The sequence below is a fragment of the Vicugna pacos genome, chromosome 13, assembly GCF_048564905.1.
Source record: "Vicugna pacos chromosome 13, VicPac4, whole genome shotgun sequence".
NCBI classification, from domain to species: domain Eukaryota; kingdom Metazoa; phylum Chordata; class Mammalia; order Artiodactyla; family Camelidae; genus Vicugna; species Vicugna pacos.
In genome coordinates, this window is record NC_132999.1 from 53,677,486 (window position 1) to 53,747,864 (window position 70,379).

The 70,379-nt window shown below is 51.0% G+C and overlaps 1 protein-coding gene across 2 annotated transcripts; it reads right to left on the minus strand.

Moving 5' to 3' along the window:
• Positions 1-1,118: 1,118 nt before the first annotated feature.
• On the minus strand, positions 1,119-60,077 carry VWA5B1 (von Willebrand factor A domain containing 5B1). 2 transcript variants are annotated; one of them, XM_072975228.1, is made up of 22 exons: positions 59,931-60,076; positions 42,090-42,254; positions 40,394-40,546; positions 38,907-39,126; positions 36,468-36,613; positions 35,475-35,606; positions 34,567-34,691; positions 30,698-30,874; positions 26,452-26,562; positions 24,433-24,635; positions 23,882-23,996; positions 22,241-22,426; positions 20,142-20,325; positions 19,129-19,319; positions 16,734-16,935; positions 15,947-16,261; positions 14,214-14,351; positions 11,624-11,755; positions 9,505-9,585; positions 8,805-8,874; positions 8,075-8,192; positions 1,119-3,404 (listed from the first exon to the last, which is right to left on the minus strand). In XM_072975228.1, exons 2-22 carry the CDS (start codon positions 42,226-42,228, stop codon positions 3,369-3,371), a joined length of 3,174 nt encoding a protein of 1,057 aa, XP_072831329.1. In that variant the 5' UTR covers positions 42,229-42,254; positions 59,931-60,076; the 3' UTR covers positions 1,119-3,368. The 2 variants fall into 2 exon arrangements, with proteins under 2 accessions (XP_072831329.1, XP_031539609.2); XM_031683749.2 differs by lacking the exon at positions 1,119-3,404 and adding an exon at positions 5,949-6,567 and having other exon boundaries at positions 59,931-60,077.
• Positions 60,078-70,379: the final 10,302 nt, after the last annotated feature.

Here is a 70,379-nt window from a genome sequence, read left to right on the forward strand (position 1 = left end):
GCTGTGGTGGGGGTCAGAGGAAGGACTTGTCTGTCTTAGTGAAAGCCATTTACCCAGCTGAAAATCACCCATATGGGCCGCCTGTGAACAATATTTCTATTGCCCATTTAATTTCAGCCTGTCAGCTCCTAGAATTGTTTCCATTAGGGGCTGTTAGCACGTTGAGGGGATGGTTTTGGCCTCTTGGGAATTCCTATTTTAGTCAACTCTTCCCCATGAGCACTGCAAAAGGAAGATTGATTTTAAGGAAACAAGGCAGGCTGCTAAAAGATTTCCCAATGAGTCTTATGTTTGATTTTGGGGGGTCAGTCTGTGCAGATTCTAAGACATAATAGTGGCCGGGGATGATTTTCAAATAAATGTATTTTTGTGGGACCACTAACTGCTTCGGAGAAAAATCTGAATTGTGGAAAGCGGCTCTGCAGAGATGCTGTAGCAGGTGCTGGCGGTGCCTGGCCGTATCCCCTCAGCTCGTCTCAGTTCAGTGCACACAAGCTGGACACCTGCCAGCACCTGTCCTCTGTTAGGTGGCTTTCTCTAGCTGCAGAAGTCAGCTCGGCTGGTGCACCCATGGCCAGCCAGAAATGCCAAGGAATTAGTGCCCCTGGGAAGGACGCTCAACCAGTGGCTGAGTGGAGCTGGTGCACACACACCCTATTCCTTCCCTGTGAGCTCTGAGATGTGTTTCTACTCTTATTTTTAGAGTTCCCCAGGGGGACGAAGTTCCACGCCCCTCGTAGTTACCTGGTTAGTAACATGCCCTCTGTGGGTGTCTGTGTAGCTAATTCAATTCTTGGCTTGCCTATTGTGTTTCCTAGAATGACATGAATACACTGTTTGCACTGAATCCTTATCTCAGGCTTGCTTCTGGGGAACTACTGTGACCAACTAGTCCCGATTTTCCTGGGATTGTCCCAGTTTTAAAACTCTATGTCTCACATCCTGGGAGCACCCACTCCTCTATCCCAGGCAACTGGGAGACAGCTGGTCACCCGAGGGAACCCAAACCTAGACAGATTAACCACACTGAGGCAAACAGATCACTGAACCACTCGTTTGAAAGCCAAGTATTGGCTTTGAGAACAAAAGAGCGGACACGTTATAGTTTTGTCACATCATCAGGTTTGACAGTTTTTATGAGCTAAAAGCCTGTAAGAGGACAGTAGCTACCATTTACAAAAAAGCCATTCCTTTGAGAACAGAAACACTCATACAGCCCCAGGGTTTGATTTGCTAATTATTTGTGGACTTTAGATGGCTGATGTCCAGGATTCCACGATGGCTGCAGAAGTGGCCACTGGGCAGAAAGGTGACATGTATTCCAAAACCAAGAAGTGCCACAGGCACCATGGGGACATTATGGGTGAGCAGGCAAAGGAGTCGGGTAGCATGTTGTAGGCACTTGAGGCTCTGAGGGGGACAAGCACCGGCCATGCCACTTGAGCCAAAGCCACCTGGGCAAACAGTGAAACTCTACGGCGGGCGTGCCCACACTCAACCACATTGAGACGAGGCGCTTTGCCTTGGGAAGCAGCTGTAAGCTCGAGACAGCTGGCTCCAAGCCAAGGAGATGTGCAGCATGAACAGGAGAAATATCACTTTGTCAGGTCGCCTGGGAGGCAGTGGTATTGAGAGGCTGGGGGCCGGGGGGGGGACATGTGGGTCAGGGAGCTCCATAGCGGGGGCTGGAGGCCTGGCCGGGAGATGCTGCCAAGCTCCTGACCTTAGGATGGAGCTCTGCGGATCAGATTATCCAGCTGCAAAATGCCACACACGCCTCTGCCCTGGTTATTTTTACACTGGCACCGCGGAGCCTGCTATAGCAGAGGAATGTGCCCATTTTGGTTGTTGATTTCTCTGGTCCCTGCTAAACTGATAGGGGGAAAAAGATCTGATTACCATGGCGGTGAGCACACAGCCTGTTTCCTGGGGTCACAGAGCCCTTCTCTTCCCTTTCCCAGGACACTAAGGATGCAGAATGCGTTTGTGTCTGGTGTCCATCCACATATGTTCCAATATGCAAGTAGTGAGAGGCAGCATTTGGACTCTGCAACGACAGGTGGTGGCGTGTCACACAAGTTTCAGCCCAGGCAGGTGAGCAGGGGATGCCCAATCCCCCGGGGCAGGCTGCATACAGATCGGGGAGACCTTCCAAATAAGAGTGGGGACCGTTCAAAACTTAGAAGAAACTTCCAGAGACCTTTCTGACAGCTGGAAAGGAAGAAGAGGAACCCCTGCTTTCTCAAACATCTGCGAAGCAGGTGAAAACCCACCAGCAGTTAGTCTTGGAACCAGCTACTCCATTCATCAGTCACAGTGGTGGAGGACAGCAGATGCCACTGGTTTGGCCCACAGGCAAGGGACAGGTTGGGAATATACAAGCGCTGACCAGAAATTGATGCTTATTTACAAGTCCAGTGTAAGTCTGCTTACATGTGGGGCCCAGTTTTCCCGGGATCCAGAGTTGGTCTTCTCGGTGGAAGGGGACTCAGAGAGAGGGCTCTGCCTCTGTGTGTAGCAGCAGGTTGGACCCTTGAGGGACTTTGCTGCAGGGACTCCCGCTGCTCCGCTGGACAAGGAGGCCACAGCACGAGCTCCTGCCAGAGCCCCATGCTGCTTCCACTCTGGCCACAGGGGTCAGCTTGACTCACACAACAGTGAATGTCAGGAAGTTCAGGGCAGACTTCAATGCCAGCGGTGCCTGAGGCCACACCCACAGATGGCAGGACCCCAGGGTGGGGGTGTGGCCAGTCAAGACACACCCTGCCTGGAGCACGAGGAAATTCACAAAGCAGACATCCTTCAAATACTTCTCACCAAGCTCCAAAAAGCTCCAAAGAACACCACCTAATATGTTTACTACACCACCCCAGCGTGCCTGGCATCCAGTAGGCTCTCAATAAAGGCTTTTTGAGTGTCAGTGCCCGGAGAACCCGAAGGGAGATCTAGACCAGCATTTCCCCAACTGTATAATCTGGGGAGAAACACCTTCTGAGTCACCTCGTGGAGACTGGCAACACTCATTTACATATTCATGGGACCGAGTAGCCCTGACTTCAAGAAATCTGTTTTCCTAGTGTTTCCCCAACATACTTGCCCGTGGGGTAGTTTCTCATGAATTGCTAATTCACCAAGAAACGTCAACCAAGAAGTAGTGCTGGACATGCGGATCTAGCGTAACCTCATCATTCTACCAAAGATGAAATGGGGCCCAGAGAAAGCCAGCAATTTGCCAGAAGTCACACAGCACACTAGTGGTGGAGTTTAGACCAACACTTAAATTCCCCAGCTCTCAGTTCAGTGCTCTTTCTACTAAAGGCCAGGTGTTGTTGGACAGTGCCGTTAAGCATTTGTACCCTCCTGATTCTTCAGCCAGGCAGGGCATCAGTGTCCTTCTGCGTGACCTAAAAAGCAAAGGTCCAGTTAACAAAGAATGTGGATTCATCCAAATCAATCCCGAGTGCAGGGGCAACTCTTCACCTACTTGAGAATCTTTGGAGCCAGCCACTTGAGCTTCCATGCATGTGCTTATGACCTAAGGTTCTTCTCTCTTCCGTAAAGCCGGTTCCTTTGGACCTCGGCTTGGCAGTCCTGGAGGCGGATTCCTGAGACTGCATGTCCTTTCAGTATCACTGAAGTTCTTTAAGAATGTATCTCTTATCCAGATGTCCCCCAAAGCCCTTCAGTTATCTGAAATCAAGGACTTGTCCCTCTGCACCCTGGGGCTCTGGGCAGCACGGAGGTCAGCAGTTGCTTGTGCATCCAGGTTGTCCAGGGCTCCAGCAGCTGCAGCTGGGGCAGGGTCTGAGAAGCGGGGGTGAGCCCACCGTCCTGCTGGGCTTCTCAGTTCCTCCTTCCAGGGGTTCTTGCAGCACTGGTTTTACACTGGGCAGGTAGCAGACCCCCTTGAGCCCTGGTCATTGTCCACACTGAGCTTGGAGACCCAGAATCAGGCTAAGCAGGAGGCTGGCCAGCCCAGTCCAGCCTGGTCATGGTAGAAGGGGAAAGAGGCCCAGAAAGCACATGGGACTTGTTCAAGGTCACACAGACAATCAGAGCAAGTTCATGGTCACTAAGAGGGAAACACATCAGAGGCAGAGAATCTGGGAAGATCAGAGCAGGGGGACCTCCCCCCCACCTCCAGCTCCAGGGCCCCCAGAGAGGAGAAGCCCCTGGCCCACACTAGTGCCAGGCGTGCCAGCTCTCACCCCAACAATATTTCCATTCATGGTGGGCCCAGAAAGGGCTACAACTACCTCCTCCCCCTGAAGCTGGGCTGCTGGCTGCAGTTTCAGGAGTGTCATGTTGCGGGGCAGGGAGGCGTGCAGGGAGGTGACAAGGTCTGGAGCAAGGGACTCCTCCTTCTTGGTGTGGGTGACTGCCTGGCTGGGTTCCTCCCCAAAAGGGGGATCTGAAACAGAACAGCCAGCCAAGCAGCTGACAGGATTTGCTATTACGTCTCCAGCCCCTTCCCCTCCTGGCTTTTGGGGGGGAGCCTCGGAAGGGCTGGGGAGGTAAAAGTCCCTCCCCGGAGAGTCTGCAGCACAGCGGGAGGGCAGGGCAGGGCTCTGAACTGAGGCCCAGCCGCTTGCGGGCAGGGTACCGCGCCCTGGCGGCGCTGCCTTTCTCCATGCACGATGGGTGTCCTGCTGGGGCCCCTCTCTTCCTTTCACTCCCTGCTGAAGACTGAGCATTTCTTGAGTCTTCCTGAGGCTTCAGAGCCCGCAGCTCCTCCACAGGTGCGTGTGCTCACAGGGCCCTCCAGATCTCCCTGGAGGGGGACATCTGGGGTAGCTTGGCGCCAGGGCCCTGGGGCCAGAAAGGACCGCTCGATGAGAAGAGGTTAAAGCCCTGGAGACGGGGGTGGACGGGGGTGTGGATTCAGTCTGGGGTCCCAAGCTGGTGGGCTTCCTTGGTGAGGTCCAGACCCACCTCCAGGGGAATCCGCAGGGCAGAGGAGACTGAGACCCAGCCCTGAGGGAATCTGAGGCTGCGACACACCTGTCCCCACATGGTGGGCCTGAGAGAAGGAAGGCCCTAGGGGCTCTCTGCTTTGAAGCGTCAAGAGTCTTTCATTTCACTGAAGCTGCCATCCCCAAAGGCACTGCAGCCAAGCACAGTTCTCTGTTGCAAAGAAGGCCCCTGTCTCTCAAAGTGTGCTGTGGCAGGAGAGGGCGTCCGCTCTCCCAGAATGCAGCTGGCACCGGGCGCCTCTCTAGCCCCTCGACACAAGTGGATAGAGCTTGCGTTATGTAACTCCTGCAAGCGCGTGAATTATTAACGGTGTCCTCTGCTTTCTCCACTGACTTCTGTGACCATGTCTCTTCTTTGGGGACTATTTTTGCACAGACTGCAGCTTAATTCTAACACCTCGGCTTGCAGGTGCCTCCCTTCAGCCTACCCACCACCTCTTCTTAGACAGGAAGTCACAAAAAGTCTACAGGCCAATACTAAAATATACGAAGGGTTTCCAAGCCAAAATAAAAGTTCCCCCTGGTGATTCTTGTAAAGTGCAGAGGAGAAAGGTTCTCCAGGCAGTTTGTAAGTGGGATTCAGGGTCCTGCACGGTCACTGGGGAGGCAAGTGCCTCCCTCACAGTGCAGCTGGCAGAGGTGGTCTCCCCGGGCCTAGAGGCGAGCTCGCAGGTCTGGTTACTTTCAACCTTTGGGTCCGCTCAACCACCCGTTATTTGAGGGGGCACTGTCCATGTGATCTTGCTCCAGGGAGAACTCAGGCTTAAATTGCACCTCTCTCCTGATCCCCCAGTGGCAGTAAACCCCACGGCTGCCCAGATGTCTGAGCAGAAAGGAAACTGAACGTTCTAGAGGCTGAGTGCAACCTCACCCACGTACTTTACAGGTGGGGAAACTGAGACCCAGAGAGAGGCAGGGGCTGGCCTAAAATTGCACAGTTCGGTGATAGCAAAAAGTTGGCATTGAACTCAGGCCTCCTGATTGCCAATCTAGGGCTCTTTCTAACAACCAATATATTGGCTACAGTTTCAAGACCCCTCACAGACCCCCAGGGCCCCCTCCTTTTTCCCGCTGCCCCAGCCCCTCTCACCACCCCCCACTACACATAATTCGGGTTATAGCAGAGCATGTTGAACTCCAAGTTCTCGTCCCAGTGCCGCAGAAGCACGAACAGCTGGCGGGCGGCAGCCTTGAGCATGCCCCGCGTGTGGCCCTCGGGCACCTCCTGCTGCTCCAGCCACGAGCTGGCCTTGGCGGCCACCAGCTCCCATTCGACGAAGTAGGAGGCTGAGCTGTGCTCCAGCCACGCCAGCGCCACCACCGTGGCCCACAGCTTCCCCGTGTGCTCGATCACAGCCCTGGGCTCCCAGCCTGGCTTGCCCTCAGCCAGAGGCTCCAGGGAGATGCTGTCACAGGACAGGTGCCGAGGTGAGGGGCTGGTGCCCATCTGGGGGCTCGGGGGCTGGCGGGTGGTGAGGGACACTCGGTGGCAGGTGAAGGGTGAGGTCCACTTGAGCTTCTCCATGGGGATGTGGATGGCCTTGCAGAAGGCTTGGTTGAGCAGGAAGGCTCCAGAGGCCAGCTGTAGAGACACCTGTGTGTGGGGGAGCTCCTCAGTGGGCCTCAAACATTTAGCCCATGGAGCCCCAGGCCACGCCCAAGCAGGGTGCACACAGCCTACCTGTTCATCTCCCCCAGCTCGCCCTGCCAACCTGGGGGATTTGCGGGCGACCCAGCCCAGCTTAGCACCGCCATGCTTTATCCCACTACGACTTCCAGCTGATGAGTTTCCAAGCCCAGCTCAACACCTTCACTCCAAACCTGCCTCTTATCCTGGGCAAGTGGGCCCAGCTCAGCCACTGGGACCGTCTACCGCCACCCGTAGTTTCTGGGCAGCTTACCTCCCTCTTCCTCCCTCTGCACCAGTTTCCAAGTCCCAACTTTCTAAACAGTTCTGCAGTCCACCATCTGCCACCACATGTGGTCCCTGCTCTACTTTTCTCCCCCTCCCTCCCCCCACACCCGCCCCATCCCCGCTCCATCTTTTTCTGCATCCTGGATGGTCTTTGTAAGGCATAGGCCATGATACTTTTTGGAGGCCATCAGTTCAGTGGTTTCAGTTTTCTCCTAGCGTAAATCCAAGCTATGATTTCCAAGGCACTGATTTATCTTTGACTCTCGCCTCTCAAGCTCCCAAGCTTTCTCCTCTGTAGGCTGTCGGCCATTAACTCTTTATTCTTCAGTTCTTGACTGAGCCATCGTATTCCTTAAGAAGTCATGCTTCATTCCTCCTTGACCTCAAGTCTGGAGTAAGTGTCTCCCCCCCTTTTCCATGCTTCCCTCTCCCAAACCCGACCTCCCCTGTCACAGAGCCCAACAATCAGAATTGCCTGGTTCCTTGTCGGTGTCCCCACTAGACAGTGTGGTGAGTTTATATGTTCACCTAGTTCAAGGTTGTTTCCCAGAGTCTAGCGCTGGGCCTGGCTCATCAAATACATGTTGAGTGAATACGTGCATCCTACTTGGTCACCTGGGATATTTGAAAATTCAAAGTGACACCATGTACTTGGGTATGAAGGGACTGGAGCTGGGCAGAGAAGCTCAAAACGTGTCCCTCCTTCTAGCACCTTCTAAGCCCCAACCCTGCTGGGCTCCAGATATGGCAGAGCCAGGCTCGCTTGGTCCTCAGTTCAGACTCACTCGCTCCCGACCTGGGCTTCTGACCCTGCCCCGCAGGCTGGGGTGTCTGCAGGGCCACTTGCTAAACATGGTGCATGTCCCAAGGATGTTCATTTTACTCGCTTGTGAGTCATTTCAAGGCTTATCTTTATGTATTGAAAAACAGACAGACATAGGTGGTGGAGTAGAATGTAAAATTCCCATGAATTTTTAAAGCGAAGATGGCAGATTGCAGAGAATTTTTGTGGCGCTGGTTTCTAGCAACATTTCTAGACCCTGGGTGGGGGACTCGGGCAAACTCCTCCTGCCTTGCTGGCTACGTGGGTGAGAAGGTCTAGGTCCTCTGCTCTTTGTGGATAGGGTAGGGCGGGCAGCCCCTGTGCTGAGTGTCAGGGTTGGGGTCTGAGGTCTGGGGCACTCACCAGTGGGATGTAGTCGAAGCTCTGGCTCCCCGGGACTGACTCTGGAACCTTGGTCAGTGGCTTGCCCAGGAAGCCCCTGGCCGCACGTGTCAGCAGCCTGGACTTGTTGAGGTTCAGCCTGTGTGGATAGAGCCAGGGAAGAGTGGGCACAGTTTCCCTGGTAGTGTCCCTGGTCACCCCCTCTCCCCCTCCCCTCAGCCCACTCAACAGCCTCAGAAATTCAGGGCCAGAAAGCATCTGACAGATGGCTTCCTTCCATCTCCTCATTTGACAGCTGGGGAAACTGAGGTCCGGGGGGGGTGCACTTCCCCCCGATCACTCAGTGAGTTAGCAGCAGCCTGGGTGAAGAGCACGGCAGAGTTCTTTTTAGGACTCTCTTTTTTGGGGGAGAGGTGGGTAGTTAATTTTACTTACTTATTTTTAGAGGAGGTGTGAACCCAGGAAAATGCTCTTTTGAGAGCATATTCTTATTCAGCCCAGTGGTCAGAGAGGCTGATGCTCACCCCCCAGGGGTACGTGTATTTGCAAACAAACCGTGGGCCTGGGGGAGAGGAAGCACATAGCAGAGGGGTTGGCAGTGGGATCTTGAAGGCAGTGATAGCTCTGGGCCAGGGGCGCTTTTTCAGATTGTTCATGACAGGCTGGGCCTGCCTTTGGCCTTCTAAGCCAGGAACAGTGCTGGGAAAATGGGGGCGGTATAGAGTAGAACCCCAGTGGAAATCCCACATACCTGGATCCAAAGAGAGTCTCTGAGGCCTTCAAGGAAGAAAAGGTATTGGTGGCCAGACTGCGCAGGGGACCTGGAGAGCCACAGAATGACAGTTAGGGCCTGACAGATGACCCTGTCTAACTGCTCACTGCCCAGAGAGGGAAACAGAGGCCCAGAGAGGGGCAGGAGCTAGCCTACATCCTTAGGGATCCGAGCTAGTGATTAGGCTGCAGGGATGTTTGGGATCCAGTTGGTATGGGGAGGGGTGAAAATATGTGGGTCTGAGTGTAAAGAACCAGGTCTCTGAGTTCGTTGGCTGGCAGCCCCTGGCATCTCCTGGAGGGTTACCTGTGGGGATAGTGACAGCTTTACATCCTCCCTCATCCCCAAGTAGGGACAGTGAGTTTCCTCAGTGGGCACATTGCTGGAGGACCCTAGGCAGAGTGAGGTGGTAGAGTGGGGATAGGAACTGGGAATTGACAGGCCTGACTTCAGGCCTAGCTCTGTCACCCACTTGCTGTGTGACCTTGGGCAAGTCACTTCATCTCTCTGAGTCCCAGTTTCCTCATCTTTAAAGTGAGGATACTCTGATTTACGTTGCGTGGGGCTGTTTTGAGGAATAAATGAACCACTGAGGACTTTGTTGGGTAAAGACCCTCCCTTGGCCCAATGATCAATCACTATTTCAATGAAAGAGAGAACTGGCAGGCTGCGCCCTCACCTTCAGAAGGCGCGTACTTCTCGTGGCCTGGAGATGCGGTCTCGGTCTCGCTGAAGGGCGCCGTAGGGCTTTCCTCCACATCTACAGCAGAGGAAGCCAGTGAGGCCTGAGTGCCCCTCTCCCTCCCCGTCTCTCCTTCATTCTCCCAAGGAGAGGGCTGGTCCAAATTCACTGTACCTGGGGATGTGCTGGCAGAGCAAGTTCAGGGGTCCCACCTGTGCTTGGAGGGGACTTCATCTCCCAAAGATACCACTGCTGCTCCACCACAAGAGTTGAACATGCCTGGGTGCAAATCCCAACTCTCCCAAAGACTAGCTGTGTGACCCTGGGAAAATTACTTCCTTTATAGGTTTCAATTGCAAGGATGTTGTAAGGATTAAATGAGATAATACACAGACAGTGTTTAGTGCCTGGCCCACGGTAAGTGCTCAATAAAGTCCTGAGCTATAGACGCAGCAGGGAAGCAGGGACAGGTCAGGGGCCTGAGGCTGGGGGTTGGGGCTTAGGGGAGAGATGGGTCCATGCCAGCTTTCCAGAAGACACCACAACATGGCACTGACCTGTCAGAGGGCTCTAAGCCTCAGTCTCCCCATCTGTAAACTTGGGGTAATAACTGCATATTGTTTGTTCAAAATGTGGAATCGGGTTATTATTCACACGATTATTATTTCCAGGGCTAGAGAGGGATGGGCAATTGTTCTAAAGGAATGATCCAAATTACGGAACAAGCTCCATGTACAGATGTGTTCCACAGAGACTCTGTCTTCCCTCTGAGCCCCTTAGTAGCTCTGTGTGGGCAAGAAGCTCTGTTTTACTGCTGGGTGCTCGGGGACAGCACAAGAGTGAACTAGTGACTGAAAGACTGGGGACCAGCAGGCAAAGAGCATGGTGGTTAATGCACCTCCTGGGCTCTGGAGCCAGACATGGCTAGTTCAAGTCTTGGCTCTACTGTGCATCAGCGGTGTGATCTTGAGTAAGTCACGTAACTTCCTGGAGCCTGTTTCCTCATCTCTTAATGCGGAGAAGAAACGAAACTCTCAGGGAGTGTTAGCCAATGTCATGCTTGCGGAGGGAAAGGGCTTGGGATAGACTCAGAGTTTAGAAGTCATACACACTGGCTGTGAATCAGAGGACAATTGGAAAGAAAGGATTTGTGATTTTGATGGAAGCCATCAGCCATCAAGGGCTAAGCTACGGATAAAGGAAAGGGTAGACCAGAAGTCTTCTCTAGACTGGGAGCCCCAGCTTGGCTCAGGGGTAGAGCAGGTTCCCCTTGGTTTTGGAGGCTCTGAGGGACCAAGGAGTTGGTAGAATTTTTAATTTGGAGGAGATCCTCATCTGGATCTCTACTCCTTCACACACTGTTCCTTTTTTTAACTCCTCAATGTCTGTGAACACTTTCTAATCCTTCAGATAAAAGGTTGTTAAGATCTGGATGTCAGGGTTGGTGGCCAAGTGGGACCTCTGATGTCTTTCCCATGCACGGAAGAAGGCAAGAGACCCTCACTGTACGTGTGAGGGCACGTAGGGGTTAGGACTAATGCAGCAGTTAGGCTGTCTTTAGTGGGACGAAAAGATGTGCAGACACCCCCGGACACAGAGGGCTAAAGCTATCCTGTGAATTAGTGCAAAGTCACCAAACGTCAGATCACGGATCTTCAAGGACCCAAGCTGCAGGCACAATGAAATCAGATGAAGGTAAAAAGAAAACTTTTGGGAATCCTGGGAGAAGCAGATGGTGGGACCCAAGCAGATGAACTGCCTCTTCGCGCTTTGCTTTGCCCCTTGTTTGTTAGGTTTCCTGGCATTCGGTGCCTGGGGGACTCCGAGGCTGGAGGCAGGCAACAGCCCCTGAGGTTGGTGGACTTTGAAAGGGGAAGCGTGGGCGTGTGCGCAGGGAGGCTCCCAGCCACTCTCCCAGCAAAGCTGTGCTAATGGTGGCATGACTGGGCCAGGCTGAGCCCCCATCTCAGGCCTTGGAGGGTCCAGGAGGCCTGGCCTTGCTCTGGCCCTGTAAGGCCCCGAGTGCAGACTCAGAGAGAGGCCTCTGGGATCTCGGACATGAGGTTGTGGTGACCCAGGGGCCCAGGCTTCAGAACATACCAGAGGTGGCTCTTACTTAGATTCTGAAATTTGCCATCTCCTGCTGCCGAGTCTTCCCTGAGCGTTGTCTGGGACCATCTGAAACCGGCAGAAGTGCCCCTCCACTGCCGGGTCAGGACCCGAGAGCTGGCCATCTGCAATGCAGCACCTTCAGGAGGACAAGGAGAAGGGGACAGGTGGGGACAACAGTGCCCATCTTTTGCCTCTTCCCCAAGGCTGGCAGGGATGCTTCTGGATTCAGTCTGTCCATTACCCAAAGGCGGGAAGACATTGTGGAGGGTAAGACCATGAGTTGTGAAGCTGGAATAATCTGGATTTGAACTCCAGCCCCATCTCTTACTAGCTGGATGGGGTGCTGACCATTCTGAGCCTCAGTTTCCTTATCTGGAAAATGGGGGTAATTATACTTACCTTGCCAGGTAAATACTATTGCTGAGATAATGTTCAGAAACCAGCAATGTTTGCTAGTTAGTTAAAAAGCTGTTTTTTTTCAGGAACACTCCTTCTCCCTTCTCTCCCAGTTTGCTGTCTCAGAAACTGAGGTCCCAGCCCCACTTGCCACAGGCAGGCCCCTCAAGTCCTAGGGTATCACCAACAGTGGATGGATGGAAGGAAGATGAAGTTATAGCACCTTAAAGTGTATTTTGGGAATCCCCACTCTCGGAGAACACTAGTTTGTAAGTTGTCCCTTAAAAAGTGAAGAGTTCTTTTGGAAAATAAGTTTTGAATAAGCTGCGTCCTGTAGTCCATTCTCTGAGCCCCCTGATGAATAGTAACCCCCTAAAGGCTCTGAGAAGTTCTGCAGCAAAGAAAGCTTTGGAACTTTATCTAATCCAGTGGTTGGGAATGTTTTTTCCTAATCTGGTATTTCCTGTTTTTGTGCTGAATGGCCATTAACAGGACACAGAACTAGGGTTCTAGTTTCCTGGAACACACTTTGGCATGTGCTAATCCAGATCTTAGTGGGTGGTGGGATTTGGGTTAAGATATGGGCCTGGTCCCTAAAACTCCCAGACTGTAGCTATGGAAGCAAAGAAAATGGTCAGAGATGGGCGGGCGGGAGAGACATTGGGGATTACCATTTGGGATGACAATGCCCAGTGGCACGAGAGTCCGGGCCACTGGCCAAAACTTGAAACCAGAGGAATTGAGGCAGAGAGGGAGGGTCGTTGAATATTTTGGTACCACGGATTAAAAAAAGGGGGCAGGCAAGAGGGATAAGGAAAGGCACATTTTGTTTCCAAACACAATTCTTAACAGGAAGTCTGCTTTAAAAAGAAAAAAAAAGCTGATGCAAAGGACAGAAAATGTAATTCAGGAAAGAAAAAGTACAGATGGTTCATAAACATATGAAAATGTTTCAACAAAGAAACTACAGAAATTCTCCAAAGAGAGATTCTTTCCTCCCCTATCAGATGGGTAGGTTTAGAAAGATAACCAATTTTCCGTGTGGATGAGAGTGGCCATCAGGATAAATAACTTTTGGGGGCAGGACCAGTTTGAGAACATACATCATAATAGTTTAAAACCAGGAAACCCTTTGATATGCAATTTGAGTTCTAAATGTCGTTTAACCCTGAGGAGATAACCAGACAGGTGCACAAAGATGTTCTTTGCAGCAGAATTTACGGTAATCAAAAGGGGGGATAAACAGAAGGTCTAATAGTCGGGCGCTGGTTAAATAGGTTCCGATAAACCTTTAAGAGGCAGCGAAGAGGAGTGGGAGAGAGCATAGACTCTGGAACCAGGCCACTGGGATTCCAAGCCTGGCTCTGCCCCTCTTGGTTATGTGACCATGGACTAGGTACTTAACCCCCTCTGCCTCTGCTTCCCCACCTGTAAAATGGGGGTAATAGTATCTTCTTTCCAGAGCTGTTTTGAGGGTTAAATGATTTAATATATATAAAGGGCCTTGGAACACCGTCTAATTGGCTGTTTGATGATAATTGCTCCCTGCAGTGGGATACTTGTTGCTATTAAAAAGAAAAGATGGAAAGATATTTTCCATACCCATAGTTTGTAAGATATAGCACACATTGGTATGATCCAAGTCATGCAAAATGATCTGCCTTTTAGATTCTAAGTATAAGTGATGTCATTTGATCTCTGTCAAACAACAAGGTCCCTGTATAGCACAGGGAACTATATTCAATAGCTTGTAATGACCTATAATGAAAAAGAATATGAAAATAGTGTTCAATTTAAAAATTTTGTCTTTTGATTTCTCTACATACAGATATCCCTAGAGAGAAGTCTTGCAAGGATGGTCACACCAAGGAGGTACTTAGCACTCTTTCTCGATGACTGTCAGTTCCAGTCATTTTTATTTATGTCTTTCTGTATTTTAGAATTTTCTAGAGTGAGCAGACACCAACTGGAAAAATATTCATTTAGTGGGCAAAAGGGAACAGGATGGTTTTGCAGCCCTCTGCAGAGCCCCTCACCCTCTGGCGGCCAAACCATCTTCTGGGGGCCTTTCAGCTTCTAGGACCTTCCCTGCACCCCTCCCTGCAGGCCTATGCTCCTTTGTATCCCAGTCTCCCTCCTCCGGCCCACTTGGGGGCTGCTTGGCCCTCAGAGGCGCCCTGGCCGTACACCTGCCTTACCGGAGTTGGGGTAGCTCACCACGGTGGGCAGGTAACGGCTCTTGCTTATATCCACAGGCACAAAGGCTGTGTACTTGCTGATAACATTGCAGGCCTTGCTGGTGTGCACGGCGTTCACCTGGTAGCGGCGGCCGGACCCTGCAGAGGGAGAAGCCGGGGTCACTGTGTGGACTTGGAAAGCCCTCCCTAACATGGAAGCTCTGGAAGCTAAAGGGAGGGCTAGATCAGTGGTCCCATCTTTGAAATTAAATAAGCCCTTAAAAGGAAGGGGTTACCAACTTGCCATTAAGGACATTAAAAAAAAAAAAACCCTCAAGATTATTCAAACCTTCACCATCATTTCATAAAATAAGGACATTTTAATATGAAAGAGGTAAGATAGCTAAGAATAAAAACAACAGTAACTTTCTTTAAATAACTTCAGTGTTATTTAAAAAAAAGCCCAAATCTCTATGTTTTCTGTATTCTCTATTTTCATTTTGCAGCTGTCTGATGAGAATCTTGCTGGAGGATTTCACAGGTCCCCTAGCTGCATGGGGACCATTGGTCTGGCCCATTGGGACAATCTTGCAGAAAAGATAGAAAGCCAGAGACGGACAGTGGCGAGCACAAGGTCACACAGCAAGTTAGGAATGGACCTGAGATCAGGAGTGAGGAAGATCTGACTCTGAAGCCCAGGCTGGCTCCACCGAACAGGTGAGCAGTGCCTGGCTTGCTGCCGCCAAGGGCTGCATGAGGTGCCAAGGACATGAAGGATGGACAAACGTCTTACAAACTGTAAGGTGAAGTGCTCATGGGAAGAAAAAAAATAACATATATAAAATACAAAAAATGTGAAGTATAAACAATAAAATGTTATAATATAAATAAAGCATAAACTATAGCAGATAATAGACATATTCTGTTTGTTTCTCTATCTGTTCTCCAAGTGTGCTCCATCAAGTTCCCAGGTATCACTTTCTTAGGAAAGTGTGCCCCAATTTCTGAGCTAAATTAGCCTCCCTACCATCCCTGTTATACAATTTCTCGAATCCTTGTGTTTTCTCTTAATAGCCCTTAGGACAAATGCACTCAATTAATTGTGTGTATAGTTATTTGACTAATGTCAGCTGGCTTCCTTGCTAGTTCATGTCAAGCACTCACAAGTAAGGACAGGGATGGTGGTGGCCCCTGCACTGGTGAGCCGAGAGTCTGGCCCCCAGCTAATCTGCACTCAATAAATGGTGTTGATGGGTGACTGAGAGGTCAGATTAGATGTAGGGGGTTTTGTGGGAAGGCAGATGTGGTCCCAGAGGAGCAAGGCAGGTGGAATAGGGTGGTCCTCAAAGTTCTGTCCGCGAAGCCCTACAGCCCTGGAAAGGGAGGAGTGAGGGACCTGGAGCAGAGGGGAAGGAGTGAGGAGTGAGGAAGACAGATCACAGGGTGAGTGGAGGAGCCCAGGGCTGGGAGGAGTGAGGCTCCTGGAGGTAGGGGGATGGGGGCAGATCAAGCAGGGGGTGGAGCCCTGGGCTCTGTGTGTGTGTGTGTGTGTTGGGGGGCAGTTGGGGGTCAAAAGAAGCACGGGAGGCAGAGATGGGGGACGGCAGGTGGAGTGTTGGGCGGTGGCAGGGCTGTAGGGAGAAACTGGGTTGAAGCCAGGGGAGGTGGAGCCACGAGGTCCTTGGGGGCGGAGAAGGGGTGGGGCGTGGGGGCGGGGCTATGAGAAGGGGGCGGGCCCACGGCTCGGCGCTCACCTTGCTCGATCTCGTCCTCTCGCTCCGCCAGCTGCTCAAAGTCGCGGATGATGGCGCGGGCCGCCAGGTGGTGGAAGGTCTCGCTCCACAGGTCGGCCTCGCGCGCGCCGCCCCTCTCGGGCCCCGGAGGCCTCAGCTCGAAGCTCACCTCCCACTGCAAACGCTGGCTGTCGCGCAGGCCCTTGACCACGGCCTTGCCCAGCACAGGGCCTGGGGTGGCAGGCCTGCTGGAACTGGCCTGCTCCTCGGACTCAGCCAGGGGCTCCCAGTCCGAGGACGTCTCCGTCTCGAAGGCGGAGGGATGATGGGACGGCTCTATGGGTGGAGGGACGAGCGACTGTGATCTGAGCTTCAGGACAGAGGGCCCAACCCCAGGGGACATCATCCTTCCCCAGGACGCAGACACCGCGAAACAAGTACAGCCCCCCACCCCCAGGGAACACACGACTCTTTCCTTCGGAGAGCAGGCGTGGCATGGGCTTGTCCCCAGGAGTGGGGCAGACCTGCCTCCCAGGAAGCTGGTATCTGAGGGGGCCAGATAGGGTAGGGTAGGGACACTCTGCAGGGAGGACATCTGGGAGCCTCACAGGCAGCCCAAGGGCCACGTTGATTGAGAAAGAAGGGTTGGTGAGGTTCTCTGGGAGCCATGGGCCATAGCAGACCACCCCCACCCCTGACCTGCTCCCCAGGCACAGGTGTCTGCCCTCCAGCCTGTCATCTGAAGCTGGGTTACAGCCTAGGATTCCTTCCTGTCCCCAGTCAGGTTTTGGAGCCTGTGGCCACTTACCCAGGTCCCCAGGGCTGCGGCTGTCTGAGGCAGGCTTCAAGCTGGACCCAAGATCCAGCTCTTTCATGGGGCTCCAGGCCTGGGTCTCCTGGCCTGAGGGCAGGAAGGGCTGGCAGCCTTGGGGCAGCAGAGAGGGCCTGCGGGCCCCTGGACCCCGGAGTCTGAGGCCCTGACTCAGGTCCTGGCCATTGTTCAGCAAGGGCTAAGAATGCAAGAGAAAGGGGAGGAGGCTGAGCTCCTGGTGGCTGGCCCCTGCCCTCTACCCCAAGGCATTGCTCTTCCCTGGGTACCCCAGCTCCCCTGTGCTCCTGGGGGGACTGCCCCCTTATACCCAAGGACACATAACCTGCTATTCACTACCCATGAGAAACATCAACACAAATAATCCCAAACCATGGATTAAGTCCAAACCACAGAAAACCATGGAAAATCATGGAGAATCACATACCAGGGGTAATATTCTAAATCCACTTTTTTTTTGCCAAAAGTTAAAAATTTTTTTTGTGTTTGGTTGCAATTATCAACCTTGCGCATTCACACAAGTGTGTTGGGGAGCATCACACTGGGGAAGAAGCCAAGCAGGGATTGGGGAGAGATGAGCAGAGCTGGGTTAGAAGCAAGCAGGAGAGAAGAGATCATAATAGTGTCTTTTTCATCTCAAGTATTTACTGGGAAGAGGACTATACCTCCCCATTAGATGGGGGCTCCTTGGGGCAGGGGCTGGGGCCCTCCTTCCTGTTTCCTCTGGGCTTGCAGTCCTAGGAATGGTGCAAGGGTGTGGGAGACGAAAGGGACTGGTCTTTCTTAGGTTGGTCTCAGTGGGAACTGGTACCCAGCCAAGGCTGCTCTCCCCCATTAGAGACTGGGATTCCCTTCACCCCTGCCTCACCATCACCACCACACTGAGAAACAGAAGCTGCTACAGTTTCCATAGGAACAGATTAGTCTAATATTGAGCCCCATTCACCCAACCACAGGCTGCAGGGAGTGTGTACGTGTGTGTGCATATGCACGCATGTTCATTCATATAAGTGTGTCAGGGAGCATCAGATTGGGGAAGAAGGCAAGCAGGGGTTGGAGAGATGAGCAAAGTTGGGTCAGAAGCAAGCAGGAGAGAAGAGAAGCCCAACTGCCCAGAGCTCGCACCAAGTAGAGCTGCATTTACAGGACACTGACTGTGTGCCGGTGCTGCACTAGGTACTTCATCTTTTAGCTGATGCCCGCAAGAGCCCTCTAACTGCCGTTATCTCCTAGTAACCATCTGCTGATGGCTGTTAGCTCAATCATCTGATAAGCTATTCTCCCCAGTTTCATAGATGAAGAAATTGGGGCTCAGAGAGGTTAAGCAACATGCTAGGGGAGCAGAGTCTGCCTGGCTCCAGGGTCAGTGTCTTCTAACCACATCGAGTGGTCCCGGGCTAAGCACAGAGAAGAGTCTTCAGGGACAAGGTGGGAGTTATCTCCACCCTTGGGGATCATAGAGGACTTACGTGTATGTGAAGGTGGGGAGGGATGTGGTTTATGGGCTAGAGTGGGAGGGTGAAAGGCTGCTTTTATGCAATCATAGACACACAGTGACAAAGCTACTTAAAGCCCATTCTTAAGAAAATGGGATAAGGCATACAGTTCATAGCAAACACCAATTTGATTTAGGACACTATTTCTTAACCTGGTGATTTTGCCTCCCTCCCCCGGGAACATTTGGTAGTGTCTACAATCATTTTTGGTTGTCCTGATTGGGGATGGTAGTGTTACTGGCATCCAGTGGATAGAGGCCAGGGAAGCTGCCCAACATTCCACAACACACAGGAGAACCCCCACAACAAAGAATTACCATGTCAATAGTGTAGGGGCTGAAAAACTCTGGTAAAGCTGGTCATTGGATGACTGGTCCTACTGTGGCTCTAACTTTGAGATGATCTTTGCCCTGGGTGAATGTACACCCCTTGGGATTTGAAGAAGTTGCAGAAGGTGATGGAGTGGGGAAAGCAAGGGTTTTGCAGGCAGAAGTTCCTGGGTTACCATCCCCTGACTGACTGTGTGACCCTGGTTAAGTCACTTAACCTCTCTGATCCTCAATTTCCGCATCTGAACAGAGTCGGGTGGCCAGCCCCTACATTCCCTCTTTCCCAAGAGGCGCTATAAAATCAAATGAGACAAGGGTGCTTCTTGCCAACTGGGAAGTTTTGTGAGCCGAGAATGGGTGATGTCTTTGATAACACTATTAGGAAGGTATCACTGGAGGTCAGGCAGATGAAGGTCCAGAAAAAGAAGGAAGAAGTGACTCACTTCAGTGTAAGTTGTGGTCAAGCTCCATCCTTGTGGTTGAAACAGGAGCCATAGCTCTCTCCCCACCCATGGCCTCCCTCAACTCCAACATGCCCTGCTTGGGTACCTGCAAATCAGTCTGCCACCGTGGAGCATCCAGGCTGGTCTGGTTGGTGAGGTCTTGCAGCTTGGCTTTCCGCAGTGGGTATCTCCTGGCAGCCGTTGTGGGGTCGCTGGCAATGGGGGCCCTTGGGGAGGGCTTGTGGTTGGTGATCTGGTTGGTGCTATATGCTCGCCGTCGCTGGGAGAGGTATAGACCTGGGCAGAAGGGGTGACAGGGGAGCCATCAGGGAGGAAGAATACTGGGGAAAGAAAAAGGGGCTTGTATATCCCTTTCTTTGGAAACTTCTTGAGTTTTTCACTGCTTGCCTGCTGAAATATGTGCAGGTGCCTCACCTCACCTGGAATTCAAAGCCTTGCCTCATCCAGCACTAATTTGTCTACCCAGCTACTTTTTGCTCCCTTTTCAAGGTATTATGTGCTCCAGACATACCAGTTGTGTACGTGTCTTCTGGGTGTCACACCTCCACATCTTTACTCAGGCAGTTTCTGTTGCCTGGACTCTCCTCTCTGTTTCTGCTTCTAAGAACTAGTGCCCTCGTTATGTTTGGTTAATATTCTCTGCCAGATATGCCTTTCCCTGGGATCCCCACAGTTTGTTAAACTTCCCTGTGGCCCCTGTCACTCTGCTTTCTATCAGAGTGTGATAAGGCCGATTGTGTCTTTCTCACTAGATGGAGAGCTTCTGAAGGACAGGTGCCATGTTGGAGTCATCCTTGCTTCCTGCACTGCACATACCCTCTGAAACTAATACCATAAACAGGCTTTGGGGGAAGACAGGACTAGACTCTTTCTCTGTACTCTACCTCTTTCAAGTTCCATGAGTTTAGCCAAGTTGATGAAATTCTCCAAGTCTCAGTTTCCTCATCTGTAAATTTGGTATAATAGTACCCGCCTCCACAGCTGCTAACAATTCAATGAAATTGTATAAAGTGCCTAGCACATAGTAAATGTTCAGTAAATGTAGCAATCATAATCTCCCTGGAGAAGGGAGTGAAGCACAAAGAGCAGCAGACTAACCAGGATTGGTGGTAGAGTCTCCGCTGGATGGCTGGGCATCTTTGTCCTGCCTCAGATTGAAGGGTGCCCCCACGCTCTTGGCACAGTCTCCACTATCTGGGCTGGGGCCCTCATCCTGTGAGTGGTAGAAGACAGAGCTGCCAGACTCCTGAGAGTGCAGCATGCTGTATCGTCTTCTCTTGTCCTGGAGGGAGGGATGTAAAAGAGGGCTTGGAGTGAGGCTTGATGTCAGGAAGGATATCCAAAGGGCCGGAAGGGGTGTGTGTGTGGGGGGATGGTGGAGGTCCCACCCTCAAAGAACCAGAATAATAGGAGAGTTTTTTGCTTGTTTGGGCAGTTTAGGCAGACTTCTGTTTAAGGGATGGTGAATGGAAGTGGTTTTTTTCATATTACTTATGTTGTTTATATTTTTAATTACATTCTTTACTAAATTAAAAAATGAAATTCTAAATGCTACTAGTGCTTCCAAATAGGTAGCCAAGATTAACAACATGAATCATCTGTTCCTTTTATTCCATTCTCCATAATATAAACATATAAAAAAAAAAGGGGCTTTTTGGGGTCATTTTGTTTTACAAAAACTGGACCATATTACTTACATTTATCAGTAGCTTGAATTTCATGCTTAAAACATTTTGGAAATCTTGCACATCAACTATTCTTTTAAACATTTGGCTGTACGATATTCTATCACCCTTAAGTGTTGTTTAGCATTCACTTTGTGGCCATTTTTTTTTTTTTGCCACCATAAAAAAATGCTACAATAAATCCTTGGACGTAAATCTATTACATCACTTTTATTTCTACGTGTTTGATTCTTAGAAGGCTTTTCTGGGTTGACAAGTTATGTATGTCTAATTTCATTAGTTATTTCTAGATTGCCCTCCAGGAGGGGAAGTCATGTTTACACCCTTTACCCAGCAGCTCTGCTAGTAGCAGGAGAAAGCATTGCCAGTCTCATGGGCAAGGAAAGGAGGATGGATTTGCTAGTCCTTGCTAGTAGTAGCTAGTTGATGATCTGCTATCTCCCAGACCTCCAAGAAGAGCCTAGACTGTGCAGAGACTTGACCAGCATTTTGTTTAGCATTTTCTCCCTGCAGTTGAACACTCTACTCTCCAAAACACATTGGCTATTACTGACCGTGGTTCTTACGAGATTCCATAGCATTCTAAAATCTGGAAATTTCAAATAAAATTCTAACTTCTCTTGAAAGACTGGAAACACATTTAACACAGGGCCTGCATTCCTGCCTGGCCACAATTTGTTAGAGCTGAGTAGGGGCTGACCATTTTAGACAAGGTGTGTGCTATCCAGTTTGCTATATTCCTCACCACTCCTCACTTCCTCTCTACGAACTCAGTGATAACGGCTGTCCCTCATGACATTGGCTATCTCCTTTCATTTTTACAAGTCCATTTCATTCATTTCATCCCTGTCCAATCCCTCTAGGCACTGAGTTTGTAGCTCCTGCTTAAAAACAAAACCAGATGACAAATCCTTTAAGGGGAAGTGGAAAGACTCACTAAAGAGGGAAGACAGGTGAGGAAATAGCTTCTCAGGTAATCTTCTACATTTTAGCATGAATTCCACCTCCTTCGGAGAAGGTCTTCACTTTTATGCCACTTTTGCCACCACATACAAGAGAATTATCCTCATAAATAAATAAGGCACAAATTCATCTAAGGAGATATGAGCTGACTAGAATATATGGAGAAAGAAAGCTGAGTGTGGTTGGTCTGAACTGAATTGTTTATCAAAATCACTTTGAGGAGAATAGGTAAAATGCAGGTTCCTAGGCCTTATCCTCCGAGATTTTTTTGTTCAGTAGACCCGGGCTGGAGCTAGCGTTCTGCATTTCAAACATGTCCCCCAAGTTCTTCTGCTGCAGGGGATCTTGAGAACCACATACTGAGATGGTGGCATTTACCCAGATGGTGTTACCATGACCGAATGTTCATGGCCTCACAGCTATACCACACAACAGTAAACTCAGATCCAGTTAGTTCCCAGCTGCCATGAATAGTCTTTCCAGCTAAGAATGGATTTGTGGGCAGGGTTCTGGACCCCCACTGATCCTTGGAATTTCTAAAATACTTACAGTTCTGAGATTGGAGACATATAAGGAGGCATCACATACAATGCCATACCCCACTAGCCGTTCTCCAGGGAAGAGAGAGCTGGTGCTGACAGGTGAGATCAGGACCTCGGTGGTCTCAGGGAAGATCCACTCCACAGTCACATCACTCAGGACTGGGGCCATGGCCTTCTTCAGGGATTTGACCATCTGTTGGGTCGGGTCAGAACACAAGTTGAGGAGATATACGAGCAGGGATATGTACAGATGAGGAGCATGAAGACCACGTGGGTATGAGCATGAGGTGATGTGAACATAGAATAAATGACAGTAGACCTTGGGGTGGCTTGCTCAGCGGTGAACATGCCTCTGAGCTTCTTAGACTCCTAAAATGTCAGAGTTGGAGCAGATCTTTGCTGTCACCTTCTCTAAGCTTAGCAATTTATAAATTAGAAAATCCAAGGCTCAAAGTAGAGCTGTGATTAGCCCGGGGCACACAGAAAGTCTGTGTCAAAACATGGACTAAGCAGTGATCTTGAGCAAGTCAACTTGCCTTCCTGGGCCACAGTTTCCCCTTCTGTTAAAGCGGGCTCATAATTCTCAACTCTCAATACAGTTGGGAGGATTATCTGGGATCCCGAATTTGAAGTCTCTGCCACATGATAGGTGTTCAGTAAATGACAGCTGGTTTAGCATCTAGACAGTGGTTTAGCATCGCCTAGGATGATTTCCTCAAATGTACTACAAAGCTGGAGAAAAATGATTTGGGGATTGTGGCAGCCATAGAGGGGTCCTTTCAAATCTCCCTTTGAAAAAGACTGTGCTTTTTTGCTGCAAGGAATGCAATTAGGTGACAGTCTCCACATGCAATGCCTCAGCTTTCAAACCAAAACCACACCTCTCCCTGGAAGTCCCCAGGGAACAAATGAGTGTAACAGGGATACCAGGCAGTACCTGATCTTTCCACCCAACATAGACTACCTAGTGGGCAATCCTTGCTCCAGAGATCCCTGTTGAGTTGGTTGAGTCCTTGCCAGACCTGCATTGCAGTCTGAGGCTCTCCCTGCCCAATGCTGCTTCTGTCCTTCCCTTTTATAAGTGTTGCATCTGCACAAGGATTGAAGAGTTTTTCCCTTCCTGTTTCTTCCTTTTTTCCCTTTCATAGATTTTATCCCTCAATAAACCTCTTGCAGTCTTAACCTCATCTCTGTCTCTTGTTCTTGGAGGATCTCGGCTGACACAGGGACTTCCTAAAGGCTGGATTATTTGTGCCAGTGATGCAGGAAATGGAAGGAAGACTACAATTACCTTGATTTCTGGGCCTTTTAGATTCTTCTGAGCCATCATTTGTCCTTATCAGGGACATGGCCAGAAAGGACCCCAAACATAACTCATGTCCATAGAGGCAGTGACACCTTCAGGATCTCCAGTTCTGCCCAGCCAGTGGATGGACCATATGATCCAGTGGCTGGAGACCAGGGGATCTAGTGTCCTGTATTAGCTCCAAGAATTGCCTCTGTGGCCTCTACCTCTGGTCCTTACTGGCTTGCAGCGTGGCCTCGTGGAGCTAAGACTTGGGGTGAAATCCCATCTCCACCATTGACTATGACCAGTCCGGGCCTCTGAGTTTTCAGCACCAGGAGAGACCAAGGCCCTTCCGCCTACCTTGGGTTGCAGCCGCTCCCCCTCCACCAGGAACTCAGCACTGCCCTTGGACACGGTTGCCAGCCCTTTCACCAGTCTGTGGCAGACGTTGGGTCCGATTCCAAAGCTATAGCACCTGGGGGAAGGGGAGGGGACAGGCTGCTGCTTCCCATCCTCTCTGCCATTTTTGTCCCCTGATGGGAAAAGGGACAGATCACGATCCAGCAGAGCCGTCTCAGAGGGTGAGGGAGACGGAAGAGGGCCATCTGTGAGTGCTCACATTCACACACAGACAGCTCATAAACTCCCACCCCAGCGCCAAGTCAGAGCGGCAGGAAGGACTTCCTCCGCCTGGGCTGCTCTTTGGGACATGTATGCAGAGGTGTGGGCATCTTAACCCCCTGACCTCTTGAGTGGAAAAAGGTCAACTCTGAGGTCAGCCAGACCACTGTGGAAGCAAAGCACAGTAGAAATTGTGGGTTCTCTCCTCTGCTTCTGGCATTTTCCATGTTGCCCTGGTTCTTGCCCCCATCCCAGAATAACCAAGCCCCAGACCTTCAGTGTGTGCCCACCTGGTGGAGAAGGCATGGTTTCGCACCAGCTCCAGCACCTTCCCTGTATTGTTGACGGCCCCGTCAGTGATCAGGAAGAGCAGCCTCGGGTGGCCTTGGAGCACTGGCTGCCGAATGATCCACTTGAGTGGGGAGAGGATGTTGGTGCCACCCATGTCAGCTCGCATTCTCTGGATGTTTTCACAGGCCATGGCCAAGGTCTCCTGCAGAGAAGGGCCATGAGCAGGGAGGTTTTCCCCAGGGTCAATATATGGTGCAGAGAACAAAAGCCCCCTGGAGGATGAGTCCTTTGTTTCTCCAGATCTTAATTCAACTTCACTGGAGTTGACTCATGTTCCCAATCTCTGCCCCATGCACAAGAAGAATAGGTGGCCATTTTTTTGGCCTGATTCTGTCCAATAGCACCACCTACCAATGCCCTAAATGCCACCATTCATGGTGTATTAACATCCTGTTGTCCTTTCTTTGTTCCTTTTTAAGAATAGAAACAGCCTTGGAAAAGGTAGCACATCAAACCCTAACTACTCAACACAAATGAGATTTCCTTTCCTGATGAGGGAGGTAGGAGGTGTGGTAGAAAGAACTCCAGACTAGAAATCATGAGACTTGAGTCCTGGCCTGACTGTGGCACTAAATTCCTACAATGCTTTGGGGAAAACATTTCCTCAATCTGAGCTTCAGATTTCCTCCCTCCTGGGCCAACACTGTGGACACAACTGGCCAAGGATTATTGGCACTGGATGGATGTCACTGTAGCAAGGACAGATTCTCACTGGACACCAAATGTTCTCCTGCTCTTGGCTCAGGAAGATGCTCTTCAAACATCTACACTTGGAGTAATGGCATATGTCAAAAGTCTTAAAATGCATATGTACTTTTGAACCAGCAAGACTAGGAATTTATCCCAAGGGAATCGTTAAGGATGAATGCAAAGTCTTTGCTGCAAAGATGACTAAATAGAAAAAAATGGGGACAACTTAAATACCCAATTCTAGGGGTTTAGTTAAATAAGTCACAATCTATCTGTGTAGTGAAATACTAGGCAGCTATTAAAATTATGCTGCAGATTAAGACTTACTGGCATGGACATATGCTCATGATAGGCTGTTGTGTTAGAAAAATAGGTTACAGAAAGTGTGGAAGGGCTAATCCTATCTTTACTGAAAATGTGTGTAAATGCATAGAACAAGGAAGGATTTATACTAAGCTCTTAACTGTGGTTTTTCTATTTTTTTTCCTGACTGATGTAATCATGGGGGATTTTCAAATTTTTCATCTTGATTATCTGGATTTAACAATTGTGGGACAATCAATATATATTATTTCTGTATTAAAAATCCATAAAGAAGTTACTTTAATTGAAAAGTGCCCCCTCTGTCCTTCTTTCCTCCCTCCCTCCTCCCCTCCCTATCTCCCTCCCTCCCTCCCTCCTTCCTTCCTTCCCTCTCTCCCTCCCTCCTTCCTTCCTCCCTCCCTCCCTCCCTTCCTTCCTCTATTCCTATTCCTAGACCAGGGTAAGATGCTCCAGTTTTGAACATGCTGCTGGGGCCACTGTCCTCTTTCCAAACTGTACCTTAAGCCATGTGAGCACCACTCTTAACCCACTTACTCACCTACGCACTCCTCTACCCCTTAATTCATTGCTCTGCTCCTTACCATTCGCTCCTTTCACTCGTCCTTACATGAGTCTATTGCTCTCATGAGGCAGAGGCTTCAGTGAGTGGGAGATCTAAGGCATATCCTCTCCCTACCCTTTCCCCGTACCGCTTGCTGTACACACAATTTGCCTGCTGCCCCCCTGTCCAATGTTCTTTATTTCAAGGAGGAGAAAGGTCAGAAGAATGCCTAAATGGAGGTCGCCTCCCTTTGGTTCTCTGCTCCCAACATCATTTAGGTTCTATGTGGGTGGACAGGTTCTATACGGGCAGACCTCAGGGCTCCCTCCTCTTTCCTTTTCCTTTCTTCCGTCCGCTCCTCACTACCCAACACCTCTTGGTCCCAGCCATGTCCCCTCCTTACCTCACTGTAGGTCTGACTGGAAGGGAAGAGGGTCTTAAACGTGGATCCAAACCCGATGACATTGAAGAGGCAGGCTGGCATGAGGCTCTTAAGAGCCACCAGCATGGCATCCTGACAAGCAAGAAAGGCATTTTCAGGATTCAGGAAGGAGCCATCATCTTGCCTGCCACACAGCAGTGGTCTCCTACCAGCACAGAAGCAGCCTCCAAGTGGACCATTCACCCCTTGTCTGCACCCAACATTGCTTTCTCCCCCAGATCAAGAAATTTGCTAATGCCGACCAGAGCCTGGACAAAAGCCATCATCATAAAACTCCTCATCTGTGTAGCAAGACTGATTTCTCAAGGCTATTCTATTATGGCTTGCCGGTTCCATTCTCTGGCAACCCGTCTTCAGAGCCTGAGAGTTAAGGAGAGCAGGACCTGCCTGCTCCCTTCCGCCAAAGCAAACTTGACATCTAAGCGGGGCACGTGACTTGCTCCAGGTCACACTGCTGATGGAGCAGGTTTCTAGCTCTCATCCAGGGCCTTGTGCATCAGAATCACCCTCACTAACATTAACTAGGCTCACATCTCTTAGAAATAGTCTCTTTGTCTCATATGTGTTGAATGCCCAGCATGTACTTTACATGTATTACCTCATACGGTCTTCGTAATAACCCTCTGAGGCAGGCATAACATTATCCCCATTTTATTTGAGAGAAAATTGAGGAATAGAGAGGTGGAGTGATTTGTGGTGAGCATCCAGATAGTAAAGAGTGGAGCCAGGACTCAGACATGTGTCCCTCTGCCTCCAAAGTCTGTGACCGTCAGAGAGTCTTAACCTATTTAACTATGCAACATCAGGAGACCTTGATAAAGGTATATTAAAAAAAATAATGACACAGAGGGAAGGTGGCAGGGGTGACAAGAAGGAAAATGATGATGTTGATGATGATACAATGCAATGATAAATATCAAGCAATTACTATGTACCAAACACGGTACTAAGCACTTTTTATTAATTATCTCTTATTTGATCTCTGTAACATGTATTACAGCACAGTGGTTCAGAAGACACACTTTGAAGTTAAACATATGTGGGTTTCAGTCTCACCTTTACCATTACTAGCTTGACCTTGGGCTAGTTATGTCACTCCTCTGAGTCCCAGCCTGGCATGTGGTCAGCATTCAGTAAGTGGTTATTATTACCAACCCAATGAGATACATATTAATATCAATACCTCTATTTTACAGATAAGAAAACTGAGGCTCAAAGGGTTAAGGAATTGCACTGGATCATAACATTTAAGAATAGGACTGATGCTTTCACATAGCTCCAAGATCTTTATCCACGTTGGCTCTGCCCTGGCACGGAGCTCAGGAATGAGCGGCTCTCCCTTGTCCCCATATAGTTTATTGGTGGCACCTAGGGATCTCAGTGTAGCTTCAGGGGAACGAACTGTGATACCCCCAAATCTAGAAGGAAACAGTTGCAAGTAGATCCTGGCAACTTTTACACAGTATGGTGTTCTAGGCTCCACAGACCTGCAGCCCCTCTCCCAGACCCCTATGTAAACATTAACATTAATGTCCTGTCCATCTCTCTGTTTTGCTTGTGTCAGTACATTTTGTTTTTCTACAAAAGAAGTCAATATCTGTTTATTTTTTCATTAGCCACTAATGTGGGAGACTCTGCTGATCCATACAGATTGTCTCTGCTCACACCTATTAGAAATTTTAAAGCCATGTTTTTGGCAGCAAGTGGCAGCTAAAGAATTAGACCAGCTGCAGGAAATTAAATTGGCTGAACTTTCCCCTTTGGCATGGCTGTTTGGATTTCTGTTCTCTCCTACCTCCCTAAGCCTGGTTTTTCCTAAAACTTCAACCTAATGACTCAAGGAACACCTGCCCCTGCAATGGCCTCATTGTCAGTGGGCAAAGAGGTACGTGGCCTGAGTAATTTCTGTGACTTTCTCTAAAAGGGGCATGTTTATCAGAATGGATTGTGACAATGCAAAACCACTTGTGAAGGAATGACCTTGAGCTCAGTGAGCTGAACTGGAAAAGAGAGCAAGAGAGACTCCAAGGGGAAAGGGGCTCCGACATGAGCCAGAAAAAGTTATTGTCAGACAATTCTGGAATGAAGAGGTTGGAAAGGTCTTCAGTTCAGGAACTGGAATTCCACTCATAAACCAACTCCACTTAACTGATAGTAACTTCCTGGAGCACCACAGTGAGAAAGATATAGAGACTGAGCCCAGGCCAGCATGAAAAATACTGTCGTGAACAATTATTGATGTCTGTCTGGGCTCGGGGAAGGGGAACAGAGGGGTGTGTGACATATGTTTGCCCTCCCTGAATTAATCCTTCCTTCTCACTTTACAGGAAGGATAAATGAAGCCCAGAATTGACAATCAACTTGTCCAAAGCCACATAGCGAGTCAGTGGCAGAATCGATCCTGTGACCCAGGCATTGCTCTTCCCACAGAGACATGCAGCAGGAATGCAAATAAGAGAGGAGAGCTTTTCTCAGTGGAAGAGTGGGCTTAAATCCCTATCAGCAATGTAAGGGAAATGAGCACTGAATCAAGATACAGAAGGCTTATGTTCTTGCACAAGCTCTGTGATGTGGGGAAGAACACTTAGCCTCTTGGGGACTCAGATTCCTTATCTGGAAATTGGTAGGGGAAATGGATTAAATGCTCTCTAAGGGATGTTTTAGGTTTATGGTCTCGTGATACCTTAGAGTAACTGGAGAGATGTCTTACAAATCGGTAAGGATATGGAATGGAATACACGTGGTCCCAGTGGCTTGGAGCGTGCGTCAGCACTCCAGCACCTGGACAGCTCCTCATTCCTATGCTTGCCTTCGGTAGTGGGCAGGGGTGGGGAAAAGTCCCAGTCCTGCATCCCAGTGTCAGGAGGCATCAAAGAGGAACTCGGGTCTCATATGTGACTACTCTGTCATGCTTCAAGACCAAACCTAGCACAGCAAGGCCGAGGAGACAGCTAGCATCACAGATCCCACCTAGCTCCTTCCCTCCTTGCTGATCCTGTTGCCCTGGAAACAAGTTTGCTCCAGGGACAAGCTAGGGGGAGAGATAAAATTTCAGGTGACAGCAGAGCCATCCCTCTCCCTCCTTGTTCCCTCATGAACTATAATCCTCTACCCAGTTCAATAAACAGCGACGGGGGGCTTTTTATGCATAAACACAGAGCTAGGCCCCATGGGGAAAGATAGAAAGATCTAGTCCTTTCCCTTAAAGAGTGTATAATTCCAGAGGAAGAGATGGACATCTGCATAACTAAAAATAAAAGAGAGGGTTGGATAATGCCATTATTGAGGCAAATAATCTCCCAAGGGAGAAGGAAAGCTTCTGGAGGTGTGGGGGAAGGTTTTATCACTCTTTCTTCTACACTCTTTCAGAACTCTCCATTGCATCAAGACCATCCTCCTAGGCATGCTTGGCTAAAAGGGCTGCCCCCCTCACTTGACTGTGGGCTCCTTGAGGGCAGGAACTATGTTTACAACCTGTTTTACTTCCAGATGGCCAAGCACAGGGTTTTGCACATATTAGGCATTTGAAAGAAAAAAAAAAAAAAGAAAGGATGAGCCAAATCATTTCTACTGGATTCCACACATTCCTTGATGGCAGAGGTCGTGTCCAGTGACTGTTTGATGTCATGTGGTAGAAACAATCAGACAGAGTTTAATTTATGGGTTTAATTTTAGACCACACTAGCTGTGTGACCTTGGATGTATTGCTGAAACTCTCAGGATGAGTTTTCCCATCTGGAAAATAGTGACAACAGGACTGAACTCATAGGATTACTGTCTGGATTAAACACCAAGCTGTGCATTAAGTGGCTGCACAGTGTCTGACCCATAGCAGGCCCTCGGCAAATGTTAGCGTCCTTCCTCTCTTCTCTGTATCCCTCTCCATTTAGTACCTAGTGAGGGGTTTTAGCCAGATCAGGCGTGCAACAAAGGCGTGCAGAACACCAAGGGAAGCTACTGATGACTTCATCCCTTATAAACAGGCAACGGTTAACCTCTGCTCATATCACTTCAGGGGTTTATTCTGGGAGCAAGTGAGTTTGGGGGATCTTTGTTTAAATTGATATAAAAAATGTTGTTTGTCATTTCTCTAAGCCATGGAGAGTCATTTGAGGTGGTGATTCAGGTATGCTTGCAACAGAAAGTGCTGAGAAGCTGGTTACCCTGAAGCCCTAGATCCTGGGGCAAGGGGTCCTCTTAGAGGTACCTTGACCTTGTGGATGTTGGTCCCATTCATGCTGCCACTCCTGTCGATGAGAAAGATAAACTCCCCATGGGTCTTTCTCAAGTTCGGCTGGACTGACTGGAGGTCAGGACAGAAGTTGAGCATGATGACGGAATGGTGGGGGATGTCCTTGTGGAGACGTTTCCGGATGATTTCTGTCTGGAGAAGAAAGGAAGATTCTCACTCGGGCATTCAAGGGGTCCAGAGCTACTGCTTGGGGATGGTCCCCCATGACTCACTATGTTTTGTCAGGATCCCACTCATCCTCTGTGTGAAAGACTTCTAGGCTGGCCGTACCTGGCTCCTCTGCTAGGCATTCACAGGTTGCAGCAGCAACGTGGACTTTGGAGGCAGAAAGAACTGGGTTTGAATCCCGGCTCTTTCACCGTCCAGCTGTGTGATCTTGGGCAAGACTCTCCTCTGGGTTGGTTTCTTATTTGTAAAATGGGGCAAATAATATCCACTTCTCAGGAGGTTCTGGGGATGAACTGAGCTGGCACACAAATGGGAAGGCGCTGGCACCCATGCAGACCTTGTGTTGGATACTGATTTCTTTCCCTTTCACACCCAGTGCATAAGCCACTCTCCGGCTCATCTTAGCCGTGAACTTGGGGTTTCCCTAGTTTACTGATTCTCTCCCCAATGATAACTTCCTACTCATTCTTCAAATTTTACCTCTTTGGAAAACCTGCCCCCATCTTCCCGGTGGGCTTAATTATCTAGTTTCCTCATCCCTGGGGTGAGGACAAGAGTACCTACGTCACCAAGTTGTATGGACCAAACACAATGCTTGTGAGGCCCGCTGGCCAGCAGAGTAATTGTGTCTAAACTGCAGCCATCATTGCTCTTGCTGCTGCTATTTGCCGTGGGATCCCAGGCTCTTCTCTCACTGCCAGCTTTTGCCCACACCTCTGTCTCCCCTCTAGCTCGTGTGCTGCTTGAAGGCCGGTCGTGCTTGAGTCTCTTGCACCTCCAGGGCTTAACATAGAGCCTGGTACAAACATGGGCTCAGGAAACATTAAAGGGAGGACGCACCATGGTCCTCTGTCTTCTCATGTATTCTCTTAGCTGGCCCTGTCACGTGGCTGCCTGAACTGTCCTTGAGTCTCCCGGTCACTCGGCACCAAATCTCATTTCCTCCGTCCTCACTCTGCCGCCCAATCTCTCCAACCCGACTGTCTCTGTCTCTTTATCTGATGGTCCCTGCATGTACGTGTCTCTCTTTGTTTTTCCGTTTCTGTCTATGTGGGTCCCTCCTCCAGTTCAATGGTTGACATCATCACCTGCCCTGGTGTTCACACTAAAGACCTGGGACTTGTCCTTGACTCCTGTCTTTTCCTCACCCCACACATCTGCTCCTTCAGCCGAGACTGCAGGTTCTGCAGCTAAGATATCCTGAACTTGTCCTCTTCTCTCTGTCCCCACTGCAATAACCCAAGTTCAAGACTATATAGCATCTCTTGCCTGGACCTTTGCAACAGCCTCTTACTGGCCCCTTTCCTCTACTTTTATCTCCCCATGTCCATTCTACTGCGAGCAGGCAGTGTGATCATTCTGGTTATTCCTTTGCTTAAGCAATAGTTTCCCCCTATACCTTGCAGCAGGGCTTATGAAGCCCTCTATGGCCTGACTCCTGCCTACCTGTCCATCTCATGTTTGCTCTATATTTCAGCCATACTGGGCACCTCTCTTTTTTCCATACATGTCACCATTATTGTGCCTCCTGTTCTATGCACGTTCTTCCAGTGCTTGACAGCCTGCCAGCTCACGTTCCTGGACAGGCTCTCTCTAAAAACCTGGCTAACCGGCACCCCATGCTGATCACTCAGTATCTTGTCATCCTGTTTCATGTCTTTCACGTCCCCAGCCCTCTCCAAACTGATCTTGCTCATGTGTTTCTTTCTCATCTGTTTCCCAGTGCTAGAATGTAAGCTCCAGGAGGAGAGGATGTGTCGTTTTCAGCCTTGTCTCCCCAGTGCCTAGACCAGAGCCCTATTGGGCACTTAGTGTTTGTTGAATGAATAAATGAGAGAATGAATCTGTGTGGGTCTCTTTGTCTGCTGCTGACCTGTGTGCACATCACTTTTTTTTTTCAGTCTCTTTGTCTCTGCTTCTCTCTGCATCTCCATCTCTTGTAATGGTGTCTCCCTCCGTGTCATTTGCCCCCTCTTTGCTAAATCACAGGTTTTGGCAGCTCATCCCACCGACTCTTCCTGATTGATATCTGGGCCTTCTGGATGCCTGCCTCTCTCCCTGGTGATTGTGCCCTCCCTCCCACAAGGAATTCCTTTGCCAAAAGCCATTGCCCAATCTGGCTGTCTTGATGACAGAGCCCAGGGCAGAAATGGCCACATCTGGCAGTGACAGGAGCCTGATTTTTGCCTTTCTGAGGGGCGGGGTGGGGCGCCTGGCTGAGGATTTTTCTGATGTCTCCTCAAGCTGCCATTATCTAATTACAATAAACTCATCACTTCTTAGCAGCAGCGTGCTGATGGCTGTCATCCCTGGGGCTCATGAGAATACCGGCTATTTGCATAACCAACCCAAGGTGGCAAATTAATTCTCATTTGCTTCAGCGGTCCCAGAGCTAATTGATTTAAGGCTTGGCAGGCAGGCCTGGGAGGCTCATTGCTGACCCCCCTCGCCCACATGCTGCAGTTCTCAGAGCTCAGTGGTACCCCTGGCATTGCCACCCCCCACTATGAGAACCTGGCTCCAGCCTCTTCTCCCAGCTGACTCGTCTGGGTGGGTGAGGGGGCACCTCTGGGAGGGAAGGTGTTTCCAGTGGGGTCTCTAATGAGGGGATGATACGATGGAAATTGGGCCACCTACACCTCCTCTTTGCCATCTCCCCGACCCTCCACCAAGCAGGTGCTTCCAGTGGGATCTCTACCAATGGGGATGATGTCAGCTGTAAGCCATCTACACATTCCTGTCTGTTCCCCCTGTGCCGCCATCCTCTGCCAGTCAGGCCAACAGGAACAGGAGAGCCTCTTAAATCCGGCACAACTGTCCCACATGAGCTTAGCCTTGTCATCAAAGCCAACTCCCAGAGAACAGTCGTCCTCTTTCCCCAGATCACCAGTTATTTTGGGTGCTAAACTTCAGTTTTCCCATCTAAAAGGGGAGACAATAAAACGAAATGTGTCATGATGCTCAAGTGTGCCTTGGCCCTCAGCTCGGTGCACAGGGCCATGAGCAGGAGAGAGACTGCGGGGCCAGCTTGCGGCCGGCCGGGGCTCAGCGTCCTCCTACCCACTTCCCCGCCCCCAGCCTCCTGCTTATGGTCTCCTTAGCCTTTAAATTCGGGGTTGGGGAGAGGAGTGGAGAGGGCAGAGGGGAAGGAGCTTTCCCGGCTCTGCCTTTTTTCTTTACATAATAGCAAGCAAAGATCCCAGAGGAAGGAGGGCAAGAGACCCATTTGGCAGGTGGGGAGAGGGAAGCTCAGGAGTAGAGATGGAGCTGAGAGGGGAGGGCTAGGCCCTTGGCTCTAGGCTCCTGGGGACCTCTTAGGGGTGGATGAGCCTGGAGAAGACCCAGGGTGTTTCTGCCACCAGCCTAGAATTTTGCCTGCTTTAGGAACACTGGGGGCACGAGGAGAAGGTGACCTGGCAGGAAGTGGGAGAAAAGTGCCAGGGTGACTTGTGCAGCTGGAAGTCCACTTTCCCTCTGCCCCGCGGCGCCCCAGCCCCTTGAGGAAACCTCGACAAGGATCTGCCACCAGCTTGCTGTGAGACCTCGGGAAGTCACCCCTCCCCCACCTCAGGCTCAGTCTCCTCATTGGTCCAGGGAAGACCAGGCCCCCAAGGCCACCCCAGTTCCACCACCACTGATCTGCTTGTCACCCTCACCTTTCGCTCTGCACTGCTGTCCTTCTTCATCCCTTTAATGAAGTCCGTTCTTCCCTTCAAGTGCTGGTCAAACTCGCCCAGGGTCATGTCCCCTTTCTCCATCAAAACATGTGGCATGTGGGGCTCTGCAGAGACGAGATCAACTCTTGGCACTTGTCCTCGGTTGAGGGGCAGTTTTCACAGTGGGGAGGACTCCCAGGTGGAAGAGGAGGATGGAATCCCTGGCTGCTTGAAGGAGTGTGGGGCCATGAGAAGTCTATTTAGCTGGAAGGCAGGCGAGCTTAGTGGCTGTGATTCACTGTACCTCCCTGGGCCTCAATTTACCTAGCTGTAAAATGGGAGTGGTTCTGGGCTTTCTGATCGTTTTGCATGTTGCTATTCTATGAATTCTTTTATTTTTATTTTAGATGTTTAAAAGTTTTAGTTGTTGGTTTTTTTGTGGGGGTAAGGGGAGGTAATTAGGTTTATCTATTTATTTATTACAGAGATACTGGGGATTGAACCCAGGACCCCATGCATGCTAAGCACACACACTCCCACTGAGATATACCCTCCCTCTATGAATTCTTAAAAAGACAAAAGAGTTGCTCCTTGAAGGTTCAGAGCTGCCAGGGTCTCACTGAGCTTAGGGTTTCAAAGATCTTCTGTTCAGCTGGCCTAGGGGCCAAGTGCACCACTGGGTAGATGAGACCCCGAAGCCTCAGTAGCTAGAATTGGGGCAGGAGACACTCAGTTTTGTCATTTAGAGATAAGTTTCCCAAGAGGCAAGCAGTGGGCCTCCTTCCCTCTGCCATGTACCCCCACCCTCTCACTGGCTGCTGGGCGAGGGGCCCCTTGTCTGTGCCCCGCGGGCTCAGCACCTTCTCCCTCCCACAGGCAACCCGGGGGCCCCGCCCATCGCACAGTACCACTGGGGTGGATGAGGATCTCCACGGGCCGGTCGAAGGTGTGCCTGTTGGCCAAGGTGATAATGATGCTCTTGGCTGAGCGAGCGGACGGGGCGGCATCGGCTCGGATCTCGTGGGTGGGACTCTCCACCCCTGAGTGGCACAGAAAGGTGGGGTAGGCTCAGCAGGCCCTGGAGAAACAGGGGCTCGTGGGGGACCCTGGGACCCAGGCCAGAGATGGCTAGCACTCCAGCTCCATCAGGGGCTCCTGACCTGCTGTGTAACCATGGACAGGTCTCCTCAATTTCCTCATCTGCAAATTGGAGGCTTAGATGTGGGAGGGGGGTCTAATGGTCTTTCCTGCCCTGATCTCAGGATCCAGTGGGGGGTCAAAGCTTCCTCATAGGGCACAGAAGGATAGAAAGAGCTCCACGCTCTATCAGTGAGCACTCGTAAGTGTCTCTTGTGTTGGAAGGTCGTGTAACTCACTGACAAGAAACCACACCCTAGTGTCCTTTTAAAACCTTGGCTGGGTGGTAGAGGGGAGCCATCAGAACCATGGTTCCTGACTCTGGCTGTACATTAGAATCACCTGGGAGCGTCTAATGTTCCACTGCCTGGGACGTACCCCAGACCAATGTCATCAGAAGCTCTGGGGTGGGATCTAGGTGGCAGGACTTGGAAGCTCCCCAGGTGATTCTACTATGCAAGGGAAGGACCAGGAAGCAATTTTATGGCCTCTTGGAGAGAACAGAAGACTGTCACGCCCCCACAGACATTTCACCAAGGAAGCCGTTGAGGTAGAGGTGGGGACAGCCTTGAAACCTGTCCTTGGGAGGGGCTCAACTTGGGCTGCATGATGGGGAGTGGGAAATGGGGGTCCATAAGCTCCCTGAGCTTAAGATCATCTTCCTTCTGGGCCGGCCGGCTTCCCTGTCCTCCCCTTCTTCTCCCAACCCTGGGGCCTCACATCTTCTTTCCAGCCCCATCCTGGTCTGAGCGGCCCCCTCTCACCTGCAAGCAGGCACGGCCCACGGATCTCCAGCTGGAAGTTGAACTCGTATTCCATGGGGTTGGACACCTCGGTGTCCAGCAGAGTCGCCAGACACAGCTTGTTCCAGGAGTCCAGGGTCCGAGTGCCGAAGCAATGCCTGTCTTTGCTGGGAAGGGGGCAGCAAAGAGGGGGAGGAGGAAGAGGCAGCCAGGGCCAAGCAGAGGGCCAGAATGAGAAGACATGGAGAAAACAGCAAGCCCCAGGCAGCCCAGCCCAGAGGAGCTTAGGAGCTTCCTCCCACGCCAGACCCTTACCTCCCACTCAGCCTGACTGCAGGGAGCGCCTGGATTCAGACCTAAGGTATTGCTACCTAGGATGGATGGGCCAGGTACCAGGCACAGGGCTCCATGGCATTTGCTCCCATTGTTCTCGCCACGCCCCCAGCAGAAGGCATCAGAGCCCCCAGCTCCCTCATCTCCCACGTGGTGAAACCGAGGCTCAGCAAGAAGACGCTATTGGCCCAAGTTCCCACCATCAGGACTTAGCAGAGTGGGTGTCCTCACCCAGGTCTGTCTGGCTTGGTGGTGAAAGTTGGTGCTACATCACATCCCTTCTGGAACTCCTGCTCTGTCTCTGCAAGCTGGGGGACCCTTGCATAAGCCACTTCTCTGGGTCTTGGTTTTCTTATCCATTAAATGGGGATGATAATGACACGGCTCTCTTGAGTGAGTGCTTAGCAAAGTGTCTGTCCCTTGCTGAAAGCTCGCATTTCTGATCCTCCTGCTGTGTCATCCCTCACCCTGTCTCTGATCCTGCTCTAGTCTCCTCCCCTCCATGGGCACACCCATCTGAGGTCTTTGATACACGTCCTGAATACGCACGTATCATTGTAAAACACATGGTGACGTTTGATTGTGAACGTGTTTCTTTTTTTTTTTTTGTGAATGTGTTGTGAACTGAAAAGATTGCATTGTATTATGAATCTCACTCAGTTGCTTTTCTTTTTTTCACTCAGTGTTGTTTTATTAGGCTCTGTCCACGTGGCTGTCTGTGAACCAAAATCTCTGCTGCTGATGTGGTATGGCTTGGGGGCATCTGTTATATGGTACTTATTTGTTCCTGCCTCTACCTCCCTGCGTCCACAGATACCACCACCACGAAGAGCCTCATCTGTGCTCCCTTTTTGGACGTATGGAAGGATTTCTCTGGGATCTCTGGGTCAAAGGGCACATACCGAGTATTGACAGATTGCTTTCCAGGGTGACTGGGCCAGTTTCTACTTCCACTAGCAGTGAATAAGAGTTTCCGTCTCCCCTTATCCTCACTAACACTTGGTATTATCTACCTTTCTTATCCTTACTCATGTCACTCTATCTGAGCAACTTTGAGATTCATTGGAATTTGATGCAGGCATCTCCCAAGAGCATCTCTGTTAATTCCACCTGCTGGAACGGGCAGGTAAGCTCCTTAGGGCCACCTCAGGGGCACCAGGGCCTCCCAAGCCTCTTGTTCCTTGATCCCTTGAGGTCTTGAATGTCCCAGATCTGCTAGGTTCTGCCTCTCAAATGCACCAGGCTTGACACCTATGGTGGCATTTACAAAGATGACACATGAGCTGGTGTTCCCCGGTGTGAGATTGGCTAGTGCCACCAGCTTCTCTGTTGTGCCAACAAGTGTCCTCACCCTAGGCTTTGAGGTCCTACATAGTCTGGCTCTCCAACACCCTGCTGACCTCTCTCCTTCCTTCTCCCACTCAGCTATAGTCACACCAAGCCCATTGCTGCCTCAGGGCCTTTGCACTTACTGCCCTCTCTGCCCCCTGACCAGAATGTTCTTTCTACAGAATATTTCCATGGCTTGCTCCCTTCATTCAGATCAGGCCTCGAATGTTGCCTAAGCCCTTATCTTAGCTAAAAACTGCACCCACCCCAATCTATCCTGCCACGGCTCAGCCCTCAGCTGAAATGTCACTCCTCAGAAAAGCCTGGCCTGGCCTCTGGATCCCCCTGGTTGGGTCCCTCTTTTATACTCTTAGCCAATGAACTTCTCCTTCATTGCACTTTTCACATAATTAATCATGCATGCAAATTCAGTTGGCTAATGATATTTCCCATCAAGTTCCGAAAAGGCAGGAACCACGTGGGTCTTGGGTCCTGTGTCCCTAACACCCACTGCAGTGTCTAGCACATAGTAGGCACTCCAAAAACACCTCTTGAGTGCATTAAAGACTCAAGCCTGGAAATTCTGATCCTCAGCTCTCCAAATCCCAGCACTTCTGATTGATACCAACACAGGGCATTTCAGAGAGATCATTAAGTGCTCTAAAAATGAGCAGGCACAGTTTGAGACGGCCACTAAAAACTCAGTCTCGCCTTTATTCCTCACCTGCCCCGCCCCGCACACCCCTGACTTCCCTGTGCTGCTCACCCAGGGCTCTTGTCCGGGCAGGGGCTCCTTACCCTTGGGCCTGCTGGCTGGAGAGGCTGGTGCTCTCAGTGCAGAACTGGGGCACCATCGGGGCACAGACAGCAGGCAGCAGAACCCGCACGGCCCCGCTGGGCAGTGTCGGGAGCTCCGAGGAGGTGCTGACAAAGATGGTGACGTTCTCCATAGGAGCGATGGTCCCCAGGTTGACCACGAACAGGGTCCGCTCCAAATCCTCGTCCAAAGCCACCTTTCCTGGTGTGCAGGAATGAGGAATGATTGAAACTCCCTCTTGGAGAATGTTTCCTAAGTGCCAGGCCTGGAGTCAGGGGCTGTGCCTGCATAATGGCTCATCCCCTCTAAGCATGCTGTGTGTGAGGTTTGAGAGCCTGTTTTGCCGATGGGAAAACAGGCTCAGCGTGGAGATGCAACTTGCTCAAGGTTAGGCAGCAAATAACTGATTCGTTGAGCCAGGATCTGAACCTCTGTGGGACTGATGCCAGGCCTGTGTAGTTTCCACTGTGCCTTACTGGGAGTGGGAGACTGGGACCCACAAGCCCCCGACAGAGGGTCACATCTCCATCTGCAGACTCTACTTCAAGCATCCCTGCATCCAGGATCCATGCTCTCTCTTCTCATCTGAAAGGCCCATCCCTCATTCCTTCTTAGTCCTTCTTACCCCCCATCCAACCCTCCACAAAAGCCTCCCTGGTCCCATATGGATCCCTCTTTCCCTCCACTGTCGTTATCTGGACCACTTTTGGTACTTTCAGCCTCCTCTCATGGTCGCTCCTAGGCATGTCCTAGCTATTCTTTCAGGCTAAGAGAAGTCCTAAAATCTTGGGGGCAACTTCGCATCTTTCACATCATAAGCGTTCACTGAGAGATTCTTGAACTTCTTGATGTTCAGATGAAGAAACTTCACCTCTATCACAGATCCAATGGTAAGACTCTCTTACATGATATTTGGCCTGGATTCAAGCCCTGGCTCTGCCACTAACATGCTGTGTGACCTTCCGCCAATCACTCACCCTCTCTGAGCCTCTGTATCCGCAACAGCAGATATCAGTGGCCATGCTTCGAGTACTTACTCCATACTGGGGACTATGATGAGTGTTCGGCCTGAATGCTCTTTGCTGAGATGCGGATGTGCATGATTAATAGTAACATTTCACAGATGAGGTTTAAGTTCTTATCTCACACGGCTTGCAAGCAACAGGATTGGGAGTCAAACCCTGGTGTGACTCATTCCACAGCCTCTGAGCTCAAATGACATGCCATTCTGTTCTTTAGAGATATCTTAAAAACTCTTCTCTTGCCTCCTTTGATCTTTGCCACTCTTTCCAGGTGAGAAGAGAAACAACCATCTCTATTGTACAGACAGTAAGGTGAGGTTCAGAGAGGTTAGTTACTGGCCTGCAGTCACACAGGATTCCTGTCTCTTACCTGTCCCACGGCTGCCCTTTTAGTCCACCTGAGAGCCCAGCCATGCCCAGGCCCTGCCAAGCCCCGCTGGCCTTACCTGTGACAGTTGCCGCTCGGATTCGGGTGGCATCAAAGTGGCCGCTCTCCATCTTGGCTTTGTCCTTGATCTGTACTGTCACGACACGGTCAGCAATGACCGCCTCAAAGCCGATCACCGTGGTGTACTCATCCAGTGGGTATACAAAGAGGCCTGTCAGAGCAGGGCCCAGCATCGCAGGATGCCGCAGCCCCCTCTGCAGGCCCCACCCCTGGGAAGGAACCCAAGCCTTTGGTATTTCAGATGGACAGACGGCCTGCTCATGGCCCCGGGGCTGGGCAGGATAAGGACAGAAGGCAGGCTCTGTGGAGCTGTGGGAGAGCTGCTCCCCTGTCCCAGCCAACGCTTACTCTGTAGGCCTGGGAGGCCGGCATGGCCAGGGCTTCCAATTTTTCAAGACAGAGTGGAAATCTGGATTTTCATGTGACCTGTGGTGTGGATGTATTCAGACATCTCTGTGGTAGTTTGCCACCCTTGGCGCCCGTGACCTGGGGCTTTGGAGGAATAAGACTAGGATAGGGTTCTAATCCTGGCCTGACCCCTTCCCCAGCCCAGTGACCTTGGATTAGATATTTAGCATTTCTAAGCCTCACAGCCTCATCTGTAGGATGCGGATAATAGAGACAAACTCAGGGTCGTCATGAAAATGAAAATAATGGCCACCACGATGTCCCCCATGGTGTGTGTCCTACATTTTGATATCTCAGTGCTTCTCAAACTTTAATATGGTGAGCTCGCCCCAAACTCCAGCTTCCCATCCCTCTGAGCCTCAGTTTCCTCATCTATAAAATGGGAGGACTGGTTCTTTCTGTACACGGAAAGCCAAAAGATTGTCCTAAAGCTGTTCAGTGATTTAGTCTCCATGGATCCCACTTTAAGCCACCTTCTCTAGGTTTCCTTACACAGTGAAACAGAGTCATTTGCTCTGCCCAGATTTCTGCGGGGAGGAAACTTTCCCCTGCAAGTTCCTCTTGGGAACTAAAATGGTTTTAGAAGCTCAGATCAGGCTGCAGGGTGGTGCCCTGGGACATGAAGTCTGGGGGTCAGGAGGCCCCCATCACTGTGCATGAGACAGGATCCCAACCATAAGAAGCTTTTAAACAGAACCCTCCTGGCCAGCCTTCCTATAACCCCTTTCCTTAAGTGCAAGGAGAGTCGTGTGATTTACAAACGACTGTTGTAGGCGAATGTCCGTCTGCACTCCTGACTGCCTGCTCTGATGATTCATATTTGCAGACTGTTTTTCATTCCACGCTGTCCTTCCTCACGCATTACCTCATCTGCTCCTCTGGCAAGCCCGGGCGTCCAGACAGTCACAGGAGCATCCTGATGTCGAGGGGGACAGTGGCTGCCCCAAGGTCACGGGGACAACAGCCACGCCTAGGACCGGGAGCTCCTGGCTTCCACTGAGTCTGGACACCTCTCTTACTGTGAAGTGGGCGTGTCTTCTGGAACATATGCAGGGTTGGGACTGTTGGCTGGGGCTGAGACCAAACCTGGGTTCAAATCCTGACCCAACTTGCTATCAGCTTTAAGACCTGCAGGGCGGAAATGGGATTCCTATTTTGCATGTAAGGAAACTGAGACTCAGAGAGGTGACATGACTTGCCCGATGTCTATCGGTTAATACTTGTTAGGATGGGGATTCAACGTGGGGGAGGGGGTGGCCCCAGGGAAGCCCAACAGGCGTCCTTACCCTGGAAGGGCTGGGCTTCTAGGTTGCCATAGGTGAGGGAGGCCGTGAGACCCAGGGCGTAACCACTGACAAAGGAGGTGACATCGGATGCGGTGAGGGGCAGGGCTGCCCCTGTGAGTTGGTTCAGCAGACCGGGCATCTCGCTGGCTCCTCAGCCTTCAGGGTCTGCAAGAGACAGGAAGGCAGGAAGAGCGGAGAGGTCCCCCCATCCCTCTCGCACTCGGTTCTCCCACTTCAGCCCCCAAGGGTGGTCAGAGCATCAGTCTCACCATCTTCACGAAGGTGACCCACGATGACTCTCACCCACCTCTGAGAAGACAAGGACAAGTAATCCCATTTCTTTCTGTGTCACAGTAGAGAAACTGAGGTGGAAGACATGTGGCCTTCCCGGACTCACTCAGCAGGTGGGAGCACAGCCAGGGTCAGAGCCCGAGCAAGCTCGCGTCCACCTAGCGTTCTCCCCAAGGACAGGGCTCTCCTAGCTCCGGAGGCGAGTCCAGGGATGTGGGCTCTGACCCCATCCCTTTGTTGTTCCTGTAATCTCTGAGCTGTGGATGCTTCCCCGGCAAAGTCAGAGGACTGGAATAGCTCACCAAGTCCCTCCTTCTCTGACTTCAGTGCATCAACCCACTACGGCCAACACTTGGGGTGTAAGGGGAGAGAAGCACCTTCCACACAAGATACCAAAGTGAAGGGAACCACCACCCCTCCAGGGGTGCAGGCCAAAAGCCCGAGCCATGCCTGATACCACCCCCCACCCCCACCCGCACCAAAGACCAAGACCTATTTCTGGAAAAGCTCTGGCTTCCATCCACGCCTTTCCTTCTCTGCCACCAGCATCCTTGTCCCAGCCGCTGCCGTCTCTGCGTGGACCACAGCTCTTAACTGGCCTCTTGAATCTACTCCTTCCCACCCCATCCCCTGTGACCCATTCTTTACCCAGTGGCCAGAATGATCAGACCGACATACAAGTTGAACAGGTCTCTTTCACCCTTGCCACCCTCGCTCCCACGCCAGTGGTTTCCCATTCATCCTAGGATAGAGACCAAAACCCTTAAGATTTTGGCCTAGGGCCCTGTATGGTCTGGCCCCGCTGGCCTCTCCAGCTCATCTGTCACCATGTTCCCAACACACTTTGTGGGCCTCCCATCTTCCATTCCATCCCTCAGATGTGTCCCGTGCTCTCTCCCTTCTTGGTACTTGCCCTGCTCTACCTGGAAGGCTCGCCCCATGATGCGCTTGTAAACTAGTAACCTCCTACTGTCCTTCAGGGTCAACCCAGGTCCCCTTCTCAGGGAAGCCAGTCCACCCATGCCCAGTGTCCTTCGTCTGCCTCTCACAGAGCCAAGTTCCTCCCCCTCAGAGGACTTCCATTAGTTTGTAGGGACACATCTTGTTTCTGTGAGACTCCTTTATTCATGTCCACCATCCCCTTTGGAGTGTTTGCTCTTGAAGGCTCTGTCTGTTTTCGCTTCCCGTGACATCCTCAGTGCTGACTGAATAAACCAGAGAATGGACGACTGTCACCATTCCAACACCAAGGACTTCATAACACTTCCCAGGGCCTGGTATCCATTCTCAGTGAGATTCCTGACAGCCTCCCAGGCCATCAAGTGCTCTAGAGAGGTGGCGGGGGGGAGGTGGGGAGTAGGAAGCAAAGTCAAACAAAGGAGTATAAACTTGTGGTCAGATTCTCTCTGGGGCTTCCTCCGGGCGGTGTGCACGCCAGGCAAAGCTGCCGTGCGCCGGTAGCCTGCTGCCACGTGTTCGCAAGGCTATTCACCAAGTGCTGACTACTCTGCCTTTTCTCCGCGAAGGGAACACCCCAAGCCAGGATGCTAGGATCCTCAGGATCTCCAGGTGCTCCTGCCTCCTCTGCAGGGCCAGTGTGTCTTTTAGAAAAAATTTTTAGCTTTATTTTTAATTTTTGTAAGGGTGGGGAGGTAATTCGACTATTTATTTTAATGAGGTACTGGGGATTGAACCCAGGACCTCGGGCATGCTAAGCACACAGTCTACCACTCAGTTATACCCTCCTTACTGCAAGCGGTGTCTTTTTAATTATTTTCTTCCGGTGGCTCCGGCCCAGACGGCTCTCAGCCCTGGCTTATCTGCAGCGGGCTGACTGACGGCAGGCGGCAGATAAGGAGCCAGGAGGGAGCTGCTGTATCCTCAGCTGCCTCCTCTCAGGAGTTCGGTGTCTCGGGGCCCCAACCAAAGCCTGGCTACTCCCAGGAGGCAGGACTAGCTGGCAAAGCTCATTTCCTGACAGAGCCACGTCTCCTGCCATCCACACTCCCGCCCTCCTCCTCCTCAGCCCGGTTCACTCGTGTCTAGAATGCTGACATGGGCACCCAGATGCGTGATGAACCTGGACTTCAGCTTCAGTTCATCCTGGGATGGAGTTTTGCCATCCCACTCTGCCCTTGTGCCCAGCCAGGCTTCCTGAGGTGGCCCCTCACCCAGGGAGTGGGGCTTGGGGGATTGATGCTGATAACACAGACAGACGCGCTCAGAACTGACTCTTTAATGACATCAGCCCCCTTGGGAAGAGTAAACTTGCGATTCTTCAGGGCTCATCCATGCGTATTTGTCATCAATTCATCCAGCATTGATAAGCATCTACTGTATTCCCAGACCCTGAATTAGTGACTGGGGATTCAAAGATAAGACACAGCTCCATCCTTAAGGAACTTTCAAGCCAGAGGCAGAGGAGCTGGGGAGTGGGGGAAGGTGATGGGAACAGCAGCTGGAATTCAGTGAAGACTGAAAATGTGTCGGGCATGTATATTATCTCATTTAATTCTCACCACCTTATAAAGTGTCTTGTTCTGCAGATGAGGACATTGAGGCCTCAGAGAGATGCGTTTGGTTTTGCACATGACTGCGAGGTGCCCGGAGGACAGCGGGTACCATGGGTGTGTGTGGGACTTTCTCCTGGAGGAAGCCAGGGGCATCCCTGTGAGAGATGGGGACCAGAGCAAGTCTGCTGCGTATCCTCCCTCCAGCCATCCCACCCCGGGCCTCCAGGGGCTTCTGGCCACAGGAAACACCCAGGAGAGACCTAGGAGGCCACCAGCATTGTCCCTAGGGTGGGGGGAGAAGCCAGGCTCAACCTCAGGGAACAGTGTGGTGTGAGCAGGTCTGAGGTGTCAGGGTCAACAATTTCTAGGTGTTTACCCACTTCACCTCCTTCCCAATTGGCCAGCCCACCTGCCTTTGCCCAGGTCCTTGACTTAAGGGATGCAAAATCTGGAAAATGGGCTGGTGAGGAGAGAGAAAACAGAAAGGGCAGACTGGCAGGGCTGCTAGACCTTAGAGCAGCCACGGAGAGAATAGGCCAGGCTTGGGGGGAGGGCAGGAAAGACGTTTTTTAAGAAGGGCTGCCCTGAGTGACAAGCTTGGTCCCATTTACTGTTCTTTAAAAGGCACAAAGAAGGCTTCAAGTTATGCAGGGTGTTGGACTGTGTTTCTTGTTCTTTGAGAATTAGGTTTATTTATTTGTTTACTTTTAGAAGAGGTACTGGGGATTGAGCTGAGGACCTCGTGCATGCTAAGCATGTGCTCTACCACTTGAGCTACACCCTCACCCCCTTGGACTGTTTCTTTGAAGAAGATGCTATGCTGAACCTGAGTCCGGAGAGGTCGACGCAGATTAAAGGAGGTTCCCCATGTGACTGTTAATACCAAGACTGGTTCTGACGGTCTAGAACCCAAATGATCGCTGTCCTTCAAGCAGATCTCTTTGGAGCCAGACAAGCCTGGAGGTGAATCCCAGTGGATAATGTACTACCTCACTCACCCTGAGGGAGTCACTTTAATCTCTGAATATTCCTTCTCTTGTCTATAAAGCCAGGTGAGTGGAGGGGCCAACATTTCCCATCTCTTAGGCACTTGGAAGATTAAATTGAATAATGTGTATTAAGTATCCAGTACAGTGCCTGGCACATAGTAGGTACTCATAAATATTTGTAAAGTGAAAATAAATGAATGGATGAATGAATGAATGCTGGCAGCCTCCCCAGGACACTGACCTTTAGGGGTCACCTAGGTGCGGGAGACAGTGGAGAACAAGGCAGATGTAGATACAAACTAATGGAGACAGAGAGTCAGTAAAGCTGCAAGCCAGCAGACTCAAAACCTGACTCCTTGTCACCTCCACTGCTGCCACCCTCTTGTCTCCTTCCAGTCTAGTTCCAGTGGAGCAGCCAGAGCGAGCCTTTGAAGACATGGATCTGGTCATGTGACTCTACAGCTCAACCCCTCTGCCAGCTCTCCATGCCTCTCAAGACCCCCCGATCTGGGCTCCACGCCCGTTTCCTTTCTGATTTCCCCACTGGTGACTCTGCTCTCGCTCTTCTCCTGCTGTAGGGTTTTGCACTGGCTGTTCCCGCTTTCAGGAATGCTTTTCCCTGGCTATCCAAGTCAATTGCTCCCTTATTCCTTCAATTCGCTCAGTTGGCACCTTCTCAGGGAGGCCTAGCCTTAATACTGTATATTTTTTGAATCACTTCTTTTTTAAAAACTCTTTAATTCTGATTTTTTTACTTTGAGGGGAGGTAATTATATTTATTTATTTATGTTTTTAATGGAAGTACTGGGGATTGAACCTGGGACCGCGTGCGTGTTAAAAGCACGTGCTCTATCACTGAGCTATACTCTCCCCATCTTAATACTGTATTTCAACTTGCAACCTGTTCCCCCACCTCCACTTCCAACCCTTCATCCTGCATAGTACTCACATACTCCTTGTAAAGTATTTATTATGTTTATTACTTATTATCTGCCTCCCCTCCACAAGGGGAGGGACTGGGTATCTGATATGTCCAAGTGCCTTGAATAGCGCTGGCACTATTAGTAGGTGGTAAATAAATATCGTTGAGGGAATGGATATGTATAATCAGAATGGAAAGCAGCCCCAAGGAAGATGCTGGAGCTCAATCCATCATTTAGGTTCTCATCCTCGTGTCTATCAGTCTGGGTCCCAAATACACCCTCCCCAACAGTGCATAGGTGCCATCTATCTTTGAGCAGACCATCGGCCCACAGGGATGCTCTGTTCTTCCGTGGCCCTGAGCCTGCCCCTGGCCATCTTCCTCCTCTCCAAACCTCCCACCGTGCCTTCTGCAAACCCCCACTCGGCAGATTCCCCGAGATTCTTTCTGTGTCCCTGCCCGAGGACCTGCTCCCCCTGCTTCCACGAGAGGCTGCCTATTCCTTGCCCCTCCACGTTGGGAAGCTGCTGCCTTTCAAGTACCACCCCTTTTGCTTTGTCGCTTGCCATCTTCAAGGTCCTGATAACACCCTCCTTTAAGCCCACCTGGCTCCTGGCTTCTCTGTTCTCTGAGCACTGCCATCACCTGGGGTGACTTCAGCATCCATAGGAATGGGACACCCAACTCCCTGGGCTCTTCTCCCCCAACTCCCACATCTCGGTAACCTTTGCTGCCCCTCCCATTTCCACTCATTCCTTGAACTTGAGATGCCGCCCATGATCGCTCCATCTCCAAAACCTGAGTCACTCAGACACTTAGATTGCTCTTAAAACCACAGCCTCTCAATACTCCCTAGCTTTCTTTTCTTGCTTGTTTTTTCCTTAACAGCTACCATCATCTGATAGACTGCATATTCTTGTTTATCTTGTTTGACGCATCTCCCCAGCTCTTAGATGGAGTATAATCCCCAGCGAGGGCGAGGATTTTGTTCTAGTTTGTTTACTGCTCCATCTGCTACCCACAGAATAGCATCAGGGGATAGTAGATGCCCCGTACATGTTTACAGATTAGATGTCACGTCATTCCCAGTATTTTGCATGTACAATTGGGCAGCACTCATCAGAGGTAAGTACACTTACTATCCCTGTGTTATGGAAGAAAATACCAAAGCTCAGAGAGGTGAGGTAACTTACCCAAGGCCACCTAGCCAGTAGGTGATGGGGCTGGGAGTTAACCTGAGCAGAAGGACCAGAGCCCGTTTCCTTCACCACGAGGCTACACTGTCTCCTGCACTAAGCTTCCTCCCAAGCCTTGACACTTCTGCCCAAATGCTCTCCTGAAGTCCTCCTCTGTTCTCCACCTCTACTGCTGCTGCTTCGCTGCTGTCTCCTGGACCACCCTACCATCCCCTACCTGGTCCTTCAACCTCCAGACTGTTTCCCTTCTGGTCCTCTCCGTCAATCCGTGTGCACAGACAACACACACACACATATCTGCACATGAGCCTCCCTTTCTCCTGAGATTAATGACTCCCCATTGCTTTGGTCCAATGGGGCAAGTTAAACTCTCAGCATGGCATTCAAGGCTCTTCCCCAGCAGCTCCTCATCACTGTCCAGTGTCACCTCCTGCCACGTCCTGCATGTTTACTGCCCTCCAAACACACTGACCTTCTCACCATGCCCTGAACAGGTCAGGCTCTTCCGCACCCTTGAGCCTTTTCCTGTAATGATCATTGCCTTCTTCTCTGCCTTTCAAAGTCCTAGTCACCATTCAAGACCCAGTTCCACTGTCACCTCCTCCCTGAAGCCTTCCCTGACACCCCACTCCATCAGACACGCCCTCCTTGCGGCTTCCCCAGTCTTTGGGCGCGTGTCTGTCACGTGGCACATCACGAAGCGCTGTGACTGCCTGTGTGCAATGGCTTGTCTCCCCCACCCAGCTGTGAGCGCTGCAAGAACAAGGGGCGCATCCCCTCCTTTGCTGTGTCCTGTCTCCCTGCAAGGACTCAGGTCAGAGTAGGGATTCTACATGGAGGCACCCACCAGCGTCCAGTGCCTTGCGGTCATCACTAGCGCTCACACGCACCCTCACTTCGCAGGTAGGGAAACTGGGGGGTGGGGATCCTGATAGCCAGGATGGCACAGCTGGTGAGTGGTCAGGCTGGTTCCCCCAAAGCCTGGACTCTCCCTTCCCCGGCTGCTTCTGGGTCCATGCTGAGCACGGAGGGAAAGAGGCTGGGAGAGAGGGAGGAAAGGGGAGGGGGACGGAGGACCAGGACCCTGGTGAACTGGGGCTATGGGCGCCGGGGACACTGGCTTCCTCGCCTCTCATGCCTTCAAGGTGCTGCTGTGCTCCTGTCCCCCACCCATCCTCCAGATGCCTCTGGGGAGGCCTGTAGCCTGGGCCCCAGTTTGTCCTGAAACAGCCCGAGTGCTGAGAACAGAGGCTGGGCCGACATGGGCCTGCCGCAGGCGCAGTGTGACTTGATTTAGATGAGATGCAGAAAGGATGTGCAGGTGAGGCAGCAAGGACAAGAGTGCCGGGCCCTGCCTGTCTTGAGTCTTCATAACAGGAGTGGAGACGCCTGCATCAGGGGTCCTGGGGGCAAGGACTGGGGCCTCACGCTTCCCTTGCCAGGAGATGTTTACTTTTCAAGAGACTGAAGAAGTGGAAACTTGCTTATGGGGCAGCCCCCAGGTCCCAGGACCCAGAGTACTGCTGGGGGATAGGCTCCTTGGATGGCCATTTTCTGGGGGCTCTGGGCCAATTGCTTGCTGGGCTCTACCACGTACATACTGTGTGACCTTGAGAAAGTTACTTAACCTCTTTGTGTCTTAGCTTCCGCATCTATCAAATGAGACCATGATGGGGCCCACTCCTAGGAAATTGGGAGGAGAAGGAGAAAATGCCTGTCATGTGAGTGGGCGGGAAGCGGGGGGTCCTGATGGGGCTGGGGGCTCCTCTCCTCTGCCCTCCTCCATCAGCCCTCCCCGAGAGGGCCGCTTCCTGGGCTGGGTTGACCCCCACACATACTGGCAAGTTGGGAAGGTCCTGGGGTGTCTGCTGAAGGGCACACCTCAGTAACTACCCTGATTCTGCCCTTGGAGCTGAACTGTGCCCCGTGGCAGCATGGTGGGCCTCCTCCCTCCGACCGGAAAGCCTTTCTGGAAGCCTTTCGCCCTCCTGCTGGTCAGCTTCCCACAGACGGCGTCGGCAGAGTCAGAGGCCTCCGGCTGAGTGATCTCGGCCAGGCCTGGGCGAGGGGCAGATGGTAAGCCAACCAAGCAATTCTGGCCTTACCCCCCTCAACTCACCTGGGTCTGGCGGTCCTCATCCTTTTCCCTGTCGCCGACCCTTATAGGAAGTCCATGCTTTCATGCCGTCATTGCGAGCCTGTCCTCCAAGGACCACCCCACCCACAGACCAACGCTGACACTTCCACGAAAGTGGGGGCAGAGTCGATGGGTTCTCTGGATCCCATCTGACTGTTCTAAGCTTCTAGAATTCTGGGGCTCTCAAATTCTGTTCTCCTTTCTCTAAACTTCCTCCACCTCTTGGGTTCATATCCAGCCAATGTGAGTCAACAAACCCATACTTCTGATACCCTCTCCCCTCAGCTTATTCATCCCGTGCTCCACCAGTTAAGACCCCTTCCTTTGCCTTCAAACAGGCCTGACTTTTCCTGGTTCCATATCTCTTCTGAGTCTGCTGGTTCTGCCAAGACTGCCATCCCCACCTCAAATCCCTCCTCAAGAGGAGACTTTACCCATCCTTCAAGGCCAAGCTCAAATGCCACCACCTTCATGAAGCCTTCTCAGGGTCCTGTGCTGAATAGGAAGTTCCCCCCACCAGCACAATCTCTCACATTAGCCATCTTATTGTCCGTGTGTTGTGTATCCTTTTGAGAACTGTATGTGCGCGGGACACTGTGCTAGGCCTGGGCCACACAGATGGAACAGGCAGGCAAGGACTCCACCCGCCCCAGCTGGGAGGCTGTCAGCGCCTAGGACTCACGGCAAGAACTCTCTCTCCCCAGTGTCTGGCCCACAGTCGGCGCTAAACAATGAACTGAATTAATGTGTGGTCTGTGCTCCATGTGTCTCATAAATGAATGAGTGAGTGAGTGAGTGAGTGAATGACAAGCATGGATGTGTCAGGGGTGGGAAGAAGCCTTTGCTATGGGTTCATTAAAAGAAACAAATAGTAGAGGAAATCCCTCTATTTTAACCCAAAGCCTGTAGGATTCCATCTCAGAGACAGTGCCTTCTGGGTGGGGAGCCGGGGGGACAATCAGAACAGAAAATGTGCAGGCGTCTCGGTGCTAAGTGTCCCTGTGCTGTCCAAGGGATCTGGAGTGCAGCCAGTCTGGATGCCCGAGACAGTCAGCCCTGCGTGTGGCTGAGACCCAAACCACCCACGGCTTCCGAGGCCTCTAGTTAAGAGGATGCATCTGGACCTGCTGAGGGAGGGAGAAAGAGGCATATCCAAAATTCCAGGTAGGTGAAGGCTGTCTGTAGGGTTACTGGTAAGAGTTTTTGTTGAGGATAATAGCTCAGTGGTAGAGCACGTGCTTAGCACGCGCGGGGTCCTGGGTTCAATCCCCAGTATCTCCATGTTCAAAAAAAGACCCGTCTTTGTCGTATGACATTAGGGAGAGGGTGCTTTAAATACACATAAGTGGTGCTGGCCGGCAGGTGGATGGAAGCCTGTTCCCTGGGGGTCCAGTGATGTTCCAGCACTGGCAGCTCTGCCCTCTGAGGCTCACTCAGAAAATGAGCCCCCTCCACTGCTGGGAAAACTAGACTCCATTTACACATATTCAGTTTCTGCCCAACTTTCCCAGGGCACTTTTGCAAGGTGAGCTCCCCTGGCTGAGCTGCTAGCATCCCTGTGGCCCTGTCAAAAGGCACTAAATGATTCTCCAAACTCTAATTTGAAAAGATACATGCACACCAATGTTTACAGCTGCACTATTTACAATAGCCAAGGCATGGGAACAACCTAAATATCCATCCACAGATACTGGATAAAGAACAGATGGTATATATAGGCAATGGAATACTACTCAGCCATAAAAAAGAATGAAATAATGACATTTGCAGCAACATGGATGGACCTAGACATGCTCATACTAAGTGAAGTAAGTCACGTAAAGACAAATATCATATGATATCACTTATATGTGGAATCTAAAAAATGATACAAATAAACTTACTTGCAAAACAAAACAAAAGTCAAGACATAGAAAACAAACTTAGGGTTACCAGAGGGAAAAGTGAGGAGGGAGGGATAAATTAGGAGTTTAAGATTAGCAGATGCAAACTACTATATATAAAATAGATAAACAACAAAGTCCTACTGTAAACTCAGGGAACTATATTCAATCTTATAATAATCTATAATGAAAAGTATGAAAAAGAACATATATATTATATATAACTGAATATATATAAAACTGAATCATTATGCTGTATACCAGAAACTAACACAACATTGTAAATCAACTATACTTCAATAAAAACAATTTTTAAACAAATCAGTAACTAAATGGATTCTCCGTATGGCTTCGGCCTCATCCATGTCCCGCCTCCAGCCCGTCGCCCCCTGTCTGCAGAGGAGTTCATGCGATGATGGCACAGAAGGAGGCTTACTTAGATCCACCTTGCAGACCTTTCTCCTCTAGAGCTGCGCTCTTGCCCTGGGGGCTCCTAGGGAACTGTCCCTGGGGATCTTGAGTTGTACCCTCCTCAGACACCTCTAAGTGAAATGACAGACTCGGAGGCTAATTCTTGCTTCTGGAACCTGTCTTTCTTCCTCGGGTTCCAACACTTTCTCACTGGATACAGCTTTGAAATTCAACCTCACCCTCTGTAGAATGGACGTGTAAAGTGGTCGTTTACTTCCCGGGGTAACTGTGAGGATCGCAAGTGAGATACTGCACGTGCAGTGCTCACCCCAGGGTCTTGTCCTCAATATTTGACGACTGCTTGCATGTCCTTTTCTCTTTGGGACTTCCTCCTCATCTTACTCTCCCACCATCTTGGACTGCATCTGGGCACCTGCATTTTTTGGGCATTTCCTCATGGTGGCCATGGCCACACACAGCCCCGGGACCTGCCATCCAGTCCCCCCAGATACCTCCTTTCCCAGGGCGCCCCACCTAGGGGTTGGCTGAAGAATATATTCATCGCCTTGGCCTCCCTCTGAGGTCTAAGGTCAGTTTATGCTGAGCTGCAAGGCTGCACCCTGACACGAACTGCCTCCTCAGATGGCACAGAGAGGCTGTGTAAGCTGATGCCACTGGACAGGAGGTCAAGGCCCCCAGGTCTGGGTGGCAGCTGTGCCACCCACTCCATGTGGGCCCCAGACTGGGATGCTGCTGTCACACATCCTGCCAGCGCCCACCTCTCAGGCCTGGCACACAGCACAACACAGCCGGCGGGATGGAAAGGCTGGGGCCGCTGGCTGAGTGTCTTTGTCCAACACCCCTGAGGATGTCAACCCCGGGAGAAGGGACCAAAGCTGTCTGTTTCCTGGTTGTAGTCCCCAGCACACAGGGCAGTGGCTGAAACAGTTCTTTAAAAAGAATAGCAGCTAACATACATCGAGCAGTTAATACCTACTAGGCATTATTTCTACATACTTTTAGGTATGTCTATCACCCCCATTTTGCAGATGAGGAAACTGAGGCCCAGAGTGGATCCATCCCTTGCCCAAGGTGATGATATACTCATAAGTGGTGGAGCAGGGATCTGCACTCTGGCTATGTCTTAACCACAAGGCCTTCTCACCCACTCAATACCTATTTGCAGACTGAAATAAGAAGTCACCTCCCAATTCCACCAGAGTCTTGGCGGCTTCTTCTAACACCGTGAAGAGGTGGGCCTGGAGAATTAACCCCGCCCTTCTTCCCAAATTGACAGTCCACAGTCCACTACAGAAGGAATCGAGTGCTCCCGGCTGTTGCAAGGCAGCTGAAGTGGGCGTCGGCTCCTTATCTTAAGGTTTTTTAAGGGGCCCCCGTGTCTGACAATTGAGTCCACATTCAGAGGCAGCACTGAGTGTTCCTGGAGAGCCTGGGGGAATATTTTATTTAATCCCCATAAAGACCATATGAAGCAGATCATCTTCACTTTACAACAGAGGACACCAAGGCCCAGAGAGGTTAAGTAAATCTCCAGGTCACACAGCAAGTCATGGTCGAGTTAGGATTTGAGCCCAAGCAGTCTGGTTCCAAAACCTGGGTTGTTAACTGAATCCCCTTGCTGCCTGCTAGCCAGGTCCAGGGGCCAAGGCCCAGTCTGTGCACCTGAAAACCTGCTTGCTCTTACTCAGGGGCTGTGATCCCTTGGCATGGATTGGGGCAAAATCCCCAGGTTCCACATCCCACTGGCTCCTGCCTTTCTGATGTTCCTTTCAGGGGTAGGGGGATAAGGATGGGAGTGAGGAGTAGGGCAGCGTCCCTCCCCATTTGAGGAGTGGAGCGCATCCCTCCCCATTTGAGGAGTAGGGCAGCATCCTTCCCTGTTTGAGGAGTGGGGCGCATCCTTCCCCATGCGTCGAGCACAGATGATAGATCAGTGCCATTGCTCTCCTCCTACAGAGTCGGCACAATTGAGGCGACTCCCACCAGAAATCATCTGAACCAAGAGGCAAATAGACCACAGTGCAGAGGCCTCCGAATGAACTCAAGGGGCAACTTTACTGCAGGAGAACCTCGGAAGAGATTTGCAGTGTCTCTTTTCTTGTTAGGACCCAGGTGGTGAAGAGGCAGCTGAAAGTTAACAGGGGATGGGGAGATGCTGAAGAAGCTGCGTCTAGGACACAGAGATCCCCACTGTCAACCAGATTCAAGGAGACAGGGTTTGGAAGTTCCTGACACTTGTAATAAGCTGTCACTAAGTCAGGCACTGTGCTAAACAGTTTATGTCGATTATCACACTGATTCCTCTGACCCTGTAAGTGCCTTTTTTTTTTTTTAACAGATGATCTGGGTGATCATAAGAGAGGTTAAGAAACTTCCCCAAAGTCACAAAGTTAGTAAGCGATAAGTCTGGAACTTGAACTGTGGCCTTCTCATTCCAGCACCTCTGCGTTTCCTGCTCTGCCACAGCCAAATCCGCAGAAGCGAGAGAAAAGCCTGTCTGAGGTACCACATAGGGTTGTCAGCAACAGAGACTAAACCAGCCAGGGGCAAGCAAACAGAAGTCCCCAGCCTGATGGTCAAGAGCTCAGGCTATGGAGTCCCAACAGAGTTGGGTTTGAAGCCAGTCTCTGATTTGTATCTCTGAATAATGTGGATGAGTTACTTCATCTCTCTGAGCCTCAGTTTTCTGATCTATAAAATGGGCACATCTGCACGCCTACCTCCTAGCATCATTATGATCAAATGAAGAGATGTATATCAAGTGCTAAGCCCAGTGCTGGCATGAAGTAAGGGCTCCTCAAATCTGGACTGTGTGTATGACTCAGCTAGGGGGTCAGGGGCTGAGCTAGAGCTGTGTGACCCAAACGGGACTGACTTTTAACAGTGAGTGGACAGCTTTGGCCTGTGTGAGACGGGATGAGGGGCAAAGCTGGTCAAGGCCAGACCTCCCAACAGACCTGTGAGGAATCTCTTAGAGAGAGGCTATCTTAGAAAAGGCTTCATGGTTCAAAGGATTGAAACGATAGAATCAAAAGCAGTAAGAGGGGTTCTAGTCCCCGAGCAATTTACCCTCTCAAATCCACCACTGAGCCTTAAAAATAATACTAAGGAGTAAACATGCCTCCTATGAAGCCATTTATAATTAAAGCACGTTCATATTCATGAATTAACCGGCATTTGCTTAATAGGGGCAAAATAAAGATTATTATCCCCATTTTAGGGATCAGGGGACGGAGGCTCAGAGAAGAAGCAACACAACAGAACTGAAGCTCCTGTGACAGAGCTTTATGCTATGGACGGAATGCGTCCCCCTTAAATTCATATTTTGAAGCCCTAATCCCCAGTGTGATAGTGTTTGGAGGTGGGGCCTTAGGGAGGTAATTAGATTTAGATGAAGTCGTGAGGGTGGAGCCCCTGTGATGGGATTATACATACCAAAGTGCCCGTGTATACGGTTTATACTAGCACAATATATTTTCTCATTTCACAGTTCACTGTCACAGCGTAATAATTAAAGTTTCCTATCATGAACTCATTCTGGCCAATTTTCTCCTCTTGCTTTGCTAACTGGCCTACCTCTGCCAGGTTCCTACTTGTCTATGACTTTGTGTGGGATTAGAAGAGTCCTCCACCATCTCCTTTGATTGGCTTCATTAAACCCCACAACGTTCACAAGATTGCAGTTTTACCGTGCAGTCTATTGGCATCGAATGTTCAGCGGCTGATCCCACCCAATAACCAAAGAGAACCTGACAGACATAGATGTTCAGTGATGGGCAGGGATCGATGCTGCTGTTCAGCAAGGAGAGATGTTTGTGTAGGGGCTACTTTTTAAGTGGTTGGTTCATTCCCGTTCTTCTGTTATGATTTTTTAAAAACCTACAACCTCACACATGTGGGGTCTCAGATAGTGATTACTCAGACCCCTGCATGGGGTCTGAACAAGGAACAGGGGTTACTCAGCAAACCAGGGAGACCAGTCCCCTGTCCTCCAGCCACTCTCACCCATGGTCCCATTCGAGGATGTGCTGGGAGCATCCACTGCAACTGCCCATCCTGGCCTTCAGTCTTCTACTATCTCCAGAGTAGTACCCAAGGAAGGAACCACTTAGCTGGTGCCCTGGGACCAGCAATTTGATCCCCAGTGTGGTTATAAGAAGAGGGAGAAGAACTTTGTCCTGAAGCCACCTGGGACCTTTGCCTCAGGAATATTCACAGAGTATCAACCAGCAAAGTGTTTTCAAATGGGGGACTGGGATCCTCCCAGATCCCAGTGAGGACTAAGGAAGTGAAATTTCAACTCCTCAGGTTCATTGATTTGTCTCCGTTAAGTCTGGACCTGATCACAGCACTCTTTGCTCCAAGACTGCCAATGGCCTTAACCAAAGCCCAACTCCACGTCAAATCGAGCCTCCCTGGTGGTCACCTCCAATCCTCTGAAGCCTGGTCCCATATTATTCCCTCACTCTTACTCATGTTCCTGAACAAACAGAACTTTTGCTCCTCCCTAGACACCCCTGCCACATCCTTGCTATGCTCTTCCTTCAACCCATGTGCCACCTAAACCTACTTATCCTCCTGGCCCTTTCAAGTCCACCTCCTCCCTGAAGCCTTTCCTGATCCCTTTATCTGGGTGCGATTGCCCACTCCTGTGAGCCTCCTAGGATACAGCCTCACTCAGCTGTCTCCTGCTCTGATAATCGCCACCCACGGAGTGGTCCTAACTTCTCTTCCAAAGGATGGTCTCATGTCAGTTCCTCTCGGGGCACCCAGGATGCAGTGCATACTCAGGAACCCTGCTGACATCTCTTACTTTATTTTGGTGAAATGGCTCTGCCAATTGCTATGTGACCTTAAACTGAGTTCTTTGAGCTCTCCAAGACTCAATTTCATCATCTGTAAAATTGGGATGAAATAAAATACCACAGGTAAGGTAAGACATCACAAGGCAGGAAGGACACTAGGTCCTGGCCCCTCCCTCCAGCTACCTCTTGTCTGTTTCTTTTGTAGGCTCATCTCTCAGGGCCAGGGCTAAAGTGAGGCAAGTGACTGGTCATTGGGGGTAAAAATTCCTCAAGGGCCAGTCTCTGCATTCTGCTCCCTCCCGAGGTGGTTGACCCCTGCTTGCTCTAGAGTCTGAGCAGGTGACTCACAACTGCCTATCTCCAGCCTGGCCCTCGCCTCTGGGCTTCAGGCTCAGGAATTTTGCTCGTGGCTAGCTGGAAGAGAGCTCAAATCTAAGAGCTCTTGTCCAGGACGCTGTTTTATACAATCTTGGGTAATTGATGGATGTTGGTCTCCCCACTTAGGCTGCAATGCCCAGCAAAGAGCCTGGCATAAAGCAGGCACCCCGTGGTGGGTGGTTCTCATTCTTTTCCCTCTTTCCACTCTAGGTTGTTCTGTTCATTCCAACTGACCTACTTGGTACCAGCCGACCAAGACCTCCCACCCCTCCCAACCCTGCCTGAACTCACATCTCCGACCACGTATGAAACCTCTTTATCATCCCTGTAACCACCTCCCTCCACTGCTTCCTCCAGGTCTGCACTCTAACATCACCTCCTCCAGGAAGGCTTCTCAGCGCCACACTGAGCACTCCTAATCCCAGCCCCTTCTCCTTATTTTGTGGGTCAGCCACTCTGCTGGGTGAGTAACCCCAGAGAGCACAAGTTAGGGGAAGCTTCCAGCTGGATGTTCACAAAGCAGTGCCCGGTGGGCACACTCTCTTAAAGGAGTTTAATGGGATGAAAAGATTTGTGCACCCCTGGTGCCCTGGAGCTATGTTTTGTCCACTGATGGCACTTGGCTGTTCCCAGTGCCCCGAGGGAAGTCTGTTGACTTCTTGTTTATGGTGATCCTCTGCTTGGCGTGGCCCAAGCCCTCTTCCCAGTCTGGCTGCGCTGGGAAGGTCCATGAGACCACAGAAACCTGTCTGCCTGGCTGTTGGTTTCCCAGGTCATGTAGCTGGAGGCAGTCAGCCAGGAGGGGCTAGGAGAGACCCACTTGCCCAGCAGAGAGGACAGTTTGAAACTGAGCAGGAGCCAAAGGCCAGGGTCCTGGAGGACTAACTGACCTGGAACCCTTGGGTGTCTCTTCTACTGTCCCCATTCCCCTAGACTGTCCCTTTTCCCCGTGGAGCGGCCTCCCCCAGAACTGCATTCAGCATCTTATGCCTAGTAAGAGGCCAGCCAGCGAGTGCCGGTGCCCACTCAGAGCCAAGCGCGGTGAGGGAGACCAGGAGGGACAGAAACGCTGCTCTTCCCTCTGGGCCCAGGACCACTTCACTAGCAGCCCATCCACCCAGCAGCAAACCGATGGCCAGTGGCTGAAGTCCCTTAGAGCTTTATCTGACCCAGATGTGAGGCTGGTCCCCTATGGACCCCGAGTGACCTGGGGCTGGGGAGGACGCTCAGCACCTTGGCCACCCCCAGCCCAGCAGCCTTGGCCTGTCTCATGTCAGAAGAGCAGTGGGGTCTGCAGGCCATTCATCAGGGCACAGTGCCCCCCTCACTCGGGGTCCTGGATCATCACCTGGGGTTGGGGGGTCGTGGCTGAATTGGAAATAGCAGAAGCACTGTCCCTGGAGGAGGATGCTGACCAAGGCTGGGTAAGAAAGAATTGCATGCAGCCAACACGTCAGACCTTGGGGATCCTGGCTGGCAACCCCTGGGTCAAGTTCAATCCACAGCTGCCTGCACATGTACACACACACACACACACACAAGAATGCCCCATACTCTTCAGTCCATCCACACCAGCGGACACGGCGCATCCCTCACAGGCACCCCTGTACATGTTAGCACATCTACACGCATCACAACCCCGCTTTCAACTGGAGGAGCCACTCCCTGAGCTTCCCCACCCTCCAGGGACACACAGCACCCTAGACACTTCTCGAACACACATGCCCACAGCCACTACACCCCCATAAGCTCAGACCCCCTGGACCCCCAGTTTCAGCTAATCGAGGCAGCCTCCGTGCCCTCTGTCCTCCACCCCTGAGCAGGAAGGTGGGAGTTCACTTAATGCCCTCTGAGCCTCTGCTTGGGCCCCAGGGCAGGTGAACCCAAGAAACGGGCTTCCATGCCAGCAGAGATGGAGAGGAAACGCACTCTGCCTCCTCTGAAGTCTTCCTTAAAAAAGGGAAGAAAGAAGGAAGGGGAGTAGGAAGAGAGACAGGAAGGTGCCTGGGGCTCTTGCAGAGGAGATGGGGTGGGAGAAGGCTCTGGCCCTCCCTCGCCCCCCAACTCCAGGCACCACCAAGCCTCTGTCCGCACTGCCTGGCGAGCAGCGCGGAGGGAGCGTTGGGCTGGGACTGTTGGCGCTGCTGCAGGAAATGTCATGGTGGGACTTCCAGCGGGGGCTTGACGTGTTAGCAGACGCCACTGCTGCACGCGGGTGCCAGTCCCCTCCATCCACCCCCGCACCTGCCCGCCTCCTACCCGCAGACCCCTTCTTCCTCCTGGCGCTCAGCTTACCTGGCAGGAGCTGGGGGTGCGGGGCTCTGAGAAGGGCACACGATCAGCTGGCGGCTTTGGGGACAGTCACATGCCCGACACCCAGAGGGCAGCAGGCAGGAGCTCGGGCAGGAGCCAGGGCTGGACAGCCTGCAGAGCTCCTGATGGCCCAGGGGGCCTGGAGGACAGAAGAGACTGTGGGGGACAGAGAGATGGTGGAACAGGTGTCAGGGAAGGGAGGAGGGGAGACAGGGAGTGGGGGAGGGAGGAGGCAGAGACAGAGAGGAGAGAGAGACACACATAGGGAGGAGATGCAGAGAAAATCACACACAGAAAAAAGACAGAGAACTAGACAGAGGGGGAGAGAGAGACGGAGAGAAAGCACGCTCCAGAAAGGGAGAGAGGGGGAAGGAGTGGAGAGAGAGAGGGAGAATTCGAGCAGCAACATGTGGCAGTGTTATCTCTCACTTCTAATGCCCTGCATTCAGCATGTCCCCCACCCAGCTAGAGCAAGCACAAGCTCACACACACACACACACACACACACACACACACACACACACACACGCTCGGGACAGCCCAGCTGCCAGGTCCTCATTCTCACCCAAGCTGGATCAGCCCTTACCTTGCCCCAGAAGCAACACGTGTCGGGCAAACACTCCCTGGGTCCGCAGCCCCAGCAGCTGCGTCCCCGCGCCCAGCGCTGCTGGAGGGGTCGCCCAAGGCAGGGCTCCAGCGCCAAGCCCAGTGCCCGCGGCCCTGGGAGCCAGCCGGCTTGATCGATGCCCACATTGCCATGGCTGTTCGGGTGGCCTGCAGGAAGCAGAGCCATTTGTTTTGTCAGAGCGTAACCATGACAATCACCCCATGCGCACACCGCTGTGCCGCTCCCCCCTCACCCCTTCCCTCCCCCCTTCTCGGGAGCACAGGAGGAAGCAGGAGGCCACTTAGCAGCCTCTGCTAATTCCTGCTGGGGCTGATGGAAAGGGCCTGGCGGGCGACGACAGGCCTGCGGGCAGCACCACCCCGGGGAACCGGGCTAGTCAGCGCCGGACAAAGCCCGGGCCCCGGGGCCCCCGTGCCTGAGACCAGAGCCAAGCCGGCCTCTTCTACATCTCCTTGTCCCCCAGCACGTCCATTTTAGGACCGAGTGATAGAAGCCGTCAATCCATTCTTTCCCCTCACCTCCCACCTCGCTGTGGCCGTGGGGCAGCCAAGCAGATGGCTCTGGTGGTCCCGGACATGTTATCTGCCAAAACCTTCGGCCATGCCCGTCCAGGTCCTGAGCCACTACCTCCTTCCCCGGTCACGCCAAAGCCACAAGGGAGATTGCCAGGCTTTTAGATGTGAGCTCTGGGAGGCGTCAGACTGGAGGCCTGACCTCTGAGTACAAAGCTGGATGGCCCAGAGAGCCAGAGGCTTCTCAAGATCAAGGACAAGCAGATCTGGAAGCCGAGAGGTCTGCCAGGTGGGAGCGTGAAATGTAACTTTGGAGTCTGGATGAAGGAGAGAGAAGGTGGATATCCCTGGAGTACAGAATAAAGCTAAATCACATACCTACACTTCCTGTTTAATCCTTAGAAACACCCAAGGACAGGGCTTTATCCCAATTTTATAGAGAGACTGCGGATCAGAGAAATGGAGTGATTTACCCAAGGTCACACAGCTGGAAGGTGACAGAGCAGGGATTCAGACTCATGCCTGTCAGCTTCCAACTCCTGGGAACCTCCTATTACACCCCCACTGGCCTTTTATGGCTGTCACTGTGGGCCTGGCACTTGCAAGCAAGGCCTGGGAGAAGTGCATGCTCACTTCTATACCAAACACTGAGAGGTAGAGGCTATGTTCCTCATTTCAAAAATGAGCTCAGAGAGGTGAAGTAATTTGCCCAAGGCCACACAGCAAAGAGATGAAATTGAAGGCCAGGTCTGCCTGACTCCATCTTTCCAGCCTGCCTCCTTCACCGCCCCTCAGGCTGCACACAAGGCAGATGACCTACTCCTTTCTGGACTCTCTGCCTAAGGAGGGTGGTGTCTGAGGATGGGACAGTGGGTGGATGCCGTGGGGTAAGAAAGGTGTGAAGGGAGGAGAAACATTGTGTTGGGTGTAGGAGCTCCCTGCCAGGGTGACAGATCTCAGCCAGGAGTCTGAGAATCAATGATTCCACCATTAGGGAATCGTATCTTGGGGTCCTCGAGGGCTTTCGGTCTGACCAGATCTTCATGAAGTGTACCTAAAACCCAGGCAGACATCACTGCAGGGGTCAGCCAGCTGAGAGCGAGGGCTCAGCAAGAGAACTTCGGAGAAAGTCTGGAGGGAGGGATTTTGCATGTGTGTGTCTGTGTGTGTGTTGGGGGGGTGGGGGCAGCTGGTTATTGCCGGGCAGAGGGAATGCAGGAGCAGGGGAGAGGAAGGGGAGCTAGGCTGTGGGAAAACGAACTTCTTCTAGTGGGTTGTTTTGCCTGGATTACCTCTGAATGCCTGCTGGGGTGTGTGATCGATCAGTCATGAGTAGAAAATGATGGTTTGGGGGCTGGAATGCTGCCTTCGTCATAACGGGGACTAACCAAGAGCCAAGGCAAAATTCACTTCGGTTCGAAACTATGATCTCCCACGACGAGCCAGGCTTTGGGTCCAGAGCTTCGCGAAGGGGCTGATGAGCAAGACTGAGATTCCAGGAACTTGGTCAGGTGGGAAGAGGCACAAGGGTTCCCAGCCAGCTTTTGTTCCCCTCAGCAGAACCCCAGGGCCTTTCTACAACCGCTGTCTCACGTTATCCTCACCCTCACCCCGTGCAGTAGGCAGAATCAGCCTTGTTCCCGAGAGGCTGGGAGGCTGAGGTGGAGAGGTGACATCCCTGGCACCCGAAATGCCTTTGAACCATTTTTCGGCTCATAGAGCCTCAGCTTCCTGTAGGTAAGGGGCTGGAATTTAAGGGGCGTGGCCACTTAGAATTCCAAGACTACCTCTCCCCCCCCACCCAGGTTCCCAAAGCCCAATTCTCAGCCCCGAGGAGGTTCCAAATCTCTGTTTCTCAAAAGGTTCCACCCTGGCCCCCGCCACCACCATTCAGGTTTCATATCCACCAGCCATCTTTTCATTCAGCCAATCCCAAGCTTAGGTTCACATTTCAGGACCAAACTTCTCTGGGAATCAAGGTCAGCCAGGTTGAGTGGTTACAGGAGAGGTGGCAGGAGACACAGGATCTGAGACCCGACCTGGGAGGAGAGAGAAGGCTGCCAGCCTGGAGTTACTCTCCGGACTCACCTCTGCTTGAAACCTTCAGGATTTCCTTACCCATTGGGTTGGTTTCCCAGGATTTGTTGCAACAAATGACCACAAACTGGGTGGCCTTTCCTTAGCTGCATCACTCTAACTCCATGTTCACATAATTATCTTCCCTGTGTGTCTCTGGGTCTTGATGTGTCTGTCTCCAAATCTCCCCCTCCTTTCTCTTAAAAAGAAAAAAAAAAAGCAAAAACAAACACCAGTCACTGCTGATTAGGGTCCACTAGAATCCAGTATGACCTCATCTAAGCTTGATCACATCTGCAAAGACCCTGTTCCAAAGGTCACATTCACCTACCCGGAGTTAGGACTCGAATGTATCTTTGCGAGGAACACAATTCAACCCATAAAACCCATTTCAAAGGAAATAAAGAAGGATTTGGGTCAGGCATGACTCCAAGAGGCCAGTCCTCTGGGTTTCCAGAAATTTGGAGAGGAGGGAAAAGCAAGTAGCAGCATTAAATGTGGACTCTGGGGCTGGATTGCCTGGGATGAAGCTCTGACTCTGTCATTCCCTGACTGTGTGACCTTGGGAAAATAACCTAACCTCTCTGTGCCTCAGTCTCCCCGCTGTAAAATAAAGATGATGAAGTGTTGTTATGATAATTAAATGAGTAAATATTTGCAATGCCTTAAGATAGCAGGGCACTTAATAAGCATCATATGTGTGTTTGTTACACATTGAAAGTCTGCCAGACCACTGCTACTGTTTTACAGGTGTGAAAACTGAGGTCCAGAAAAGGGAAAGGACATCCCCCAAGTCACCCAGTTGGGTCAACCAGGGTACAAGTCACCTCTGCTTCTTTCCTTCAGGGTCCCCCCCGCCCCCAGGGGGGAGATTAAATCTCCTTCCCATCTGTTGTGCAGTCGGAGAAATCAGGAAGATAGTCTGGGGCGGGGGCGCAGCCAGCAAGGAGGATGTGTGCGCACAGGGGAAGAGGGGGTCCCTGGGAGAACGAGAACGGAAGCAGGAGACTCCTCCCGCCCCCAAACACACACCTCTTTCCCACCCACCCCTCTGTTTGCAGGATGGAAGCAGTTGCACGACTGTTTCTGCCCACACGGAGGAAAACTAGTCTCCAGAATGTGTAACCAACACAGTCTGAGTGAGAAGGGAAAGCTAGTCCTTCAAGAAGGCAAGCTGGGGGCCCAGGGCAGGGCTGGCAGAGAGACCAGGGCTGGTCCGGGTAGGTATGGGGCTGGGGGTCGGTTCTCTCCCTTTCTGTGCATGGTGGGCCGGCTGCATTGACGCTGCATCTGAGATGATTGTCTCCGGCTTAATTCCCGATAGGGCTGTGAGGTCCAGAGGAACAGCCCAAGCTTTGAAGGCGGGTGGGTTGACATGTAACCCATCGGTAAAAAAACAAAACAAAAAACCCCAAAACAAAACAAACTCATGAACTCCCCTCCTCTCTTCCCAGCCCTCACTGGAGCAGGAAATAGCTTAAATGGCCCATCTCTTCATCTCTCCCTGAATCTATGCCCTGGGCCATGTGACTTGACAGTTCTTTCTCCAAAAAAGGTGGACTACAGCTACCACCCCTTCACCTTGGGCTCAGCCCCAGAACTTACCCAATGGGTATGATGTAGCCAAAGGCTTGTAAAGTGCTTGCCTGATTGGGCTGATTCTCTTGTGCCTCTGTCCTCGTTGCCATGAGAAGAGCGTGTCCACTGGTACCAGGAGGAGGGTGACAGACACACAGAGCAGGACCAAACTGCCCCAAGTAAGCCCGCTGAGATCAGCCAACAGCAGATGTTCACGCAAGTTTGGCCAAGCCCAGCTGAGTCTGGGGCAAGATCAACCGACTCTTAGCTGACCTGAAATCAATGGTTGTTTTAAGTCACTGAGTTTGGAGCGGTTGGTTTGCAGCATTTTCTGGCAATAGCTGATTGATAACCTGCCTCTTGTAGATTTCACCTTCCTGATGTCTTTTGAACACACCCCTCCTCTCCATCCCCTTGCCTCAGTACCAGCCTCCTAACAGCTTCCCCCTGGGCTCCCAGTCTTGAGTGTCATGTGTCCCCATCCATTTTCCCTGCCACAGTCAGATTTTTATGAGATCTGATGATGGCTGTACCTGCCTGTCACCCCTTTTCTCAACCCAGCCTAAGATCCTTCAATGACTCTCCCCTGGCTTTAGTAAAAAGTTCCCCTTCTTAGCTTAGCATTCAAGGCCCTTTATGATCTGCCCTGTCCTCTCTCTGGCCCTGCTCCTGCTCAGTCCCCTCTGTGGACACTTCCTCCAGCCACCTAGAACCATCTGCAGTTCCCAGAACTTTAAGCTGTTTCACACCTTTGGGGTTTTACCAGTGTTGATCCCTTCAACGGGAAGATGCCTTTTCCACTCTTCACCTGGCTGTTCTCCACTTGTCCTACAAAGGAGGGCTGAGCATCTTCACCTCTCCTTGAGAAAATCTACCCATCCCAGTTAGATAACCTGACCGAAGGGCCACAGGGGCCTGGCATAGTAGGTGCTCAACTAACGTCATGTTGGATGAATAACAGAATGAGGGAATGAACGAATGGCCTATCCTCTCAAGGGTAGTATCGCGTCTAACATATCCCTGTGTTTCCAGCATCTGATGCTGATCCTGACATGTAGCAGGACTTCATAAACATTTGTTTTAATAAGTGAATGAATGAGCATGTGGCCCTATCACCTCAGTGTCCCAGAGAGTCCTGGTAAGCGAACCCTCTCTTCCACGAGACAGTGGCAATGGGAGAAGGGGCCTTGGCCTCTGGCCTAGCCAGGAAGAGGTGGGAGGGAGGTCGTGGCACAGGAGGGGCAGGGTGGTGACAGCCATCTTCTTTGGGTCCAAACAAGAGAAGTTACATTGTCTGTAGAGAGTTTAAAAACAGTAAGACTGACTAAAATCAGTTTTCATTTTATTATCACCATGCACTGGGGAGTTAAAACAATGCTGTGACCAATAAGTCTTCCCCACTGAGCAGACCACTCCGTCTGCCTCTGCCTTGATGTCTTGCCGTAGGGGAGATACCCTCCCTTCTGTCTCCGATGCTCATCATCCCTGCAAAAGTCAGCCCCACCAGAGGACACCCTTGGAAAGACAGGGCAGCTGTGTCTCCAGTGATCCCCACCTGGGCTACAAAGGCTCACAGCCTTGGTGGAATGCTCCCTAGTTCAGGTCAGACACCAGGAAGCCACTGGCAGGGTCATGGGGCCCACAACTAGAAGGCAGCCAAGACAGGATCTGTACCCAGGTTTGCGTGCCTCCAGAGCTGGTCATCTTCACCTCGCCTGGGTCCTGTCTCCAGCTGGCCCTCGAGCTTCATTTCCTCCTGCCCACTGCTGGTACCCTTGGCTTTGGCTGAGGACCAGGGATTTGCTGACTATAGGACTGGGTCAGCCTGGAGGCTACCCTCCTCACCTTTGGCAGCACAAACTTTGGGAAAGACGCCAGCCCTGGTCTTGGAGGCCAGTCTTCACTCAGCCACTCGGCACTCACCTAAATAATGATACCTGACACTGGTTCCCTGGGGATCGAATGTCTGTAGTTCCTGGAAGACTGGCTGTGAGTTTTGACCTACTACTCGTTGTTGGTGGGGACCACTTCCACCTTCTGAAGCTTGAGTCTCCTATCTCTAGAGTGGGGTTGGTGATTCCTGTCTCTGCACCCCTCCCCAACCCTGCCCTGAAATAGCAGCCCTATGCACACCACCTGTGCAGGCAGCTGCCTGGACCTTCTCTCCAAATCTGCTGCCACCACCGTTACCAACCAGACCACTCTCATCTTCCTTCAGGATGCTAGCCATGCCTCCCAGCCCCTTCTTTCCCTCAGGACTCTCCAATCTGTTTTCCATGCAGTGGCCAGAGTGAACCTTGCAAAGCATTAAACTTGATCTCATGACAGCTGGATTAAACCAGCAAACGTTTTCCATTGCTCTCAGGATGCAGACACGATTCCTCTATACCTCTGACAACAAAGACCATCAGGTCTGGTCCCTGCCAATTTCTCCCATTGCATTTCCACTCTGCACCCCAAGAAACACTGGATTCCTTCCAGGACCTCATGATCTCTGGGCTACCTCCTGACCCACGCTTTGCCCAAACTGTTCCCTTTTCCCAGAACATTCTTCCCTCTTCTCTTAGTTAACACCTTTTCTTCTTCAGATGTCAATTCAAGCATCACTTCCTGAGGGGATCTTCAAGTTCGAATTCCCCAATTACAGGCTCTCTATGTCCCAAGTACCTGTCCTTTGTAGACTTTACAGAACCTATTATGACTATAACTTAACATTTTGTTATGGGATAGTTTCTCCCCTACAATGCAAGCCCAACGAAGGCTGATACCTACTGTATCTGCCGTGCCTAGCATGGTGCCTGGTGTGAGTAGGCTCTCAGTAAATATTTGTTTTACCAAACAAGTGAAATAAAATGAAACCATTAATGGGAAAGACTTTTAATCAAAAATAGAAATCCTAGGTATCCATTTGGAATTATTATTATACCCATTTTACAGATGAGGAAAACTGATGATCAGAAAAATTAAGGGACTTACCCAAGTCTCCTGGCTTAGCAGCAGAGATGGGGCTGGAACCCAGACATAGTTCCTGACACAGGGAGCAGCTTGATCCCTGCTTACCAAGCTCAGGTGGGTTCTGCCTCCACCTGTGGCGCCAGTGCCCTGCACCCTGCTGCCTCTCCAGGAGGTGGGCGGCCTGCAGTTTGCAGATGACTGCTGGCAGAGGTCCATGCTGGCAGGAGATGGCTTCTGTGTCATCAGGGGCCTGATTCTTATTCATGATCCGTTACCACACGTGGTGCCTTGGTACAAACAAACAGGCAGTGACAGCTCCTGGCTTCAAAGCCTTCCCGGGGGCAGGAACACAGCCCAGTCTGGCCAGGGGCCCCTGATGCAGTTCAGAGCAGGGAGAGGCAGAGGCTGGGGCAGATGCAGGCGGCTTGGAACAGGTGGCTGCCTGGGAGCAACTGGATGGAGGGAAGGGAGGGCTGCCCAGGGGACAGAGAAGGACTGAATCTCTGAAGCCATTATCTTGCCGCACTCTCCAGCTCTTTAAAAATAGATACATTGCAGAGAGAGGAAGAAGGCAAACAAAGAAAATAAACTCTTTCAAGTGTGGTCAGGAGCTATTTCTTATGTTTCTTACTCTCTCATCTCTCATGCTTTTTTTCCCAGGAGAAGAGGTTAATGCATTCCTAGTCCCTGAAATCTGCAGGCCAGCCCGGGACACTTGGTGGGGGTGTGGAAGGCCTACAATGAACCTGGCCCTGTGCCAGGGGCTTTCACAGTTTCCTGCAATCCTCAGAACAGCCTAGGGAAGCTTTTGTTGTTGTTGTTTTGTTTCAATTCAACAAATATTCGAGTGCCTCCTCTGTTAGACAGATGGCCTCCACAGTGAAGGCGGAAACTAACTCTATCATCGTGAATCCCACATTCCACATCTGTTACCTGAGAGCAGATTCTTGTCCCATCTCAGAAAGAAATCAGAGAGAAGGCACAGACGTCAAGAAAGTAAAATGAGGATTTATTAAGATACAGGATGCTCTCAAGGGGGAAGTGGGCAGACTCAGATGAATAGCTGCCCTGAGTTTCTTTGGCCAGCTGGGTGTACGGGATATAAAAATGAATGGGCAGAATATTCATTGGGGAGGAAGGGGTTTATGGTCATATTCTCTGATTTTCATCCTGGCTCCACCTTCCCAAGGGGAGGAGGGATTTTTGTCCTTATTTAGTCTTTTTTTTTTTTTTTAAATTGAAGTATAGTCAGTTGTAATGTGTCAATTTCTGGTGTATAGCATAATGTCCCAGTCATGCGTACGTTCATTTTCATGTTCTTTTTCATTAACTTATTTAGTCTTTATATATATATATATGTATTTATTGAAGTGTAGTCAGTTTACAATGTTGTGTCAATTTCCTGTGTACAGCATAATGTTAGTCATACATACACATACATAAATTCATTTTCATATTCTTTTTTACCATAAGTTACTGCAAGATGTTGAATATAGTTCCCTGTGCTATACAGTATCAACTTATTGTTTATTTTATATAGATTAGTTGGTATCTGCAAACCTCAAACTCCCCGTTTATCCCTTCCCACTCCCTTTCCCGTCTAGTAACCGTAAGTTTGTGTTCTCTATATCTGTGAGTCTGATTCTGTTTTGTAAATAAGTTCATTTGTCTCTTTTTTTAATATTCCACGTCTAAGTGATGTCATATATCTCTTTCTGGCTTATTTCACTGAGAATGACAGTCTCCAGGTCCATCCATGTTGCTGCAAATGGCACTATTTTATTACTATTTTATGGCTAAATAGTATTGCATTGTATACATATACTACAAATCTTTATCCAGTCATCTGTCAATGGACATTTAGGTTGTTTTCATGTCTTGGCTATGGTAAATGGTGCTGCTATGAACATAGGGGGTGCATGTGTCTTTTTGAATTAAGGCCCCCTCTGGATATATGCCCAGGTAAACTTATTTAGTCTTGATCGGAAGTATCATGGTGGTTTCCCGTCAGTTCAGAGGTTCCTGCTTTTCTTTGTTTGCCTAAGGATCCTGTGTTTAACAACATGTATGGTTTCCTGCCATTTGGCTTGTACTCACCTTTCTCTGCTCATATTTAGCCACCTGCCTGCTCTAACACATCCATGAGACTATGAAAGATTGGATAGATGCTACCGAGAGGAAAATTGGAGTGATATGTCAGAGAGTCACTAGGGTCGGGTGGGGCTTTGGATTGGGAAGTCAGGGGAGGCTTCTCTGAGGAAGCGACATCTGAGCTGAAGCCTGAAGGATGAGGAGAAATCCTGATGTTGAAAGAATGGGGTTGGGGAGGAGCAGTCAGAGATAGAGAGAGCGGCAGGCGCAAAGGATGGGAAGAGGTACTATGGAACCAAGGAGGAAAAAGGAGCTGTGACTGGCTGGAGCAGTGAGAAAGACCCGTTCAGAGAGGAGGGGGCAGGCGATGAGGTGATGAGGACCAGTGAAGGTCACTGTGGAGTTGGAATTTTACTCTGAGAGCTCTCTCTGCAATTCTATGAGAAGGGGGAAAATATGCTTTTGTTCACATTTTATGAGATCAACTTGGCCACTGTGTAGCAAATGGATTAGAGCAGGGTCAGCTGGGAGAAGGTTAGTGGGAAGATATTGTGGTAATAGAAGTTAAAGATGGTGGCGGCAGTGGTGGTG

What these genes read in the sequence shown, in the direction of transcription:
- VWA5B1 (XM_031683749.2), bottom strand. Translation starts at nt 42,228, where the DNA reads ATGCCCGGTCTGCTGAACCAACTCACAGGGGCAGCCCTGCCCCTCACC. An exon ending in CCAACATCCACAAGGTCAAG is followed by an intron (nt 26,563 to 30,697) that starts GTACCTCTAAGA and finishes CTTGCTTGTCAG; the next exon opens with GATGCCATGCTGGTGGCTCT. An exon ending in GAAGTACGCGCCTTCTGAAG is followed by an intron (nt 8,875 to 9,504) that starts GTGAGGGCGCAG and finishes GTGGCTCTCCAG; the next exon opens with GTCCCCTGCGCAGTCTGGCC.